The 72,089-nt window shown below is 35.9% G+C and overlaps 6 protein-coding genes and 1 long non-coding RNA gene across 8 annotated transcripts; 4 read left to right on the plus strand and 3 right to left on the minus strand.

The window, feature by feature from the left end:
• Positions 1-685: 685 nt before the first annotated feature.
• LOC144554583 (glucan endo-1,3-beta-glucosidase-like) lies at positions 686-2,147 on the plus strand. The gene is made up of 3 exons (XM_078302894.1): positions 686-775; positions 921-1,188; positions 1,259-2,147. The coding sequence occupies exons 1-3, from the start codon at positions 718-720 to the stop codon at positions 1,923-1,925; spliced, it is 993 nt and encodes a 330-aa protein (XP_078159020.1). The 5' UTR covers positions 686-717; the 3' UTR covers positions 1,926-2,147.
• An 850-nt stretch (positions 2,148-2,997) lies between these two features.
• On the plus strand, positions 2,998-5,087 carry LOC144554585 (glucan endo-1,3-beta-glucosidase-like). Its single transcript, XM_078302896.1, has 3 exons — positions 2,998-3,134; positions 3,634-3,901; positions 4,276-5,087. Exons 1-3 carry the CDS (start codon positions 3,059-3,061, stop codon positions 4,949-4,951), a joined length of 1,020 nt encoding a protein of 339 aa, XP_078159022.1. The 5' UTR covers positions 2,998-3,058; the 3' UTR covers positions 4,952-5,087.
• A 235-nt stretch (positions 5,088-5,322) lies between these two features.
• On the minus strand, positions 5,323-8,669 carry PAP16 (purple acid phosphatase 16). 2 transcript variants are annotated; one of them, XM_078302994.1, is made up of 5 exons: positions 8,243-8,669; positions 7,354-7,578; positions 6,480-6,753; positions 5,849-6,023; positions 5,323-5,648 (listed from the first exon to the last, which is right to left on the minus strand). In XM_078302994.1, the coding sequence occupies exons 1-5, from the start codon at positions 8,478-8,480 to the stop codon at positions 5,436-5,438; spliced, it is 1,125 nt and encodes a 374-aa protein (XP_078159120.1). In that variant the 5' UTR covers positions 8,481-8,669; the 3' UTR covers positions 5,323-5,435. The 2 variants fall into 2 exon arrangements, with proteins under 2 accessions (XP_078159120.1, XP_078159119.1); XM_078302993.1 differs by having other exon boundaries at positions 6,480-6,756.
• Positions 8,670-14,573: 5,904 nt separating this feature from the next.
• On the plus strand, positions 14,574-27,178 carry LOC144554731 (uncharacterized). Its single transcript, XM_078303052.1, has 3 exons — positions 14,574-14,659; positions 25,999-26,823; positions 26,931-27,178. Exons 1-3 carry the CDS (start codon positions 14,641-14,643, stop codon positions 26,975-26,977), a joined length of 891 nt encoding a protein of 296 aa, XP_078159178.1. The 5' UTR covers positions 14,574-14,640; the 3' UTR covers positions 26,978-27,178.
• Positions 15,272-22,511, minus strand: LOC144554706 (uncharacterized). Its single transcript, XM_078303029.1, has 2 exons — positions 21,125-22,511; positions 15,272-15,496 (listed from the first exon to the last, which is right to left on the minus strand). Exons 1-2 carry the CDS (start codon positions 22,473-22,475, stop codon positions 15,456-15,458), a joined length of 1,392 nt encoding a protein of 463 aa, XP_078159155.1. The 5' UTR covers positions 22,476-22,511; the 3' UTR covers positions 15,272-15,455.
• LOC144554707 (uncharacterized) lies at positions 22,749-24,782 on the minus strand. Its single transcript, XR_013511712.1, has 3 exons — positions 24,647-24,782; positions 23,292-23,920; positions 22,749-23,236 (listed from the first exon to the last, which is right to left on the minus strand). It is a non-coding gene; the product is annotated as an uncharacterized LOC144554707 (long non-coding RNA).
• Positions 27,179-37,607: 10,429 nt separating the features above from the next.
• Positions 37,608-57,022, plus strand: LOC144554770 (uncharacterized). The gene is made up of 2 exons (XM_078303109.1): positions 37,608-37,685; positions 56,525-57,022. The coding sequence occupies exons 1-2, from the start codon at positions 37,619-37,621 to the stop codon at positions 56,995-56,997; spliced, it is 540 nt and encodes a 179-aa protein (XP_078159235.1). The 5' UTR covers positions 37,608-37,618; the 3' UTR covers positions 56,998-57,022.
• The last annotated feature ends 15,067 nt before the right edge of the window (positions 57,023-72,089 follow it).

Here is a 72,089-nt window from a genome sequence, read left to right on the forward strand (position 1 = left end):
AAGGTTGAGATCCCCCCCACCCCAAAAAAAAAAAAAAAAAAAATATCAAATTTTGAGATATCTCATGGATGCGAATTCATTTGCAACGGCGGGAGAATATATATCTGGTAAAGAAGAAAAGGTTGTTGGTTCGCGGGAGAATATATCCTAATTATTCTTCATTTCATTGCTTGAGAGTTGAGATAGAATGTAAATAATTTGATTGCACACTAAATTATGTTACCTTCTTCACTCATGATACTTTAGCTACCAACTAAAGGAACCTTTAGTTATGATTCTTTAGTTACCAAAAGCAAATAAAATTTCCTTTCAAAAGGTAATTAAAATTAATTTGATCCAACGGTTGAAATTGAACTCGCACAGTAAATCTCCTACCAACAAAACAGGGAAATAAATAAAATAAATTTATATTTCTATGAAGTTATCTTACTTCCCTTTATTTACTTCCTAAAAATATATCCTATGATTGATATCTTGTGTAATAATGAGCAATCAATCTATTTATTTCCTTCTTAGAGACGTGGTTGCCTCAAAGAATGAAAATCGAATAATATAAATATATTACACAGGCATTTACTCTACCTATATCCACTGAAAGTTTATATAAGATGGCCATAATATATGTTGTACAATTTACAAGTAATTATTACAAAAAATTGAGAGCATCAAGTAGAGCTTGTTTTGTTACATAACTTGGAGAAATTCATTCCCTTTACCATGGCTTCTCTATTATTGATTGCATTCCTTGTCACTGTTCTTGCAGCTATCCCAACAAGTATAGATATCTCTCTCTAAACTTTGCAAAAAAAACCATGCACTGATTGTGATATAACATTGCTGTTTTATGGATTACAACAAACAAATGTATTATATATATACTATAAAGAAGCTTATTAATTGAAGTTTTTTTTTTTATGCAGATGTAATGTCGATAGGGATATGCAACGGGCTGCTTGGTGACAACCTTCCTGCACCAAACGAAGTTGTCGACCTGTTCAATTCTCATGGCGTCACCAGCATGCGTATATACTCCCCTGACCCTGACACTTTAGCTGCACTACAAGGCAGTAATGTCGATCTTATCCTAGGTGCGTACAACGAGGACCTTGCATCCCTTGCTTCCGACATCTCAGCCGCTCATGCGTGGGTGCAGAACTATGTCCTACAATATCCCGGCATCACTATCAAGTAATAATCAATTATAAATTATCAAATCCAGCAGGCACATAACTTATATTTCATAATTACACTTCAACAGGTATGTATCGTTAGGAAACGAGGTAACGGGTGAGAATGCCTTGAATATCCTTCCAGCGATGCGAAACATGTATGCTGCTCTCTCGTCTGCCGGCATTGATGCAAAGGTCTCGACCTCAGTAAGCATGGGGGTGCTCGGTACCTCATACCCTCCATCACAGGGCAAGTTCTCTAGCGAGTCATCATACATAAACTCCATAGTTCAGTACCTCGCCACGATTGATGCGGCGCTTTTGGTCAATGTACACCCTTATTTCACCTACATCGGTGACATGACCAATATCAGTCTTGATTATGCAATGTTCAACTCGCCAGAAGAACCCGTGGTGTCAGACGGTCTGTACAATTATAACAACATTTTTGATGCAATGGTGGATGCGGTGTACTCGGCAATGGAGAAGGTTGACAATGGATCCAATGTTCGTGTTATTGTGTCTGAGAGCGGATGGCCGTCAGATGGTGGGACTGCCGCGACAGTGAGTAATGCGAAGATGTATAATCAGAATTTAATCAATCATGTCAGCCAGGGGACGCCCAAGAGACCGACTCCATTGGATACGTATATCTTCGCCATGTTCAATGAAAACCAGAAGCCGGCCGGCGTAGAACAGCACTGGGGATTGTTTTATCCAGATAAAGAGCCAGTCTATCCTATTAATTTCAACTGAGATGATAATTTGATAGTTGTAGTAATAGCAGTTGTTGCTAGCTAGTACTTATAGGAAAGATAATTTTCTTATTATAATAATTTGCAAGCTAATTACTGATTGGTTTTCCACACGGCATAAATTTATAAATGTCAGTGAAACCGTGTACTAATAGCTCATTACATTGTTTGTTGAGCACAAAGAATGGATAATTGTTTCTATAAAGTTGATTTAGTATTTCAATTTTGTGTATATCTTATTTCAGAGGGTTGTAGATTTACACTGACGGTGTAAACACTTTATCTTTAATTCTGCATGAAGTCGTGCCAGACCCTTTTTTTTTTTGAAAGGTTTAGTAGCAGCTATCAAGTGTACAATAAGTAGATGAGATTACAACTACAAAGTGCCAGACTTCTATATATGGTTGTGATCTGAGCCCACAAGGCCCGACCTAGCCCAAAAAAATATTGGGCCGGGCTCAATTAATAGGCTAGTATAATTTTTGAAACGGTAACAGTTCGGCTCACTAAATTGGGGTTTTAGTTATTTTGTTGTATCTTCTATTTTTCTTCCTTTATTTGTCTTTTTTCTTTTTTATGAAATTCTTGTGGGAATTTGTTTACTAATAACAATGGCAGTCTTGCTACACTAGGGTTTTAGTTAAATTAAAGGAAAAGATCATGCAATTGACTTTAAAAATAGTTTACTTTTCCATATGTAGCAAAAGCACAAGATATACATAGTCATATACTCTTAATCATTTTCCCCCCAAATTAAAACTGACAACCCTCCTTTGTATAATACAAACATCAAAATGAGAGGCAAGAGATTGATGTATTGACTTTCTGCCAACTGGCACCGCTTAAAAATGCAACTGCAATTCAAAATGAAACAAATGAGCCTAAACCACTTAAATTTTACTCAAAATCCTCCTCTATAGCTCAAGTCATGGATAATCCACTCATTTTTTTGGGTAAATAAGTCTACTTCTAAATTAAGTTATATGCATGTATTTGATCATAATTTACAAATATTCAAATTTGAGAGAGAGAAACCTATATTAAGAGATCGAGCATCTTATATAGATAACCAACTGGTGCAATATCTTAGATCCCTCAATCTCTCTCTGCACTGCTCTGTTGAAGTTCTCTCTGATGGCACAGAGAAGTGAAAATTCCATGGTTTCTGTTGCATTGCTTCTTGGAGCACTCCTTGCATCCCTCCCTTTAGGTGTTCTCCCTTTGTTAGGGTTTTATTCATGGCTACGAGAATTGGCCGATACCCTCCCTTTAACTTATCACACAAATTGCCTAAATTACAGATCATAGTGAAAAAATTAATTATATGGTTTCCAATTATGAAAAGTATAGCATGTATATTATGTATGACTAACTTATTAACTTTTTACTATTGTTTTCTATTTTTTTTTAGTACAAAACAACATTTTTCAGAAAATCCATCTTTCTGATACAATTCATCTGATTCCTACTGATTCCGTTTTCAATTCTGATTTTCAGAACCATGGTTTTATTGTTCATGATACACTCTGCCTTCTTGCAATTGCAAACTTTAACTTTGGTTAAAGGCCAAGCATTACTTTTCTTGTTATTTTGGATGAATTATGTGCAAATTCTGATGGTTAAATGATTCTACTCAATTGCCCGACAAGGGCAAAGAGCCATGTTTTTCTCTAACAATCGACTTCCTAATCAAACATTTACAATGACAGGTGTTCAATCGATAGCAGTATGCTATGGTTTGCTTGGCAACAATCTCCCTACTCCAAGTAGTGTCGTCAAACTCTTCAAACAGAACCGATTTGATGCGATGAGGATATACAACCCCAACATTGATGTATTAAATGCACTTAGAGGCTCCAAGATCAGTGTCATGGTTGATGTAGCTAATGAGGACGTTTGTCAGATTGCCGAAGACCCACAGGCTGCTGTCGGCTGGGTCCGCAACTTCATCATAGACTTTCCTGATGTCTCCTTCAAGTAAGGCAATAACCTACATAAACATTATATTTTGCTGTATAATTTCAACCAGTTCTCTAAGATGCAAAACAGACTAGCACAGTATTATGTGTCTCCACTCTCGATTTGGCACGATCAGCATTGATAGTAAATGCATATCTTTACCTATATATACTAAACTACATATATTACAATGAGTTTGCATGTGCCGGGTAACTGAAAAATGGGCCCCAACCCCCATCCCCTCTATAAAATGCTATGCATAGGGATCTGCTTGTTAGCACCCCAATGACACCCATGACATATTGGATTTTGTAGAAGTAGATTGGAACTCAAATACAACCTATATATATGTATGAGAGTAGAAGTGTAAAACATTTCTTGATTATCGATAGGTACATTGGAGTAGGCAATGAGATAAGAGGTATAGATACACACTATATTCTCCCAGCAATGGAAAATATCTACAATGCGCTCATCTTGGCGGGTCTGGATAGCAAAATAAAGGTCTCAACTGTTATCGAATTTGGTGTGATCGGTACATCATATCCTCCATCTGCTGGTGCCTTCTCAAGTAACTCTATATTATACTTGGGCCCCATTGTCCAGTTCCTCTCCAATACCGGTGCCCCTCTCTTTGCAAATGTGTACCCGTATTTCGGCTACATAAATAATGTTGATGTTATTGATGTTAACTATGCATTGTTCACTTCACCTGGAACAGTAGTCACAGATGGTGAGTACCAGTACCAGAACCTGTTTGATGCAATGGTGGATGTGTTGCATTCAGCACTAGAGAAGGCCGGTGGAGATAATGTACGAGTTGTTGTGACCGAAACTGGATGGCCGTCAGCCGGTGGGCTCAATGCAACAGTGCAAAATGCAAAGACATATGTTGAGAAACTGATTTCTCACGTGAAAACTGGTACTCCAAGGAGGCCCGGGGCTCTGGAGACGTACATATTTGCGATGTTTAATGAGAATGAAAAGCCTACTGGTGTAGAGCAGAATTGGGGTTTGTATTACCCTAATGAGCATCCTGTTTACTCAGTTAACTTTAATGGGTATTAAGGGATGTAGGGTTTAGGTCTGGTGATTTCAATGAGGTAAGAAACTACAGGGGAGAGGAAGGATAGATATAAAATATTGACCATTGTTATAGATATAAATCTAGTGCATTTGAGAAACTAGTCGTTTGTTAAAACAATTCTTATGGAAGTCAAGTTAGGGTTCGTGAAATTGTATTTTAATTTTGGACGGTGTAATAATAATTTTAGTCAATTGTTTGATTTAAAATGTTCTTTATGTCTCTTAGCGTCGCAGGGAATTGTACATGATAGCAATGCTTTTGTTTTCCTATACTTTGCAATCCTAGAAATTTTTATTTAATTGCTTTTTTGTCAAGTGTTAGTCATTTTAGAGAAAAACCTTCTAGAATCACATTTTATTCATTTTAATTATCTTTTAAAAATCAATTAAACATTACATTGAATAAACCAATAAAGAGATGCAACTTCCATGACGACCAATCTGAGTAGATAATTGAATAATCCCACTAGGAACTCAAGGTGACATAGCTATGTGTACTAGCATTTTCCATTCTTATCCAGGATTTTACTGTGAAGGGATTTTCTGTGACTTCAATAATTCTCGCACCACGCGGCCAACTACCGTACCCGCCATAACCAGTATGCCGTGCAAAACACAACCAAAGACTTTTATATGGGCAACACCAGTCTAATCCATGGTTGTGTCCTACAAATACTGCCTGCAGTGAGAAAAGAAAATGCACCAAAATCAAAACATATGCATTAATTAAAAAAAAAAAAAAAACTTGTATTTTAGCTTTTCTTTCTTGAATTTTTAAGTTTTGGCCTACACAAAATGAAAGAAACTCTGAAGTGTGAAACTGGATGATAGTTCAGGCACTTATATTAAAGAAAATGCAGATAAAAATGAAGATCTTACTTTGACAGAAGGCCGGGATATGAGAATGTCCATTATGCCCCATTCGGCCTCTTGCGAAGCGACACTTTCCTTGTTGATAGAACCAATGCATGGCTTTGTTATAACAGACATAGGCTTAGGAGCTACTTTTGAATAGGCAGTGCTAGGTATATGCCAAAAGATTACCTCAGGGATCCTGTTTAAATATTTATCATAGCATAAATTACATGCATCTTCCACAAGGGTAAAAGTGGAAAAATAAGTAGTCCAATAGTTTATTTACATTTACTTGTGCAAGCCAATCAGAATCAAAATTGGAAAAGGTTGACTATATGATCACCATATCAGGTAAATTGACAAAGAAGACCACCTAGAATTGCATTTAGGTTCCAAGAGAAGACAAAGGTATGGCCTTTTTAAAAAAGAGTCAACCATATAAATTATTGTACAGTAGAACTAAAAAAAAAGCAAATAACATTTGTAATAAATTTACTTTTCCACTAAAAAATCCAATGGGTTATGTACCAGAAAATGAAGTATGTACTTCCTGTATTCAAAAATGCCAACTGGTACAATAAGGTACTTCTACACAGCTGGCTGGTCTGGTACTATCAAACATTACGTTCAGAGAAGCAGAGCATTTTTTCCTTACTTTCCATTAGGGTTAAGCAACTTAGACTGCTTCTTGAACCACAGTGCCTGGGAATAGGATATGATTTCTGGGTAGGACCCACCACCCGAATCGAAGAAGTACATCAACAAAGCCAGTTTTGTGCCGTCAGAGGACAACACTGGCAACACGTAATTTGAAACTCCTGGCCATAGTTCTTTGGGGCCGTCAATGGAGCAAGATAATTTATTGTTGGTTATCTCTGCCTTCATTAGCTCAACACGTGTTGTCCCTCTAAAGGTACATGGTTCATAGCCTGCTGCCAATTGAGATCATTTGATTTATGAATTTCTGCTTTTTATAGGCAACATTTTTGTGTCTTTAGACAGATTTTGATATACCAGCTAGAAAAGGGAGATATTTTCCCCTCAAAATACAAGCAAGAGATTAGAAAAAAATATTGCATACCTGACAAGCCAGTTTTGGATTGGTATCACCTAAAATCCAGTATCACCCTAAATATCATACCTGACACGCCAGTTTTGTACTGGTATCAGCTAAAAACCAGTATCACCCTAAATATTTTTTAACTAATAACCCATTTCAATTTAGCTCATCACTTATGCTTTTGGTAATTCTTATGTTCACATTTTCTTTCAAAGACTGATGATTGTTTTTATCTTGGTTTGGGGTTGAATTGAAGGAGCTGCTGAACCAGGGATGGAAGCATGTGGAGGGTAAGCAGCCCCCCCCCCCCCCCCCCCCCTATAAATTGGAATTTTTCAGTTTTGTCCTTTAAAATTTTTACTTTTTATAAAAAATTACACTATTTGCCCCCCTTCATTAAGTGAAATTACAAAACACTTGTTTATCCAGCGCTACAAACTATCTGACAATGGTACAAACAGCTACCTACTGGAATATGAAATGCTCGGTGGTGCGCAGTTGACTTGCGGAATTCCAGTTGTAGAAAACCATTCAGAAGGCCACTCAAAATACATGTCATCATGATTTCCAAATACACTTGCCCATGGGATTCCTCTTTTTCTTGTGGGAGAAACAGCCTTGTCCCAGTACAAGCTCGCATTTTGAATTGCAAGGTTGTTTGCGGTTATTACATCTCCAAGATATACTACAAAATCTGGAAAGAAAAAAGAAGTAAAAAAAGAAGAAGATGGTCTTGTTAATTGTTATATAGTGTATAGTGTGTGTTAATATCATATACTTGTATAGTATACAGAAATGATTGTGATTGTTCTCAGAAAATTACGTTTCATGCTCGTTGGTTACACATGGATTCACAGCTTAGTTAGATTGTAATAATTTACTAAAAAGAGAACAAAGTAGCCACCACAAAATCCACTTATCCAACAGCCTTTTCTTTTCTGATGAATAAAGGTGGTACACCCACCTGTTTCATTTCTGAAACAAGAAACACATTACAAAATGTATCGTCCTAGAACGAGACAAGATATTTTTGCGATGACTTAATTTTCTGAACTGAGAGGAAACTATTTATCAAAAGATCTCTTTTTAAATGAATTGATACCATTCTCACATCCTTTATTTCCTAAAACAACAAGTGACATAAAAAATTACACAACATATCATGTACAGTGCACATCTGCTGATTCGGTTTTGATCAGAACAATATTAGATGCTCTTTACAATTTCACATGGATTGAATGATTGACAAATTACTTGGTTTGGTACCATCAATTTAGAATAGAATGGGCTGGCCTTAACCCGACCCATCAATTCAAGTTAACGGGTCGGGTTCAGGTTCGCAACACCAGAGTGATCACCTGGCTTCTCAGAGTCGAGAACAGTCGACATGACACAATCAGACTTCACATCCTGTGCTGGGCCCCAGTCAGTCCAGGCATTCTCTCCATAATGCAGATCCGCAAAGAGAGCAATCTTGAAACCCGACCCGCTAACCATCCGGAGCGGACTCTTGTCATCATTTGCCCGGCAACCTGAAACAGAGAAGAAATTGAGGAGGAGAAAGAGGAACAATGGAACAATCGAGGAGTCTCGCATTTGGATTCAAAATTGGAAGAACTTGGCGTTTTGGGGACAATTTCAGGATAGATGAAAGTGAAATGCGGATTTGATTTCTCTCTTTAGGAAAGAAAGAGAAGTGATTTGAGGGTTTGGTGAAGGAGAATGGCGTCTCTTTCATCGCGAGCAGGAGAGAAGTGACGCTTGCTTAGTGACAAAAAATGGCCCCTGGTTAGATGAACCGTTTAAGGTAATCTTGCGTCGGTTGTTAAGCAGGAATTATTAACGAATGAGTAGGTCCGATGGCTTTGGAACCTACTTTTGGTTCTGATGGCCTCAGATCCGTCCGATGTATTTCAAAATTCGTGTTAACGAATCTCTTAACTGGTTGGCACGGATCTTGAAGCACATCGGATGGTGCTGGTGCCCATTGGATCTAAAAGTTGGTCCAAAGGTCATTGGACCTACACTTTCCTCGGGATTATTAGTATTGATTTCATTTGGAACTCCAAGCTGCTTCCCCTGTTGAAATCACCGTATTTTAATTATTTTGACATAATATAATAAAGGGAGTTTTTTTTTTTTACTACAAATATGTAAATAATATAAAATCATAATTTAAGAAAATTAAAATAACCGAGACAAATATGAAAGTTGCAACAGCGTGATCGAGTTGCAGTCACAGTAACAAGATTAGCGAATAATTCGGATTTGACCACTTTGCAAATTAATCATAGAATAAAACGTAAATTTGAGAATTAAATGAATTATTCCCGAATTATTTGCTAGAATTTTACGTTTTATTTGCGTTAATTTTGTAAAAAATCGCCACGCCTTGATTTTTGAAATTTGGAGAAATTTTGAAATCGTGAGGTATTCACGTCTTTCTAGATCAGTTGGACCATCACATGTTACAGCCCCAAAACTTTTTCAATTTCTTGGGATCCTCTCCAATTTAAAATTAAAGAATTCATTGCACGATTAACGAAGATCTGAACGGTTGGATCTGAAATTAATTGGTGTAGATCTTTTAAGAATTATCCAACTAAATCTAAAAAATAGAAGAGGAACTTTAAGTATTAAACATCTCTGACTAGATAGAGTTAGTCGGGCCGTTCGGCAACAAGGGATTAAGAGCTTAAGGAGTGCTAAGGAACTAATGTTCGGTAGTCTTAATCCGTGGATGAAAGCTAAAAAAGCTAAAAGAAGGGGTATATGTTAAGACTCGAGCAGAGGATTAAGATCCAGACAAAAAGAGGCTAAAGGAGGTGATCTTAATTTACGCTAAGGAACCAGTGTTCGACATGATTAAGCAGTTAAGAAAGCTAAAGGAAGCAGATTTAACCTTAAGGAGGCTTAATCTCTTGTTACCAAACAACCCCGTGGGTTTTAAAGTTTTAAAGTTTGTGAAGCTTATTATTATTTCATAAAATATTTAACAATTTAATTTGATGTAAAAAAAATGAAGATACAAGAATATATATTGTTTAAATTTTTGTGCACTAAAACATAACTCATTTGAGGTGAACAAATAATATAGGACAAAATATTCAACATTATAATTTAAGAATGTCATTGCCATTTTATTGTTATCATAGTATTTTTTATTTATCCAATTTAAAATGAATATATATTGTAAAGTATTACGCACTTTAAATTTTTATGATCAAACGTCCAGCTTCTGTGTATGTTGGAGCACTTGGGGACGGATTACAGAGCCAAAAGGGGATAAGCATAGCAGCCCCGCCAAAAAAAAAAAGAAAAGATTATTAGAATATGCCATAGAACATTCTATCAAATATGCCATCGAGTTTAACGAGTGAACTTCCCGCAAGGCTCTTGCTATATTAAATTAATTAATGAATCCCCTATGTATTTAATTTATTGTCAATCGAAGAGTAGTCAAATAAAACAAAATAAAAACATTTGGGGATTTCTAATTGATAATGAAGGTTTTACTATCTTTTTTTTTATATATATTAATATTTCGACCTATAATGTGTGAACTCCATTTTTTATCTTTCAGTGCAATATCAAAATGTGGCCTCTTAAAAACTATTTTTTTTTTTATCAAGGGAACAGTTGGAAAAAAAAGTGATAAATATTTTTTTAGTTTAAATGTACTAGTTCGCAATTGTTAATTAGAAATATAAAGCATATATTTTTGTAACAATCAGCTACTTATTTTTGAAAAAAAAATATATTTTCAAGTAATTTATTTTACTTTATTATACTTATCTCTCATAAAATTAATATGATTGATGGTACAGAAAAGTGTCTAATGTAGATAGAATGACTGGTATGCTATCAAATTTATTTTGCTTTTTAAAATTTGTGCTATCAAGTAAATCCAAACACATCTATGATATTTAATTTGTTGATTATGATCAATAAATCAAAATCCATCAGAAGAGTAAGCAAGTCAAGCTAATGAACGGAACAAAGGAAAATATTTTATTTACGGTGAAATAATGTATAAATTAAGGAAAACTTCGTTCATAATTAATCTAATATTTAACAATTGCTTCTGTTTATTTGGGTCATTTCTTTTTCTCTGTAGCAGTCTTGAAGTATGATTTAATTCTAACAGTTGATTTACAAAATTTTTTTATTAATTAACGAGGTTAAAATAACGTGAAGTGCCGGAATTAGAATTACACGAGTGTTTTTTTAATTAACTTTTAATTTCCTCCACAAAACCCTTCAAAGCCTCCAGAAGGAAACCATGAAGTTTTCATGGAACCAAAGACTTGGTCTATATATGCTACCCTACACATGAGATAAATTCGGCATATTTCATCAGCTGGTTCATTCTGTACTGCTGAGATCCGGGTGCACGGAAACAGAATTTCCTCCACAAATATGGAAAGGGCTATTATTTTAAACATTTTTCTACTCCTATTCGCTCGTCACCGATCCACTCACCGTAGATTTTATTGTCTATATGCGGCTATATATCTCTTTTAGTATTTTCGGGGTTCAATTCCGTGCTATTTAGAGAAATAAACATATTTATAGTATTTACATTAGTCGAGCGTTACAGAAAAATCGATTCAAGTTCCTGAAATGGTTACTGCAAATTGAACCTAGTGTCTATTTTGAATCTGTTAATTATAACATTTTCTATTAATAAAAATCTCTCTTCATTTTAAATACAACCCTCAACCCTGCTCCCTTCTCAACCTCTTACCTGAATTCACTTTCTCTCTCTCTCTCACTAGTTTTCGAAGATTGCGGCCCTCTCCGTGCTAAATCGATTTCGCATATTCTGATTTTGAAAGGTTATTTGAGAGAAAATGACAGTAATGGTTTATATAGCTGGGAAGATGCGGAGACCCGAGGGGCAGAGGAAGACAGACTCAAACAGGATGCGCCCATCCTCGAGGAACAATCGGAATTGGTCTCATGACGAGCCTCCTAAGCTCTCAGATGGTAATTTTATTTTCCTTTTAAGAAGATTTTCAATGCTCTAATTGATGCTTTTGACTTCAAATTCACTTCCTTTGGTAAAAACTTGGATTTTTTCTATGAATATTTGGTTGGATTACTTCTATATTACGGTATCTATATGTTGTGTTTTTCTTGTATTGTTTATGTTAATATACAAACGGGTCTTTTGATTGCTTGGTATAACAAAAAGATTGATTGTGGTATCAGCTCTGTTTTTTTTTCATAATATCATCTTTACATGAGAGTTTGTCATAATCTTAAGCTAATTTTATCTATTGTTATTAATCACAGAAAGAGCAGAAAAACAGTTTTGGAGGAAGGTACTAAAAATGGAACAGCTTCATGAAGCAATGGCCCGTTATCGGACCCCAATTACTGGGTTGCAACTTGAGCCCTCCTTACCCGAATCCGCTTTGGTCACTGACATCCTACTCTCATTAATAGCACGATGCGCGCACCTCCACTCGACCCGCATTGGTCACTGAACTTCTCGGGATTCAATTCCATTTTTATTAGAGAAATATATTTCTGGGCTAAAACCTTTTATGGTACTCACATTAATTAGTTAGTCGGTAACCTTTTCATTTGTTACAAAAACTGGATAATAAAGTTGTTTGTGATGAAATGGTTCTTGCAGATTGATGTTTCTATTTTCTATGTATCTCTGTTATTTATAACTCTTTCTATTAATACAATTATTTCTTTTTAAATATAGTGATGTGATTAAATTTAATATTGTTATTGGTTATGCATATAAAATATTAATTGTCTTGTGTATGTCTTAATAAATATAAGCAGCAATTGCTGTATTCCGTATTTAGAATGTGACACAGTTAGTCTGTTACATGGCCTCTAAGGAAAATTAAGTAAGCAAGTATTTTGAAGGGTTAGATGCATCATTAATTATTATCAAATTTATCATATGGCTGTAAATTATTTAAACTCTTGAGGTTGTTCGGTTTGGGCTCCTTGATTAAGGGTGAGAGATTAAACATTTAATCCTTCTTAAGAAACACTTGTTTGTTTGGTAATAAGATTAATAATATCAACTTAACATAAATAAAATATATATTATAGTTGTAAAGTCACTTAAATATCCTTGTTCATGATTTCTTCTTCTCTAATATATTAAACTGGAGGCCCTTTTTGCTAGCAACAATTAATAGAGAGACATTGATTTCATTGCATTGATTAATACATTTAATCAATTCCTAAAACAAGTTAATTATTAATTTGTTAACCACAATATATAAGCTAGTGATCACAAAATAAAGACGGCTGTATAGTGGTTAATTAAACACTAGACATATATAATTAAACTGATTTGAATTTGATCATTGATGCAGTAAATTTTGATGGGCCGCCATCAGATTCAAAGCTTTGTGAAACTTTGCTAAAATAGATTCAAAGCATTGATGCAGTAAATTTAAGCATTAGTGTTAGATTCACATTAATTATTGTTAAATTTAATTGTATGACTGAAAATTTTATAAAATGTTTTATTAACAAATATTAACCAATATGTGGTAGAGTATATCTAATTGATATGTACAGAATTAACTAAAGAAAAACATAATACCAATCATATTGGCTTTAGATCCAAAGCTATGTGAAAGTCTGCTAAAGTATATTTAGAATTTAAGGTCTCTAAAGAAAAGAATATTCAGAACTTTCAAGCATTAGATCAATATTACTTATTGTTAAATTTAATTGTATGAATGGAAATTTAATGAATGTTTTCTTAATAAATATTCTCCAATCTGTGGTGGAGTATACCTTTTTTTTAGAGAAAATTAGAAAAATGAGAATCAAGCCCTCAAGTTCCATTAATGAGTGACACCAGAAGTGTCTAATTGTACATTGTTTGGAATTAGTTATAAAATAAAAGAGAAGCAAATTAAGATTACAAATTGACCTGAGTAATTAAACAGCCCCCTTGATCGCCAAACAACTGAGAGTGACAACATGCGGTAATTCCTTTCCCTTCTTGCTATCAGGAACCACTTCCGATATTCTTGTGTAATCTCTGTGTATTTATGATGGCTAACATCGATTTTTCCTCCTCTTATATAAGACCAAACAGATAATGACGTGTAACAGACGTACCGACCTGCTGGTTGATTGCGATATCACTTCAGCAAACATATTGGCAAGAAAGTAGTAGCAATGTGTGAGACCCCTTCCTGCTATCCTCGCTATTAATTGTCGAGTATATGTGCATTCACTGAAGAAATGTGTAATAGACTCTTCTGCCTTCATGCATAGGTGACACATGTTGGATAATTGTGATTTCCTTTTTCTGAGACTGTCTACTGTTGATATTCTTTTTCTCAACATGAGCTAGGTCAAGACTATCACTCTTGTTGGTATGTAGGGAATTACTTGCTTCATTATGTGACATCAATTCGTACTCTTCTCTAAAAAAAATTTATGCTGCATTATGTTTATTTTGTTAGTTTTATTTTATTATGTTATGGCCTATGTTATTAATATGCACCGGGTTCATTCAAAGAAATGAACGAAAGGGCTTCAGCATTTTTGATGAAAAAATCTGTTGCTATTAATATATACTGGTCCCAATTGATTGCCTGATAAGTTACAGAAAAAACAACTTAGAAAAAGGTCTCACTGTCTCTCTCTACTGAATTTTTGAGAGAATTTCTGAAAAACGCCATTAAGAGAAAACGCTGTGTCCATCATCAGTTATCAGGAAAATCATTGAAGATCTCAGTATTAACGCTTCCGCAAAATGTCATCAATTCAGAATTGTAAGTTTTAAATACGTTCGCTATTTTATTTTGAATTTACGGATTCTGGATTAATATTAAAGTTTTCAGTATATCTAACATTTGGTATCAGAGCCAAATCGTAAATTCATATAAGATGCAATATTTTTTTTTCTTTCGAAATTTGTTTTATTTGGTTCGTATAAATATTATGAACGACGAATTTAAACTGAGAAATTCATTTTGGACGAATTTTGGATTAATCCGAGAGTAAATTTTTTTTTTTTTTTTGGGATTAATTACTAATTTTAATCGGAGAATTATTAATTTTATTTAATTCTTGGTTTGTATAAATTTTGAGAATTATTATTCTTGAATCAATTCATAATTATTCTCTATTATTAAAATTCATGGGAGATGCAAAAGTTGGAGACCTTTAATCTCCCAAGAGGCCTCACATGCACATCTCTATTTTTGCTATATTGGATCTAATACAACTTATGATGAACAAAAATTCGGTCCAACCTCGATGACAGCCATGCGTGTCACACCCCGCGGCCCAACGAGGCGCGACAGGTGCTTCTGCCGTAGACATACGGTTGCCCGTATGCCTACAAGGCAATTACGATATAATAGGAAATAAAAACACAAACAAACAACCAAACAAACAAATAACATAAATCCCAGCTGGTCAGGTAATATCATACAAACCCGTATCTCGATGGATACGCATCACAAAATGACATAGAGACTATATATATACACAATCAAAACATAACTATATACATAATCTCTAATGTCAAAATACCAGACAGTCTAAGCAGCGGTGAAACCAGGCCTACCGACCTCGTGCCTCTCTCGGATCTGCCGAACCGGAACCTGAAAAATTAACCCAAAAAGGGGATGAGAAATAAATTCTCAGTGCGATAAATTTGCCACATTTCGTTCCTGGACTTGCAATCACAGATTATATTCAAAAATAAAACACAAATAAAGCTCAGATCAGTTTATAATAATATATAAACATGAACGCATAAACCCGACATCAATTAGCCAAATGAAATCACAAATCAGGATTTGTCAAAATGGAATTCAATCACACAATATTTGGTTTAACTCGAGCTCAAAATATCTGGTAGTAACTACAGATGTTCCACCAAACTGGAACTCATTTCGTTCCCACTCATCTGTAGTTACAGGCTTAACCGTTTAAGTAAAAGTCTGGTTCCATTTCATATCCGGAAAATCCATTTAAATCCAATTGAACGTCCAAACGCATTACCCCCTGGGTAATGCCTCCGATACACAAGTCACCCATAACCAAAATCATAATACAGAGTCACTTACCCCTCGTCCCAACCGGTACTGGGAACTGCCGAGGGCCAGACGATCTAAAGCTTTAGAACACTGGGCGTCAAAGTCCATGCATAGACTTTGACAAATCCGGATTCACCCCCTGGGTAACGTCGCCACGATGGGAGACAATAATACCATATCCACCAACCGATGGTGAAATAAATCACGGTGACTTTTAATTCCAAATTAGATCATTCAGATCAACACAAATAATAACCATACCAGCATGCAGATCAATCAGATAAAACAATTCGAGTTTCAATTAATTTGGGCAATGCAATGTATATGCAACACAATTCGATAATGCAATTTAATCAATAAACAACATGTCAATCGAAACACAGTTTAATTCTGAATATAAAATATCAAACAAGTCCAGAAACCCCGCACCTGATCGAGTCACGTATCCCTCGCCTATGAATCGGACGTCTCGAAGGATCCGGAAATCTCTTGCCTTACCAAGTTACCACCTATTTTACACGTTTAATTGATTTATTTTATAACCATTATAACCATTCCATGTTACAATTCTTTCTTAGCTTTAGAAAATATAATCATGCTTTACATGTAAAGTTATGTATTCATGTCATGCATTTAGAAGAAATACTTATGCATCCATATCATGCAAATGGGTCATTTAAATCAAACTCATGTTTAGTGGGAGTGCTTTGTATCATGTCATGTACTAGCTTAGGAAAAATATGACCATATAAACATTTCAAATATAATCTGACCAACGAAAAGGAGAACAACAATCAATAATCAAGAAAAGTAGCAATCAAGTGAACCAAATCATTTTTCAACTATTGTTAAACTAACCAATTAAATTCATGATATGCTCTGGTCTCAACTTAAGATTCATGCATGCTCATTTTTCTAAAATTACACTACATTCATGTCTATAGATTGTCACCATACCGATCGATTTGGTTAACCTAGTACCGAGGATATTATTATGAGTTATACAAATTTTGGCATTTATATCAATTTCAATCTATCCCTTTGTATTTGGTCAATACCCATATGTTATGCATGCCTTCCAAACATGAACCATTACCCAATAATTGATCAATACTTGCTATATGACAATCAAACAAGTATTAACAAGATTATCAAGTTTTAGGGTTTAAGGTTTCGAAAACACGATCGAATTGAAAACCTAGGGTTTCGAGAGAAAGAATAAGTAAAGGAAATACCACTCGATGAATCAGAAAGGATTTTCAGACGTCTGCTCGATTCTAACTTCGAATTTCTCGAATTTCCGATCGATTTCCCACAATCCCTCACTCTCTTCTCTCTTTCTTTCTTGGATCGGAGCACACACACACACACACACGAAAGGGGCAAAAAAAATATCGGTGGAAAGAAATGAAGAGAGGAAGAAAGGTTTTCATGTGATTTTTGGAAATTTTGCATATTAGACCCTCCAACTTTTAATAATTACAACAAGGTTAAATGTGCATAATACCCTTATATATGGCATGGGTGCCACGTTGTCCTTCCTTTTTTTTTTTTTTAAGTTTTGTAATCTTTGCTTTTAAACCTTTAAAATATCTAAAATTACAAAAAAAAATCCAAAATAAATTTAGAAAAATCTATTAAATAAATCTATTAAATATTTTTATTGTAATAAAATTGTTATAACGTGACATTTCTCTCCCCCTTAAAATAAAGTTCAGTCCTCTGAACTTGATTTCGTACCTGAATCGTTGAATAACTCTGGATATTTTTCTCGGATGCTCTCCTCGAGCTCCCACGTCGCTTCCTTATCGGAATGGCGTCCCCATTTTACCAACACGAGCCGGATCACTTTGCTTCGTAGCCGTTGCTCTTTTCGATCCAATATCCGCATCGGTTCCTCTTGATAGGTCAGATCGTCTTGCATGTGTAAATCAGAATGGTCAATACAATGTGACGGATCTCGCACATATCTGCGCAGCTGTGATACATGAAACACCGGATGAACCCGGTCCAGCGCTGGTGGTAGCGCAAGCTCGTATGCTACCGGCCCAACTCGTCGCAAAATCTGAAACGGCCCAATATAACGAGGACTTAGCTTACCCGAAACACCAAATCTGTGTACGCCTCTGACAGGCGAAACTCGAAGCCATACGTGATCACTTTCTTGGAATTCCAACGGTCTTCGATGAATATCCGCGTATTTCCTTTGTCTTTCTTGAGCCGACTTGAGCCGACTCAGAACCATTTTCATTTTCTTAGCAATTTCTTCTAACATTTGCGGCCCTGTAGGCGGATATGTACCCGCTGGTCCCCACCACAGCGGAGTACGGCACTGCTGCCCTGTCAGCGCCTCTTGCGGTGACATACCAATACTGGAGTGATAACTGTTGTTATATGCGAACTCCACCAGATACAAGTGATCAACCCACGAACCTTGTAAACTTAGCGCGCAGGAGCGCAACATGTCTTCCAATGTTTGGATAGTGCGCTCGGATTGACCGTCAGTCTGAGGATGATGCGCTGTACTAAATCGCAGCTTAGTACCCATTGTCTCTTGAAAGCTCTCCCAGAAATGAGAAGTAAACCGAGGATCTCGGTCCGAAATAATATTGCGCGAGCAACCGTGATATTTGAATTGATATTTCAAGAACAAGTCTGCTAATTCTTGCCCCGATGTCTCGACTCGAAGCGGAATGAAATGAGCTATTTTCGTCAGCCGGTCCACAATAACCCAAATAGTGTTATATCTACCAACGGTTCTCGGAAATCCGGATACAAAATCCATTGTAATCGACTCAAATTTCCTCGTAGGTATTTCCAGCGGTCTTAATAATCCTGCTTTTCTCCGCCGATCTGCTTTAACTTGCTGACATATCTGACATTTTTCAACGTACCTTTGCACTTCTCGCTTCATTTTCGGCCACCAGAAATATTTCTTCAAATCTTGGTACATTTTTACTTCCCCCGGGTGAATAGCGTAACCCGAATCGTGCGCCTCCGATAAAATCAGATCTTTCAGTTCAGATGTACTTGGTACACAAATGCGGTCGTGAAACCGCAGGATGTCATCTCCTTGAACTTTAAACGGGGAATCAGCATTTGACTCGTAGTGCAGTTTATATTTCTGACATCTTGGATCATTCTGTTGCGCTGCACGAATCTGTTCGTGTAATTCCGATCGAATCTCCACCGCTGTTAGCACAACCGACGCAATTGCAGTTGCGCTAATTCCAACCTCACTTCTATTACACTTAGATGCAACTTCCAACGCTAAATCGCGTGATGCGCCAACATGAATTTCCAATCTGCGCATTTCCTCAAGAAGATGCGCTTCACTTGTAATTACCGACGCCAGGTTTACCTGACTCTTTCTGCTTAACGCATCTGCTACACTGTTCGCTTTTCCTGCGTGATACTGGATATCCAAATCGTAGTCTTTCATCAATTCCAACCACCTTCTTTGCCTCAAATTCAATTCTTTTTGCGTGAAGATGTATTTCAGACTTTGATGATCGGTAAATATACGGCATCTCACGCCATACAGATAATGCCGCCAAATTTTCAGCGCAAATATCACCGCCGCTAACTCCAAGTCATGAGTCGGGTAGTTTTGCTCGTGCGGTCGCAATTGCCGAGATGCATAGGCAATTACATGATCATCTTGCATCAATACGCAACCCAACCCTGATCGAGATGCATCGGTGTAAACCGTATACTCTTTATTAGCAGTCGGCATAGCAAGAATCGGCGCGGATACCAGCCGACTCTTTAATTCCTCAAAACTTTTATCTTGCGCGGTACCCCAATCGAATTTCACGCCTTTATGCAACAATTTTGTAAGTGGCGCAGCTAACCGCGAAAACCCGAGTACAAATCTCCTGTAGTACCCGGCTAACCCCAGAAAGCTGCGAATTTCAGTAACTGTCTCTGGCCTCTTCCATTCAGTAACAGCCCGAATCTTTTCGGGATCCACCGCTAACCCTTGTCCCGAAACAACATGCCCCAGAAAAGTAACTTCATTCAACCAAAACTCACATTTCGAAAACTTTGCGAATAACTGATGTTCGCGCAATCTTTGCAAAACAATTCTAAGATGTACCTCATGTTCTTCTCGGGAGCGCGAATACACCAATATATCATCAATGAAAACCACAACTGTCGAATCCAATAAATCGTGAAACACGCGGTGCATCAAATCCATGAACGCTGCCGGTGCGTTCGTCAGCCCAAACGGCATAACAAGGTATTCATAATGCCCGTACCTTGTACGGAATGCTGTTTTGTCCACGTCGCTCGGCCGAATCCTCAACTGGTGATACCCTGTTCTCAGATCAATCTTTGAATATATCGAAGATCCCTGCAACTGATCAAACAGATCATCAATCCGAGGTAACAGATATTTATTTTTCACTGTTACCTTATTCAGCTCGCGGTAATCAATGCATAACCGCAATGTTCCATCTTTCTTCTTGACAAACAGCACTGGCGCGCCCCACGGCGACGTGCTGGGTCTGATAAATCCATTCTCCAACATGTCTTCCAACTGCGCCTTAAGTTCTTTCAGTTCTGCCGGTGCCATTCGATACGGTGCCTTTGAAATCGGTGTTGTGCCCGGTACCAGTTCGATACCGAACTCCACTTCTCGCTCAGGTGGCAACCCCACAATCTCTTCCGGAAATACATCCACAAATTCTGAAACCACCGGTATAGTGCTGATCTCTGGAACTGCCGCAGCCGCATAAACCACGGCCGCCAGATAAGCTGTACACCCTGTTTCTAATAAATGTCTCACTTCTACAGCAGAAACACACGGTGTTAGTTCCCCCATTTCTCTACATTTCAAAATACACGACATACCTCTTGAATTCGCAAAATGAATCCGTCGATGCGGACAGTCAATGGTTGCCGCGTGCCTCGTCAACCAATCCATTCCCAGCAATACATCATACCCCATAATATCCATAACCAACAAATCAGCCTCGAATTCCCTTCCGTCTACTTTAATATTTCGGTTTCGGCATATAGTAATTTCTCGATCAGCTGAACCAAATGGGGTTTGGACGTTTAAAACTTGGTTACTCGTCTCAATTGGCCAACTACACTTTTCTACGAACACCCTCGACACAACAGAATGACTGCACCCCGTATCAATCAAACAATACGCATCATGATCAGATATAGAGAGTATACCTGTCATGACATCGGTCTGGCCACCTCCCTGCGCAGTTGCAGCGTTGCGCGAAGTTCCAGCGATGTTAAGCGCATGCGCCGCCGCCCTGCCGTCATTCCTGCCGGCGCTGCCGGCACTGCCAGCGCCGCTAACCCTGCCGATGCTACCAGCGCTGCTAGCCCTGCTAGCGTTAGCCCCGCTAGCTTGAAATGCGCCACGTCCGCGCCACGTCGGCGCGCCGCGCCCAACGCTAGCCGACCCTCCCGCGCTACTAGAGCCTTGCATCCTCATAAGCGCATTCGGGCATTCCCTCGCCCAATGTCCCGCGCTACCACACACGAAACAAGTGCTAGTCTTGCGCCTACACTCAACCTCATCGTGCGCTTGGTTGCACGATCGGCACCATTGCGAAGGCATCACCGGTTTAAAACCCGGCATAAAGGTCTGTCTGAATGGGGGTCTCGGCGCCATATTCGGCCGAGGGGGTCTAGCAACTGATGGTCCTCCCCTCGACTTCGACACTTGCCTGCTCTGATCTTCTCGCTGTTTCACATTTCTTTCAGCCACTTGCGTCTTTCTCCTCTTACCATGCATTTCAACCTGTTCAGCGTGATCCATCATTGCTTGTAACTCCGTCGCCATTGGAGTATCCACGATCATAGAAATATGCCCATCCAACCCATCCAAGTATTGCCTATTATACCTTTCCACATCATTTCTTATATCCGTAGCATAGCGCGACAAGGCCAGAAATTCACTATTGTATTCCACCACCGGACGCCCATCTTGCCTTAACTCCAAAAATTTTCTCCGCAGCGCTTCACGCTGTATATTGCTCAGAAACCTCCTATTAAACTGCTGTTCGAACCATTCCCAAAGAATCCTCGCTTCATTCCCGTCATAATTGCGTCGGGCCCCGTCCCACCAGAATCTAGCATCACTCTCCAACTGCTGCTCAACTAACTCCACTTTATCTTCCTCGGGGGCACGGCATAAATTCAGCTTTGCATTTATCTGCGCCAGCCATTCTTCAGCTGCCGCATACCCGCCGGTTCCATCATAACGCGGCGGATTCAAGCGCAGAAATGCATCATATAACCTTCTGAAATCTTCGGGTGCCCCACCGTGAGCCACCGGTGCGGCATCCCGCATCTGTGCTTGACGACCTCTCTCATAGGCCGTAATTAACCGGTCATCCAAGTCCCGGTCTCTACCCGGCGCTCTACCAGCTCCTCCAGCGCCACCAGCCCCTCCAGCACCTCCAGCACCAGCTGGACCAGCCCCAGCCTGATCCACAACTGGCTCGATAACTATTTCCGGATTAGGTTCGGGATTCCTCCGAGGTCTGCCTCTACCTCGGTGTGTTTCCATTTTCTGAATAAACAAAGTTAGTTTATAACATTCTATATTCCTTATTTATCATAAGAAATTCGTATAGTCGTGCCGGCCCCAATTAATGCGCATACCACTCTCGTATCCAAACAAGTCTGGTTCAGGTTCTAAACCATGCTCTGATACCACCCGGGGAAGACCTGTCACACCCCGCGGCCCAACGAGGCGCGACAGGTGCTTCTGCCGTAGACATACGGTTGCCCGTATGCCTACAAGGCAATTACGATATAATAGGAAATAAAAACACAAACAAACAACCAAACAAACAAATAACATAAATCCCAGCTGGTCAGGTAATATCATACAAACCCGTATCTCGATGGATACGCATCACAAAATGACATAGAGACTATATATATACACAATCAAAACATAACTATATACATAATCTCTAATGTCAAAATACCAGACAGTCTAAGCAGCGGTGAAACCAGGCCTACCGACCTCGTGCCTCTCTCGGATCTGCCGAACCGGAACCTGAAAAATTAACCCAAAAAGGGGATGAGAAATAAATTCTCAGTGCGATAAATTTGCCACATTTCGTTCCTGGACTTGCAATCACAGATTATATTCAAAAATAAAACACAAATAAAGCTCAGATCAGTTTATAATAATATATAAACATGAACGCATAAACCCGACATCAATTAGCCAAATGAAATCACAAATCAGGATTTGTCAAAATGGAATTCAATCACACAATATTTGGTTTAACTCGAGCTCAAAATATCTGGTAGTAACTACAGATGTTCCACCAAACTGGAACTCATTTCGTTCCCACTCATCTGTAGTTACAGGCTTAACCGTTTAAGTAAAAGTCTGGTTCCATTTCATATCCGGAAAATCCATTTAAATCCAATTGAACGTCCAAACGCATTACCCCCTGGGTAATGCCTCCGATACACAAGTCACCCATAACCAAAATCATAATACAGAGTCACTTACCCCTCGTCCCAACCGGTACTGGGAACTGCCGAGGGCCAGACGATCTAAAGCTTTAGAACACTGGGCGTCAAAGTCCATGCATAGACTTTGACAAATCCGGATTCACCCCCTGGGTAACGTCGCCACGATGGGAGACAATAATACCATATCCACCAACCGATGGTGAAATAAATCACGGTGACTTTTAATTCCAAATTAGATCATTCAGATCAACACAAATAATAACCATACCAGCATGCAGATCAATCAGATAAAACAATTCGAGTTTCAATTAATTTGGGCAATGCAATGTATATGCAACACAATTCGATAATGCAATTTAATCAATAAACAACATGTCAATCGAAACACAGTTTAATTCTGAATATAAAATATCAAACAAGTCCAGAAACCCCGCACCTGATCGAGTCACGTATCCCTCGCCTATGAATCGGACGTCTCGAAGGATCCGGAAATCTCTTGCCTTACCAAGTTACCACCTATTTTACACGTTTAATTGATTTATTTTATAACCATTATAACCATTCCATGTTACAATTCTTTCTTAGCTTTAGAAAATATAATCATGCTTTACATGTAAAGTTATGTATTCATGTCATGCATTTAGAAGAAATACTTATGCATCCATATCATGCAAATGGGTCATTTAAATCAAACTCATGTTTAGTGGGAGTGCTTTGTATCATGTCATGTACTAGCTTAGGAAAAATATGACCATATAAACATTTCAAATATAATCTGACCAACGAAAAGGAGAACAACAATCAATAATCAAGAAAAGTAGCAATCAAGTGAACCAAATCATTTTTCAACTATTGTTAAACTAACCAATTAAATTCATGATATGCTCTGGTCTCAACTTAAGATTCATGCATGCTCATTTTTCTAAAATTACACTACATTCATGTCTATAGATTGTCACCATACCGATCGATTTGGTTAACCTAGTACCGAGGATATTATTATGAGTTATACAAATTTTGGCATTTATATCAATTTCAATCTATCCCTTTGTATTTGGTCAATACCCATATGTTATGCATGCCTTCCAAACATGAACCATTACCCAATAATTGATCAATACTTGCTATATGACAATCAAACAAGTATTAACAAGATTATCAAGTTTTAGGGTTTAAGGTTTCGAAAACACGATCGAATTGAAAACCTAGGGTTTCGAGAGAAAGAATAAGTAAAGGAAATACCACTCGATGAATCAGAAAGGATTTTCAGACGTCTGCTCGATTCTAACTTCGAATTTCTCGAATTTCCGATCGATTTCCCACAATCCCTCACTCTCTTCTCTCTTTCTTTCTTGGATCGGAGCACACACACACACACACACGAAAGGGGCAAAAAAAATATCGGTGGAAAGAAATGAAGAGAGGAAGAAAGGTTTTCATGTGATTTTTGGAAATTTTGCATATTAGACCCTCCAACTTTTAATAATTACAACAAGGTTAAATGTGCATAATACCCTTATATATGGCATGGGTGCCACGTTGTCCTTCCTTTTTTTTTTTTTTAAGTTTTGTAATCTTTGCTTTTAAACCTTTAAAATATCTAAAATTACAAAAAAAAATCCAAAATAAATTTAGAAAAATCTATTAAATAAATCTATTAAATATTTTTATTGTAATAAAATTGTTATAACGTGACAATGCGTTTTGGCAAAATGGGCCGAACTTTAATTGGATCTTGACTATATGTTATATGATAGGATAAGATGGGATTGCATGTACAAAAAACTATATGTGTATATATGTTACTGAATTTCGGCCAAAAGTTGATTGCATGGCTAATAAAGGGGAAGGACCGAACTATGTGTTGTATGTGTTGTATTGGATCTTGACTATATGTTATATGATAGGATAAGATGGGATTGCATGTACAAAAAACTATATGTGTATATATGTTGCACAAATTGTATTATGTTAGTATTTTCTATGATTTTATATGAATTCATATATAATTTTCGGCCTAATTAATTTTCTGTTGCAGTTTCATATAAATAATTTTAGACCTTATTATTATTATTATTATTATTATTATTTTTATTTTTTTTAATAATTGGATGTTATCTTTATTAAAATTAATTTTGTGATTTAAGTCACAATTATGTTTCACATTTAATAAATTATGACGGTAATTTTACCAACTTTAATTGCCATTATGATTTATTAAATGAATTTATTTGTTTCTGCCCAACGGTGATACAAATTAATTTTTTAATAAAATTACGTTTTCTTCATGTAATAAATTATAAAGGTTAATTTTACCAACTTTAATTGCCATTATGATTTATTAAATGAATTTCTTTATTTTAACAATTCAATTTATTTCTGCCCAACGGTGATATAAATCGAATTCATGCAACAACTGTTATGATAGAACTGAAATATAATTTGGCGTTTTATTATATATATTTCAGTATAATTACTGGTTAGTCCCTTTTATATACAGTTGATTTAATATTATTATTTTTTTTATTTTTATTTGTGGATTTATAATTTGATAACAGTAAGCATTTTTTTTTATTTTTCTGAATCTAATGCAGCATTGAATAATGTTCATGCTCAAATCTCTGGAATAGTACCATTGAACGGAACTAATTTTTCCACTTGGAAAGAGCAAATTGAGATTTGTCTTGGTGTTCTGGATATTGACCAGGCATTACGAATGGACAAACCTACTATTGAAGCAACAAGTACTGATGATGAAAAGAAAATTTCTGAAAAATGGGAGCGGTCAAACCGCATGTCTCTCATGATTATAAAAAGTACTATTACAACTGCTATAAGAGGAGGTATTCCTGAGAAGGATGATGCAAATAATGTCTTCACTGCTAGACAGTATATGACTTCTGTTGAAGAGCAGTTTAAAAGTACTTCTAAGGCTAATGCAAGTACTCTCATAATGAAAATGCTCACCACCAAGTATAACGGGACAAGCGGTGTACGTGAACATATCATGAAGATGAATGATATGGCCGCAAAATTGAACGGTATGGATATGGCAATTTCTGAAGGCTTTTTAGTTCATTTCATTATGACTTCTCTTCCTGCACAATTTGGTCCTTTCAAGATCAATTATAATACGCAGAAAGAAAAGTGGAAAATGAGCGAATTAATTGCCATGTGTGTTGAAGAAGAAAGGATTAAAGCTGAAAAACCTGACTATGCACACATTGCTGTTCAAAGTCCAAAACCGAAAAATAAGGAAAATGGTAAAGGTAAAAGTAAAATGAATATGGCTACTGGTATTAACAAGGCAAGTACATCTGGTACAAAACCCGTGCATGCTCCTAAGTGTCATCACTGTAAGAAGCGTGGACACATGAGGAAGGACTGTGTGAAGTTTAAAGATTGGCTCGTTAAAAAGGGTAATGATTTAAATTTCATGATTTGTGAAACCTTTTTAGTTGATGTTCCCTTAAATACGTGGTGGGTTGACACTGGTGCCTCTGTGCACATTACAAACTCATTGCAGGGATTCCATTCCGTGAGGATGCTTCAAAGGGGAGAAAGGAAACTTAAAGTTGCTAACGGATTAGAGGCTGAAGTCGAGGCTGTTGGAACTCTTCGTTTAGTTTTGAAGAGTGGCTTTATTCTTGATTTGCATGATGTAGTTTATATTCCTAGTGTGATTAGGAATTTAATTTCTGTTTCTAGACTTGATGCGTGTGGTTTTATGTTTCAGTTTGGAAATAATGAGTTGAAACTATATCATAACTCTAAGTTTGTTGGTTTCTGGATTATTATGTGATAATCTATATAAATTATGTTTGGATTCTTCCTTTTGTGAATCTCTGTTATCTATGAATATTACTAGTGTTAATCATAAACGTGGAGTCAAGAGAAATCGTGATGTTGGAAATTCTTCCAAATTATGGCATCGCAGATTGGGTCATATTTCAAGAGATAGAATGCAACGTCTCATTAGAAATGAAATTCTCCCTGCATTAGATTTTTTTGATTTTGACAACTGCGTAGAATGTGTAAAAGGAAAATTTGTCAAGGGAAATAAGAAAGGAGCCACTCGAAGTGGGGGACTATTAGAAATTATTCATACTGATATTTGTGGTCCTTTTCCTACTCCGGGTATTAACGGGCATAAATCATTTATTACTTTCATTGATGATTATTCTCGCTATGGTTATGTGTACTTGATTAATGAAAAAACTGAAGCACTAGATAAATTCAAGATTTTTAAGGCTGAAGTTGAAAATCAACATAACCTTAAAATTAAAATAGTGCGATCAGATAGAGGCGGTGAATATTATGGAAGACACACCGACCTTGGTCAAAGTCCAGGCCCGTTCGCTTTATTTCTTCAAGAAAATGGTATTATACATCAGTACTCTATGCCGGGAGATCCTCGACAAAATGGAGTTGCTGAAAGACGTAATCGTACACTAATGAATATGGTACGAAGTATGATATGCAATACCACATTGCCGGATTTTTTGTGGACAGAAGCTTTAAAAACAGCCACACATATTCTAAATCGGGTTCCTAGTAAATCTGTTCCAAAAACACCTTATGAACTGTGGACTGGCAGAAATTCACAACTAGGATACTTACGTGTATGGGGCTGTCCTGCTGAAGCAAAAGTCTATAATCTGCAACTTAAGAAACTTGATTCCAGAACCATTAGTTGTTATTTTATTGGTTATCCAGAGAGATCCAAAGGTTTCAGATTTTATTGCCCGTCACATACCACTAGAATAGTTGAGACGAGACATGCTGTATTTTTTGAAAATGGCAACATCAGCGGGAGTAATGCAAATAGAACAGTAAACCTCGAAGAAAATCGGATTTATGTTCCAATTCCGATAATTCGAGAAATTACAAATTCTATACCTATTGTTGTTCAAGAGGCTAATGAAGAAACTCATGTTCATGATGTACCTATTGTTGATGAAGCTCCTATGCTACCACAAGAATCCTTACGTAGATCACAAAGAGAGAGAAGATCTGCCATACCTGATGATTATATCGTATACCTTACTGAGGAGGGTTGTGATATAGGTAATGGAGATGATCCTATCTCATTCAAGCAAGCTATTATGAGTGATAAATCATCTCAATGGTTGGAAGCCATGAATGATGAGATGAAATCTATGGAAATTAATGAAGTTTGGGATCTTATTGAGTTACCTGTCGGGGTTAAACCTGTAGGATGTAAATGGGTCTATAAGACTAAAACTGACTCCAAAGGTAACATTGAAAGATTTAAGGCCAGACTAGTCGCTAAAGGGTTTACACAACAAGAAGGTGTACATTTTGACAATACATTTTCTCCTGTCTCAAAGAAAGATTCATTAAGAATTGTTTTAGCCCTTGTAGCTCATTATGATTTAGAACTACATCAAATGGACGTGAAAACTGCATTTCTCAATGGTAACTTGCATGAAGAAATTTTTATGAAACAACCTGAAGGGTTTGTTGAAGAAGGCAAGGAACATATGGCATGTAGGTTAAAACGTTCAATATATGGATTAAAACAAGCTTCACGACAGTGGTATCTCAAGTTTGATGAGATTATAACCGAATTTGGATTTACAGAAAATATAATAGATCAATGCATATACCTCAAGGTTAGTGGGAGTAAATTTATCTTTCTCGTTTTGTACGTGGATGATATTTTATTGGCAAGTAGTGATTTAGACATGTTATACGAGACAAAACGTTTTCTATCAACTAAGTTGGAAATGAAGGATCTTGGTGAAGCCTCTTATGTCATAGGAATTGAAATTTACCGAGATCGGTCTCGTGGGATCTTAGGTTTATCCCAAAGAGCATATATTGAGAAAGTGCTTAAAAGATATAACATGCACAATTGCTCCCCTAGTGTTGCTCCTATTGTCAAGGGTGACAAATTCAGCAAGTTTCAATGTCCTAAAAATGAAATAGAACGTGCTCAAATGAAGCAAATTCCTTATGCTTCGGTAGTAGGGAGTCTTATGTATGCTCAAGTTTGTACACGTCCTGATATTGCATTTGCAGTTGGTATGCTTGGCCGATATCAAACTGATCCAGGAATGGACCATTGGAAAGCTGCCAAGAAAGTTTTACGCTATTTGCAAGGAACAAAAGATTATATGCTTACTTACAAGAGGTCAAATAACCTTGAAGTTATTGGTTATTCTGATTCAGATTTTTCTGGATGTCTCGACAGTAAGAAATCCACATCAGGTTACATATTTATGCTTGCAGGGGGACCAATTTCATGGAAGAGTGCTAAGCAGTCTTTAAGGGCATCTTCCACTATGCAAGCAGAAATTGTGGCGTGTTATCATGCTACTGGTCAAGCAGTTTGGTTAAAGAATTTTATACCAGGACTTCAAGTAATTGACAGTATTGCGAGGCCACTCACCTTATTTTGTGATAACGAAGCTGTTGTTTTCTTCTCTAAGAATAACAAATCAAGTGGTGCATCCAAGTGGATCGACATCAAATATCTTGTTGTTAGAGACAAAGTCAAAGATGGTACCATTATGATACAACATATCAATACAAGAGCTATGTTAGCTGATTCTCTAACAAAAGCGCTTCCACCCACTCTTTACAAAGAGCATGTTGCCGGCATGGGTTTAGTTAATGTATTATGATTTTGATGTTGTAAACTATATATATATTATGTTCTGTACTAAATCTTTAATTATGTATTGACTTTGAATTAATAAATTTGCTAATTATGATGCACATAATTTTGTTTATTCTAAGCAAATTACTTATGAGGACCGAATGAAGATTATTAACCATTGTTGGAAAGAGTACCAATGCTATAATTAATGGGGATCAAATAACGACATTTGTTATTTTGATTAGTTTAGTTTGGTTTGGTATTTCTAACTGAACAGGTTTACAATTAAAAAAAAAAAAAAAATTATATTGGCCAATTTTTTTTTTCAATTTTTTTTATGTGCTTTATTATGTTATAACATTACGGCAAAGTGGGAGAATGTTAGTTTTATTTTATTATGTTATGGCCTATGTTATTAATATGCACCGGGTTCATTCAAAGAAATGAACGAAAGGGCTTCAGCATTTTTGATGGAAAAATCTGTTGCTATTAATATATACTGGTCCCAATTGATTGCCTGATAAGTTACAGAAAAAACAACTTAGAAAAAGGTCTCACTGTCTCTCTCTACTGAATTTTTGAGAGAATTTCTGAAAAACGCCATTAAGAGAAAACGCTGTGTCCATCATCAGTTATCAGGAAAATCATTGAAGATCTCAGTATTAACGCTTCCGCAAAATGTCATCAATTCAGAATTGTAAGTTTTAAATACGTTCGCTATTTTATTTTGAATTTACGGATTCTGGATTAATATTAAAGTTTTCAGTATATCTAACATATTTGTCTCAATTAAAAAAATAAATTATTTCTTATTACATATTTCAAACCAAACTCAAACCTAGGGTAAGTTCGATTCGGTTCGATTCGTTGCCACCCCTAGTCCAAATTTAAACATATGGAGCGGTGGTGTAACTAAAGTAAAAAAGAGCGGCTTCTGATCAAGTCTTAACAAAATATTATTGTCATGTCATTGTTTTTTAAATTAATTTAAATTTGAGCTACAAAAAATTATTAACTAAATAATTCTTATGTTGTAATGATTGTATAGAAAATTTGAAATAATATGTACAAATCTAAGCGAAGGTTTTAGATGCCATAATAAAAATCATTGGTGTCCTCCAAAACTAATTAAACAAAAAAAGAAGAAGATATAATTACATCAAAATTACAAAATTTTGTCAAACCATCCAAGTTCAACCGAAACAACTTGAAACAAACATCATTTGTTTTATATAAACTTGAAATGCATGTCGGCTAGCCATGAGTGCAATAGTATAAAAATAAAATAAACCCAGTGACTAATTATACTATATGTTTCATAAGGATCGCAATGTGTTCCATTTATTTTTTAGCACACCTTATCTATTAATTAATATATCTTTTTGGAAAGCTAATTTTTTCTTTTCAGAGAACATGCCAATAAGTCTTTTTTTCATATGCTGCTTCGATATTTGTCCATACCATAATATAATTTCATTTTATGCTAATGGATATTAATCCATAATCATCTATTTTCTAATACAACAAATTGAAATGGCTATTTCTGGGCTAACCTTTTATAGTACACACCCATTAGTAGGTAACTTTTTCAAGCGTTACAAAAAATAGATTAAAGTTTCTGAAATGGTTCCTGCAAATTGGAGCTAGTATCTATTTTCTATCAGTTATTTATAACACTTGCTATTAATAAAAATCTCTCTTTCCTTTTAAATACAACCCTCAACTCTTCCTCCTTCTCAACCACTTACCTTAATTCTCTCTCTCTCGCTTTTGTCTTGTGAAAAGAAGATCGCGACCATCTCTGTGCATAATCTATTTTGCATATTCTGATTTGCAAAGGTTATTTTAGAGAAAACAAGATCTAGAATAATGTTTTACACGGGAAAGATGTGGAGACCCAAGGAGCAGAGGAAGACAGGTTCATCCTCTATGAACAACCGGAATTGCTCTCATGGCAAGCCTCCTAGGTTCTTAGATGGTAATTTTACTTTCTTTTTATAAAGATTTACATTGCTCGAATTGTGACTTGAAATTCATTTCCTTTGGTAAAAATTTGATCTTTTTTTTTATTTATGAATATTTGGTTTGATTACTTCTATATCACGGTATCTATATGTTGTGTTTTTCTTGTAATATTTGTGTTAACATGGCACTAAAGAAGCCTTGCTTCACATACCTTGCCTCTGTCAAATAGATATACCATACCGTATATATTGCAGATAATAATAATCTATTTTATAGTTATTACTTTATATGTCGATCCATATTTGAAAGAATGTTATACAAATTCTAAATATGTATAAACGTGTCTTTTGATTGCTTGATATAACAAAAAGATTGATTGCGGTATCAGCTCTGTTTCTTTCTTAATATCACCTTACATGAGAGTCTCTTGCAGAATATATACAGTTCTCTTAACATAATCTAAAGCTTACTTTCTCTTTTATTATTATTCATAGAAAAAGTACAGATGCATTACTGGGAGCGAAACTTTTGTGAATTAAATGGTGTCAGTTGGACAAAGATATTGAAAACTAAAAGGTTTGTCCACCAATTTTCTGATATTACCAGTTGGGATGACTCCGCTGGTAAAGAAGCTTTTCTACACGCAAAGGCCCGTTATTGGGCCCAGATTAATGGGTTGCAGCCTGAGACATCATTACCTGACCCTGATCTTCTCACCGACAATGTGGATCCTAATGCACCTCCATCTGATCTTGAAATGCTATATCAGAACCTTCGCGGTTCTGTATCTGATGATGAAGCAGACAACAACACCGATGATAGGGTAAATGACGGCTGGGGTGATGGAGGTGTTATTCTTTGGGAATCACACTACGCGAAGGAAGACGAAGAGGAGGAGATTCGGGAAATATCTCAACCAGTCGAGTGGGGAGAGAATCATGTGATTATTCCAACTGGTTGGATATAGCAACGAATCTATGTATAATTTAGGGTGTCCTCAGCCATCCCAATGATTGTAATTTTTTTAATTATGAATATTGAAATTTAATGGAATTTATATATTTTTGAATTTTTTATATACTTCAATTTCTTTAGAAATTATCACATGTATGCTTGTTGTCTAGTGGTTACAGTTCTAATAATTATGTATGCATGTGAACTCTTTTTTTTTGTGAACCACATCTTGGAGACAATTATTATTCCTATTACAAACATATGGTCTCTAGTTAAGACATATTTGTTAATTATCACAACAAAGTCGAATTAGTGCTTTATTCCAAATCAATGCTTGATTTAATTCGAATTAAGTGTTGGGTGTGAAGACAACTTGTTCACCAAGTAATGTGATAGGTTACTTGATCGCAAAGCAAGGTGATAGGCTACTTGGCTGCCACTCTTCTTTGGTTTAGGAATGTTTGGTAGAGGAAATATCTTGTGATAGATATTTGCATTAATTAGGTTTCTTTGCCCCCAAGTTGTTCTAGGCTATATAAAGGAGTCTAGACTCCCTCTTGTAATCATCACTTACATAATAGCTTTCTTAAGCTTGTAATTCATTTCTCCTCTATAAACAATATTAGGCCAGTGGGGTTTGTGCTTTTTCACCACCCGTCTGGTTATCCACAATTCTAGTGTTCTATTATTTCTCTTTCTCTCTCTCTCTCTTGCTCATCTCACTATCGTGTTGTGTTATTGTGCTGCTATCTCGACTTTACAACTGGTATCAGAGCCAAGTTACGGGGAGGTTCTGTTGGTGTGCAAGTCCAACTGAACGTTTGTGAAGGAGGAAGTGCTGCTCGATCAACATGGAGGATGGCAAGGCAAATATCCGATGTTTTGATGGCAAACATTTTGGTTATTGGAAGCTACAAATAACCGATATGTTGTATGCCAAAGAACTAGAGGATGCAATGTTAGAGAAGAAACCCGGCACCATAGAGGACAAGGTGTGGAAGAAGCTAGATCGCTGTGCACTTGGTCTCATTCGCAATACCATCTCAATGGATGTGGCTTCACATGTCGCTAATGAGACCACAACCTTTGGATTCATCAAGAGACTGCCTGACTTGTTTGAGAAGCCCTCGAGTTCCAACAAGATTCACCTTCTACGACGGCTATTTCAACTTCAAATGGCCGAGGGTGTTTCCATGACGGAGCATGTAGCCGAGTTCAACCATATTGTGAACCAACTAAAGGCGATTGCGTATCCCTTGGATGATGAGTTGCTCGTGCGTTGCTTGTTGATCTCTATGCCTGACAGCTGGTCAACTACTGTAGAGGTGATCCCGGGCCAAGAGAAGGTGACTCTCGACTATGTAGAAATCAGCGAGGTGAAACAAGCGAGTCGGCCCTAACCGTTCAAAGGGGTCGGGAGAGTCAAAAGGGTGAGAACTGAGGTAGATCCAAGTCGAGAGGACGAAGCAAGTCTCGAACCAAAGGTGAGGCGGAGTGCTGGAATTGTGGCAAAAAAGGTCACTTGAAGCGTGACTGTAAGGCCCCTAAAAAGGCGAAGAAGAGAGGAGACGAGTCCAACTCGGTGAATGCAACAACCAAGGAGGACTCAGATGATGCTCTAGTCTTATGTGTTGACAGCCCAATCGAATCTTGGATTCTAGATTCAGGTGCTTCTTTTCATTCTACCTCTTGCAAAGAATTGATGAAAATTTTTGTAACTGGGGAATATGGAAAAGTATTCCTAGCGGATGATAAATCTTTAGAGATTACGGGCAAAGGTGATGTTCATATTAAGTCGAGCAATGGCTATAGATGGACATTGCATGATGTTCGTTACATTCCCGGGTTGAAGAAGAATCTAATCTCTGTGGGTCAATTGGATAGTGAGGGGTATAGGACCATCTTTGGAGAAGGTTCTTAGAGAATAGTGAAAGGAGCTATAGTTGTAGCACGAGGCACCAAGACGGGTACACTTTATCTAACTGACAGAAGTGTAGACTTGGTAGCAGTTGAGGGGGCTGAGACCAATCCAATCGTGTGGCACAACAAGTTGGGACACATGAGTGACAGAGGGTTGAAGGTTCTAGCATCAAAAGGGTTGTTACCGGCTATGCAGTCGGTTGAAACCGGCTTTTGTGAAGATTGCGTGCTCGGCAAACAAAAGCGGGTTAACTTTTCAAAAGTCGGGCGAAAGCGTAAGGAAGACAGGCTAGAACTTGTGCACACTGACGTGTGAGGACCAGCACCGGTCCAATCCCAAGGAGACTCAAGGTACTATGTCACGTTTATCGACGATTCCACTCGCAAGGTATAGGTCTACTTTCTCAAACACAAATCTGAAGTGTTCGAGGTTTTCAAGAAGTGGAAGGCAGAGGTCGAGAATGAGACCGGTCAAAAGCTGAAGTGCTTGAGATCGGACAATGGTGGCGAGTATGATGGAGCCAACTTCAAGGCGTATTGTGCGGAGCATGGAGTCAAGCTAGTGCGAACAGTCCCCAACCGACCAAACCAAAATGGGATTGCTGAGAGGATGAACCAAACTCTCAACGAGCGCGTTAGGTCAATGTGACTTCACGCAGATCTTCCAAAGATGTTTTGGGCAGAGGCAATCAACACGGCAACTTATCTCATCAACCGAAGTCCCTCGGTGACCTTAGAATTCGAGCTGCCCGAAGAGAAGTGGTCGGGTAAAAAGGTATCTCTATCTCACTTGAAAATTTTTGGGTGCACGGCATATGTGCATGTGGACTTGAACAAAAGGGACAAGTTGGATGCAAAGGCCAAGAAATGTATTTTCGTTGGGTATGGGTCTAATTATTTTGGTTATAGATTTTGGGATGAGAAAAGTCGAAAAGTAATTAGGTCCAGAGATGCTACCTTCAATGAAAATGAGTTATATAAAAAGATGTCCAAATCTAATGTGGATGAAGTGAGAGAGATTGTTTTGGGTGATTTGCAAGTCTCAAATGGTATGGCCGACAATGAAGGGATCGAAGGAGATGCGGTCCAAGGAGATCATGAAACTGATGATGAATTTGATGATGTTGTGGCCGAAGATGCAGTCAATGATCAAGAAGAGCCCAATCCACAAGAACCGGTGTTGAGAAGGTCTACTCGGGTTTGTAAACCTAACACCAGGTATCTATCTTCCCTCAACCATTTACTTTTGACTGACTCGGGCGAGCCTGAAGACTGCAGTGAGGCGGTAGACTCGAGTGATGCGGTCAAGTGGGAGCGAGCAATGAAAGAGGAGTTAAGATCCCTGGAGAAGAACAAGACATGGGTCTTGACTCAATTGCCGAAAGGAAAGAAGGCACTACAAAATAAGTGGGTGTATCGAGTTAAAGAAGAGGCATATGGCAATAAGCGTTAATTATTATTTTTCATTAAAAAAGCAGAGATGCCTAATTGGGAGCAATTTTTTTGTAAACTGAACGGTGTCAGTTGGGCAAAGATACTGAGAACAAAAGAGTTTGTCCACCTATTTTCTGATATTACCAGTTAGAAAGACTCTGCCGGTAAGAAGCTTTTCAAGGTGCAAAGGCCTGTTATTGGGCTCAGATTAATGGGTTGCAGCCTGAGACCTCCTTACCCGACCTTGATCTGATCTTATCGACACTGTGGATCATAATGCACCTCCATCCGACATTGAGTTGCGATACCAGAACCTTTGCAGTTCTCTATCTGATGATGAAGAAGATGACAGTACCGATGATTGGAGAAATTATGGGTGGGGCGATGGAGGTGTTATTAAACTAAATAATTCTTATGTTGTAATGCTTGTATAGAAAATTTAAAATAATATGTACAAATCTAAGCGAAGGATTTAGATACCATAATAAAAATCATTGTTCTCCAAAACTAATTAAACAAAAAAAAAATCAGAAGATATAATTACATCAAAATTACAAAATTTTCTCAAACTATCCAAGTTCAACCGAAACAACTTGAAACAAACATCATTTGTTTTATATAAACTTGAAATGCATGTCGGCTAGCCGTGAGTGCAATAGTATAAACATAAAATAAACCCAGTGACTAATTATACTATATGTTCATAAGGATTGCAATGTGTTCCATTTATTTTTAGCACACCTTATCTATTAATTAATATATCTATTTGGAAAGCTAATATATATATTTTTTTTAGAGAACATGCCGATAAGTCTTTTTTTTCATACGCTTCTTCGATATTCGTACATACCATAATATAATTTCATTTTATGGTAATGGATATTAATCCATAATCATCTATTTTCTAATACAACAAATTTAAATGTCTATTTCTGGGCTAACCTTTTATAGTACACCCATTAGTATGTAACTTTTTCAAGCGCTACAAAAAATAGATTAAAGTTTCTGAAATGGCTCCTGCAAATTGAAGCTAGTATCTATTTTCTATCAGTTATTTATAACACTTGCTATTAATAAAAATCTCTCTTTCCTTTCAAATACAACCCTCAACTCTTCCTCCTTCTCGACCACTTACCTTAATTCTCTCTCTCTCTCCCTTTTGTCTTGTGAAGAGAAGATCGCGACCATCTCTGTGCATAAATATTTTTTGCATATTCGGATTTGCAAAGGTTAGTTTAGAGAAAACAAGATCTAGAATAATGTTTTACACCGGAAAGATGTTGAGACCCAAGGAACAGAGGAAGACAGATTCAAACATGACGGGTTCACCCTCTATGAACAACTGGAATTGGTCTCATGGCAAGCCTCCTAGGTTCTTAGATGGTAATTTTACTTTCCTTTTTAAAAAATTTGCATTCCTCGAATTGTGACTTGAAATTAATTTCCTTTGTTAAAAATTTGGTTTTTTTTTTATGAATATTTGGTTTTATTACTTCTATATCACGGTATCTATGTGTTGTGTTTTTCTTGTATTATGTGTTAACATGACAATAAAGAAACCTTGCTTCACATACCTTACCTCTGTCAAATAGATATACCATACGGTATTGGAGATAATAATAATCTATTTTATAGTTATTAATTTATTTGTCGATCCATATTTGAAAGAATGTTATACAAATTCTAAATATGTTAAATGGGTCTTTTGATTCCTTGACATAACAAAATGATTGATTACGGTATCAGCTCTGTTTCTTTCTTAATATCACCTTACATGAGAGTCTCTTGCAGAATATATACAGTTCTCTTAACATAATCTAAAGCTTACTTTCTCTTTTATTATTATTCATAGAAAAAGTACAGATGCATTACTGGGAGCGAAACTTTTGTGAATTAAATGGTGTCAGTTGGACAAAGATATTGAAAACAAAAAGGTTTGTCCACCAATTTTCTGATATTACCAGTTGGGATGACTCCGCTGGTAAAGAAGCTTTTCAACGCGCAAAGGCCCGTTATTGGGCTCAGATTAATGGGTTGCAGCCTGAGACCTCGTTACCTGACCCTGATCTTCTCACCGACAATGTGGATCCTAATGCACCTCCATCTGACCTTGAAATGCTATATCAGAACCTTTGCGGTTCTGTATCTGATGATGAGGCAGACAACAACACCGATGATAGGGGAAATGACGGCTGGGGTGATGGAGGTGTTATTCTTTGGGAATCACATTACGTAAAGGAAGAAGAAGAGGAGGTTCAGGAAATATCTCAACCAGTCGAGTGGGGAGAGAATCATGTGATTATTCCAACTGGTTGGATATAGCAACGAATCTATGTATAATTTAGGGTGTCCTCAGCCATCCCAATGATTGTAATTTTTTTAATAATGAATATTGAAATTTAATGGAATTTATATATTTTTTAAGTTTTTATATACTTCAACTTCTTTAGAAATTTATCACATGCATGCTTGTTGCCTAGTGGTTACAGTTCTGATAGTTATGTATGTGAATTTTTTTTTTGTGAAACACATCTTGGGGATAAGGTTATTATTCATATTACAAACATATGGTCTCTAGTTAAGACATATTTGTTAATTATCACAACAAATTCCAATTAGTGCTTTATTCCAAATCCATGCTTGATTTAGTTGGAATTAAGACTATAGCATTTGTAATGTTCTCATGAAGACTTCAATAATGGCCAATCGGAGGCCATCTTAGCGCCTCACCAAAATGCATTGTACCCATCATCTTGAAAAGTTGTCATTTTGATGAAAGTCACTACTACAGAAAAAGAGATTGCACATGGACATAAATAGAGGAGCTACATGGATTTTCTGTCGTGTAGGCTGTGAGGGGTGTAGGAATCCTTAAATAATTACACATGGATATTTAAATGTGTGCTTGTGATAAAAAAAAAAACACCAAAACTCTTTGAAATAAGTAATATTTAACATAAATAATTGCGTAAATTAATGCAACTATTATTGTTTCAAAGACAAACAAATTTCATAATTAATTAAACTACTAGACAATCAAATTTGTATTTTTTTTCGTTAACATGAGACATTTATTACATATCCAACATATACAAGTCAGGAAAATATAATATTATATCAAATCCAACTTTTTTTTTTAGATTCAATGCGTGACACGAGAACAACAAAACTCTATGAAATAACAATATATACTACATACATAATTGATTGCTTAAATACAACTATTATTGTTTTAAAGACACAAATTTTGATGAGGAAACTACTAAGACTGAACAATCAAATTTGTATGACCTTCTATGATCTTTAACATTGGTCATCATATATACGGCCATTTTTATTAATACCCCAAAAAAAAAATCTTTTTACCAAAATAACCCCAATTTCTGAGTTTTTTCAAATCTGACCAGACCGCCAGGGTTGCTGGCGGTCCGGTTCCATAGCAGACCGCCAGGAACCTAGGCGGTCCACTATGGACCAGATCGCCAGTGATCCTGGCGGTCCACTATGCTGCCATATAACAGCTCTGTCTGCTGTCTCTCCAGCACAGTATCATTTATTAAACCACAGAGAAGAAAGAGAGAGCGATTTGAAACGATTTAGAGGCGATTGCTACAGGTATATTATTTTTTATTTAATTATTTTATGTTTAATTTTTAATTAAGAATTATTATACCCGCAGTCTGTAAAAATTATAAATTAGGCTTTAATTAATATTATAATTAACTTTTAAATTCCAAAAAATAATGAATCTATTATACTGTAATTCTTATGAATGTTTTTTTTAAATGTAGTTTGTTAAGGACAAAATGCTGGTTGCACTGTACGTGGGCGGTAGGCTAATTAAGGGTGTAGAGGGCGTGTATTACTCGAAAGATGCCTCATTCGGCTTGCAGGTTAATGAAAGAACCACATTTATTGAACTTAAGCAACTAGTATATGAAAAGACTGGTGTGAACCTCAACCGGTACGACTTAGAATTGGCTACCCGAATTGACACACAACGGGCTGGGGCGGGTAGACCTTACTTTGTGAGTTTTCCTATAACAGATGAGGAGTTGTGGAAGGCTGTGTACCAACAATTTGAGTCTAGGGGGGTCGCGATGATAGACTTATATTCCAGGAGGGTTCCCCAGGCCGGGGCTAGACCTTTTAGTGCGGCTGGGGCTGGACCTTCTAGGGCTCCCCCTGCTGGACCTTCAGGTTATGACAATTCGGCTTATGACAGCCAGGGGTACCACCACTCCCCTCATGACAGCCAGGGGTACCACCACTCCCCTCATGACAACCAGGGGTACCAATTCATACATGCAAGTCTGCGTCCACAAGGACAGACCATTCAAACCTGACAGCATCACTAATTGCCGATGCAATTGAGGCAGACATTAAGTTGGATCCATCGATGAGCATCAAGGCGGTGGCTATGGCCGTCAGACACAAATACATACATGTAATCCCAAAATATAACAGGTTGTGGAGAGGTCGTGAACTTGCGATTTGCAGAATATTCGGTAGTTGGAAGGATTCATACAACTATCTGGCACCATTGCTCCAGGCTATGGCAAGTACAAATCCCGGCACTGTATTTCAGCGGTGGCATGGCCCCATTTATGACAAGAATGGAGTACTAATAGAGAGAGTTCAACAATTCAAGGGCATAGCATGGGCTTTTGGTCCTTGTATCCAAGCTGTGCCATTCATCAGACCCGTTATCAGCATTGATGCATGCTTCATGTCTGGCCGTTACGAGGGGAGGCTACTGATAGCATGTGCATATGATGCTGAGAATCAGCTGTTGCCTTTGGCGTTTGCAATTGTTCGGAAAGAGGATGGTGAGAACTGGGGATTCTTTATGTAATTTTTAAGAAGACGGGTGGTTGGGCCAACAAAGTTTTTCTCTGTAATATCAGACCAGCACAAAGGAATAAAATATGTTTTTGATCGTGAAGAATACGGTTGGTCAACACATACTGGTGAGTGTGTGCACAGGTTGTGTATGCAACACGTTGCGGAGAACCTTAGCAAGGCAACCGGAAATGATAGCTGGGTCCTAGAAACATTCAGACGTAATTGCAAAAAGAAGAAGCCGAGAAGGGTGGAAGAGATGAGTAGAGAATTTGCAAAGGTATGTGTTTGTTGATTGTTTACATGTCTTATTGTACTTTGTTAACATATTTTTATTTTAATTGTTTACTTATATTATTTTATTTCCTTATTTATACGTAGTATATGCCGAAAGCAAATCTCTACTTAATGAAGGTAGGCAAAAATAACCCCAGAGATGTCCAAGAGCCACCAGCATACGAGAAAATATTTCAAGCACGTGATGGAGGTTACCGTTGGGGAATTATGACCACCAACGGCTCTGAATCGCTGAATGCAGTCTTCAAGGAGAGCCGGACGTTGTCTGTGGCTGCAGTTGTAGAAGACACTTTCTACAAGTTAAATACCTGGTTTCAGGAACGGCGTGCTAAGGCCGCAGAATTAATAAGGATGAACCAGTCATTTTCAACAAGGGTGGAGGAGAAACTAAGAAAACACAGGAATAAAGGTGCAACTATGACCGTGATCCCGATGGGTAATGACGGTACAGAATTCGAAGTGCACAATCCAAATGAGTACGTTCCTTCCAGCCGTAGACCAGATGGCACTATGGAGTTTGTGAAGAGGGCTTTCAAGTACGTAGTGCACTTCCGAGAGGCAAGAGAGGTGACCTGTACATGCCAAGGACCCCAACTAGCTGGAATACCTTGTAGTCACGTGATGGCGGTATGCCGAGTGAGAAACTTCTGCGAAGATCACTATGTCGCTGACATGTATCGTACCGATTACCTTGCTTCTACTTGGGGTGGATCTTTCCATTCTTATCCCAACCAGCATGAGTGGCCTGCGTATGTCGATGATAGAATACTCCCTTCAGAATGATGGATAAGGAAGGGGAGGAGGAGACACAAACGTGCTGTAATGACCATGGACGAGATGGGTGGTAGGAGGCCATCGGGAAATCAGGCTCACCGTTCCGTTTCTGACAGGCGCAGGGCAGGTATGTAGCATTTTTCAGATTTAATTTATGATTTTATTATATTAATAACTGGATTATGTTGTTATGTTCAGATGCCATAAACGAACACAATGAAAGAGAAAATGCGAGAGTTGTTGCTGAAGCAACTGGTAGAGCACAACCACCTCTTGCGACCCAATCATCTAGTAGCCAAGGGTCTACAAGTACTGCCGCACCTGCAGCTGGCACCAGAAAATCTTCTCGTCTATTGGGTTTATTCCGACGTCGTGAGAGATGAACTTATTATTTTGCTTGGGTGAACTTATTCTTTTTGGTTTGAACTAAGTTATGAATATTGGTGAACTTCAGTTGTATAATTGTCTAGAGTATGTTAGACTACATTAGAACTACAGTTATATTATCTAGCATATTCAATAATAAATTCAGAGATAAATGATAAATTGTCTGACAAGATGATAAAATACATTAAGAAACATCTCACAACGGAAAAACTAAATTGACGAATTTAAAATCCTATTTCTTAGCAGTCGGCTTCTTACCAACTGACTTCTTAGGAGCCGGATTCTTAACAGCAGTATTCTTAGCAGCCGGCTTCTGATTCGTGACACCCGACGATGTGCTTGCCTTACTAGTATGAGTACATGGAACTCTTTTCAGACCATATCCATATGGATTTTCGACAAAGTCATCGTCTGAAAGGGGTAGATTTTCAATGGGATATTTGACACCAACTCTTTTCAAAAGAAGTATTGCATCACAGTGACATTTGGCAGCATGAGTACCTCTTTCGCTATTGTCCATCCTGTTCAACAGAACCAGAAACATAGACTAATTGTACAGTAAACACACACTAATTAAAAAATAATTAGAAAGGAATGAAAAAAATTACCTGAAAGAAAATCGCCTGAAATCGCCCAAACAATCGCCTGCGCCCTCTCTTTCTCCTTCTTTGCAGTGTGTGCTGGAGAGAGAAAATGCTGATTTTATAGGACAGCTAGTGGACCGCCAGAGACACCAGCGGTCTGGTCCCTAGCAGCTGTTTTGGTGAACTTCAGTTGTATCATTGAACTTTAATTGTATTCGTGAACTTTACTTGTTAGACTATGTTAGACTATATTTATAAGTGATGTCATAATTCTTTATAACTTTGATGTAATTTGATTTGATTTGTCAGTTTGATTTGATTTGTCAAAAAAAAATAGCAGACTGTTTCAATTTTGGATAATTTTGGGCGATTTTGAGGCGATTGCTACAGGTATAATTGCTTAGTTTTAACAGTTGATTAGTTATAATTTGACGAAACAGATACGTTGTAATTTCAGAAGACCGTTTGATGTAAAGCAGAAAAAACATAAAAACCAACATGAAATATAAAATAAAACTGCAATCATAATAATACTACAGTCCAAAATACATCATAAAAAAACTGCAATCATAATAAATACATCATAAAAAAACTGCAATCATCTCCTATGCTTCTTCCCCGAGGGACTGAACCTAGCAGCTGCTTTGCCTTTGAGCTCCCTGTCCGGCTGCACAGGCCTCGGTATCTGCTGGGAGTGAGGACTCACATCTCCTAAGTCCTCCTCTCCACCCTGACTCTCATCACCAGTGAGGTCAACCTCCCCCGGGCCCTGTGTATACATGTACGGCGTACCTGTATCGGCTCCCCAGGGATCAAATGGAATGACTGACCCGGTATCGGTGGTCTGCGTACGCATCTCCCATGGATCCTCGGCCCAGCTAGGTGCATAGGTGGCAGGAGGCGGTGCGCCAAATAATGCAGATACAAATCCATCTGTGGTCTGAGATGCACTCCCACCAGCCTCATAGTCGTGCTGCATCGTATCTCTGTATCTTGGTCTCGAAGAGGCAATCACCTCGTCATCTGTATCCTCCTCGGGAAGTTCGTTCGTGCTAAAACCGAGAGGGTCTTGCCGAGCAGGTACTCCATCCTAAATTTAAATAAGGTCAGATCTGCTATATACAAAAAACTCTGCTATAAAATATAGAAAGCTGACATACCAGGCCAATCTCCACCGGAACTCCATATTTATTGTAGTAAGCGTCCCATCCTTGGGTATTCAGAATCCACTCGTGGAATGCCCAACCTGAGTCATCAGCTGCATAATTGAAAGTTAACTTAATTAGAACCGAGAATTCGAGGAAAATGAAATGAATATGTGTGTCCTACTTTTAATATTAAATTGTAATCACCTGCAGGAGGTGGCGGCATCTCGGAGGCGTAGATAGGGACTGGTGGCTGATCCGGATTTCGCCTGGTAGTCTTGATCGCCTCTCGCCAATTGATGTTCTCTCCAGCATCGCGCATCATGCCAATGAGGCGGCCTTCCCAACCGCCTACCTCCACGACTGGTGCCGTGTGCTCGAGCATTTGGCATCCTATGGCTCGCCAAGCATCCCTCGCCATGCAGACCAAGCTGTGTCCAACCCCTCTCACAGCTGCCAGTAACTGCACACAACATATTATCATGATTATGACAACAATAAGTAATTAAAATTTGCAATTTTTAATTAAAGTATATTTCCGTTGTACTTACCGCACGAGCATGGATCAGACCCCAAGGCAAGAAACTCCTAGATGAATCCTCCATCAGTCTACGTCGAAGGGTGTCGCCGTAATGGCCTGTAAGGTAGACTGACGGCATGCCGTGTCTCTGGTACCAGACCTCATATCTCAAACGTCCGGGACCTACAGGCAATGACTTAGGAGATGGCGGACTCCATAAGTGGTGCTCCGGATGTCCAGCCCAGTCGTACTCCAAGCTGAAACGCTGCCTCCAGTCAACTTTGGGCTTGCAGTGAGTCGTTCTGCAAGTACAATTAATTAGAAAGTCCAGAAATGAAATTAAAATGACAATAGTAAAGTGATAACGATATTTTTTCCTTTGTCGATAGTACTTACTTGTGGAACCTGTCCGTCTCATCCTGACCAATCAGCGGGTACTCCGGGATGAAGGCATCCAAGCCGAACTGTCGGGACACCCGATCGGGATAATGGTACTCCACTATCCAGTAATAAACTAACGGTCCCTGATAAAACCAGAGTGGTCTCTGCTCCAATGTCAACCGGCTCAGAAGACCGTTACGATAAAATGCACGATACGGGAACCAATCGATGTTACAATGTCGGAGCATCTGGAGCTGACCCCGGACATAAGAAACCCCCTTGCCCGTCTCCTGGTAGTCGTGATCCCTGCCCCATATAGCAGCATATGCGGGACATCTGTCTGGGTCTGGAACTCTCCAACGGCGAGGTGGATGTGGTATATCTGGCCGACATATGGGCAGATGTGACCACGACCAATGCTGGAGTAGAAGAAGTGGCCCTTGAATCTGCTTGTTCTTCATCTGAAATTTTAACTGTAAATAAGAACTCGGTATGAATTTTCAACTTTAAAGTAACAACAAAATTAGTACAGACTTACCAAACAAGCGTGACACAGGGATCTGTATAAGTGGGCGAGAACGGCTCCACCCCAGTTCCACCTCTTAGGCTTATCAAGGTCCCTCAGCAATGAGAGAAACATAATCGGGACCGAATCACCGCTAGAGTCCACGAACATGACGGCACCGCACAGATCCAGCACAAAAGCCCTAATATACCTGCAACATGAAACAATCAATATAAAACATTGAAATTATTGAGATTACGAATATGAACAATATTAACAATATTGAAAAGCGTAATGGTACCTCCTGACCGCCTCAACATCGTCTGTCTCGGGGAATATCTGATTCTGATTCTGGAAGAAGTGAGCCCGGAGTGACTTCAGAGAAATACAGTAAGCAGAAGACCGGGCCTCTTCCTCCTCCCCCTTCTTCTTGTTGAACTTCTTCTATAGCTGATTCGGATGACACCCTAACAACTCCGGTATCATCCTCTGCAGGTCTGGATGGTCTGAGACGCCACCTATGGGCTCGCCATCGATAGGCAATCCCCACAATGCGCTCACATCACCGAGGGTGACTGTCATCTCCCCAGGCGGGAGATGAAATGTATGCGTCTCAGGTCGCCATCTCTCCGCTAGATCGTGCATCAAATACGGATTGATATTACTCTGTGGCATCATGGCAATCTAATACAACCCAAGCTGCAAGAGGCATTGGGTCATCAGCGGATGGGGAACAAACGGAATCTCAGACCTGCGGTGCCTCACCGTAAGTAAGTCATCGTCTTGTATTTATTATAAATTTATGAGACTCAAATCGTGTTATTTTTTTAGTAATATGTACATTACGCATAATAATCACGTACCTCAAGAGATGCCAATGAGACACGGTGCTTAACATGATGGGTCCACAGAAGAGGACTGAAGGTGTCAGGATCGTGGCAGCGATAACTAGGCTCGGCCTCAGACGACTGACCCGCTGCAGTCGGATGCTCAAATCCTGCTCCATCTGCAGCCATATCCTCATCAGACGACGGGCCCGCTCCAGGCGTAGGCCGTGGTCCCCACCGTCTAGATTTAGGCATACTACATTTACAAAAAAAAAATATTAAACAGTTCAAAAAATAATATATTATGTATATGTGTATGTGTATGCTAAAAAATAAAATATTTGATATATATACGAAGTGATGTCGTAAATTTTTATAACTTTGATTTTTTTTTTTTTTTTTGGTGAACTATATGTATAATATACACATACACATACACTTATTTCTAGCATATTCAAAAATAATGCAGCCCATGTTCAACCTAAATATCAGGAATTTAAAATTCATAAAATCCAAATACATTACTAAATAATACAATACCGTCGAGTCCATAGAATAAGATAACATAAAATTCATACAGCAACAACCAGTTCAAATAGCAATTATACAAACCGTTACAGTTAAAACATAAAATACTACAACAACATACAATTGGGGTCTAAGCCTTACGAGACGAGGAGCTTGCTCCCTTTTTTTCCTCAGCCCGACGGACGCACGCAGGACACTCCCACGTAGTGAGACGAGCGTCATTCAGCAGATCTGCATGCATGTCCATGCAATTGGGATGAACAGCTTTGCCACATTTATAACAGAAGAACATATCCACCATATCTCCCTTCAGCTCACATAAGCAGCACTGTCCCCATCCAGGTGGAGGGACCCTGTCCACCCAGCCTTCCATCAGCATTTTTCTAATTGATGGATCAAGAGTGCTCAGAAATTCTTCATTATTTTTGGGTGAAAACAACCTTTCCAAATTCCGCATCGCGTAGGCTTCAGCCGTCCAAAAATTATTAATGAGTGCTCTTTTTGCTTCGCGTTCGGTTTCAGTTCTTCCTCTATTTTTTCCAACTTTGGGTCCCATTATAACTAGGGTTTCAAGTGACAGCCATTGATTAGAAAGGCTAATTATGTGCGTAATTAAATACTAACTGTACAGTAATCAACGACTAATTAGAAAATAATTAGAAAATATTTAAAAAATAATTGACATAAATATTTTAAAAATAATTAAAAGAAATATTTTAAAAATAATTAAAAGAAATATTTAAAAATTAATTAAAAGAAATATTTAAAAAATAATTAACTAAATAACATACTTACAATTTTTAAATTTTTAAATTCAAACATTAAGGTTGCATAATATAAAAAAAAATTATGATTTTCCTAAGAATATTCGGAACCATTATATTAAATGATATAATATATTAATATTTGTATTTAAGTGGTCAATCCAAGCTACAAATAGTAGGGTCCTCATATCAGATATATAAGGCTTAAAATTACAAGTATAACCAAATACAAGTGCATAAATAGAATAATAGATACATAAATAGTTATTTAATAACTAGGAGAAGCTTCCATAAACATAGAATTTAACAGAGTTACGACTTATAATTCCTAATCAATTCTTAAAAATTATCAATTTTGTTCTTAAAACCTAACCCTAAACTATCAATTTTAGTTTTTAACCGTAATCCCTAACCCTAATTTTTTTTTAAAAACCCAAAATTGAACCAATTCGACAAATTCGACCATAATTTTACAATTCTAAATCCGATATCCAATTAATTTTATTCAAATATAGCCCAACAACAAAGTTATGGCCCCAATTCCATACAAATTCAACCAACAACTATCTTACGAACTAAACCAATTAATTTACAAATTCAACCAATTAACACAATTCATTTACAAATTTAACCAATTAACCCTAACCCTAAACCCTAATCGGGTCGCCTTCCGGGAAAATCAACAACCCGGCAAGGTCACAAGCAATTAGGAACAACCAATTCATAACGAGTTTTGATTTAGATAATTACCTGAGATAGCTTGAACACACAACGAGTCAGCGGGTTGCGGTCGGTTTTGAGATCCTTAGCTTCGCCTCCAAAAATTCCCAAAATCACCAAATCACAGTAAATGCACCACGAAGACACCACTACATGAGAGAGAGGGGCAAACAGAGTCAAAATGGGTTAGAGAGAGAGAGAGGGAGAGAGAGGCAGAAAGAGAGAGAGAGGGAGAGAGAGAGGCAGAAGAGAGAGAGAGGGAGAGAGAGGGGCTCACCTGGGCGGAGACGGGCGGCGGGCGGAGGGCGGAGGGCGGAGCTGGGCGCGTCGTCTTTTTTTTTTTTTTTTTTTCGCGGGTCTGTCTGGGGTGCGGGCTAAACAGAGACAGAGAGAGGGTCTGTGGTTCGGATCCGCTCCATTAATGCATACTGGACCGCCAGGGATACTGGCGGTCTGGTCCATAGTGGACCGCCCAGGTCCCCAGCGGTCTGGTATGGAACTGGACCGCCAGTGATCCTGGCAGTCTGGTTAGATTTAAAAAAAAAAAATTAGGTTATTTTGGTAAAAACGTTTTTTTTTTTGGGTATTAATAAAAATGGCCGTCATATATATATATATCCAAAGTATATAAGTCATGAAAATACAACCGGTCAAATACATATCTTAATTTGTTTTAACTATATTAAAAGTAAAGATTATATTACAACAATTCAAGTAATTACACAGATTTACTAGAATAAAATATTGGAGGAAATTAATCTATGTTAATAATATCGAGTTTTACATGGTAGATTAGATGCGAACCTGGAAACAACACACGAAGGAATTGTTGGATGGGGTGAGAAGGAAGAGGGGCTGAGAGTTTCATAGAACGTTATTGTAACCAAGTTTTAACTAAATTTATTTCAATTTGAGATATGGTGGTGTTATTCTCTTGGATTCAATCTACGCATGCATGCGAAAGAAGAACAGGACGAGGCTTTGCTAATTACTCGACCGGATGGGGATAGAGACCCCCTTACCTGACTCCGATTTTCTTATCGACAGTGTGGATCATAATCCACCTCCATCCGACATTGACTTACTATACCGGAACTTTCATGGTTTATTATCTGATGATGAAGAAGACAGTACTGATGATTGGAGAAATAACGGGTGAGATGATGGAGGTGTTATTATTTGAGAATCGCACTATGCAATGGCAGAAGAAGAAAAAGAATAGGAGGTTTGGAAAATATCTCAACCGGTCGAGTGAGGAGAGAATCATGTGATCATTCCAACTGGCTGATACAGAGATAAATCTATGTGATCATTTCAATTTCTTTAATTATGAATATTAAAATACAAATGATTTTTATATCTTTTAAGTTTTCATATAGTTTAGTCTCTTTATGAATGATTGCATGTGTATTTGTTGTCTAGTGGTTAGAGTTTATGTTATTATTCATATTACAAATATTTTTGTTCAACATATGGTATCTACTTAACATATATTTGTTAATTATCACAACAAACAGAAAATAAAATAAACACAGTGACTAATTAAGTATACTATATGTTTCATACAAGTAACTGAACACAATGTGTTCCATTTATTATCAGTTCACATTATCTATAAATTAACATATCTTTCTGGGAAGCTAATTATTCCACACAGAAAATGCCGACAAGATAGTCTTACTTTCCAAATTTTTTAGAGATGAAATATACACAATAATAATAATACACTGCTTGGATATTTGTAGATATCATAAATATAATTTGATTTTGTGCAAACGGATATTAATCCATAATCAGCTATTTATGTTTTCTAATTCAAAAAATAGAAAGGGCTATTTTACAACATACGAGCTAAAAGAAAAACATTTTGGCAGCCCCAGCCAAGCATTTTATCTAAAAAAGGAAAGAAAAACATTCCTTTTGTGTCATATGCGGCTATCTCCTTTTAGCATTTCCGGAGTTCCATGTAATTTAGAGAAACATATATTTATTTCTGGGCTAAGACCTTTCATAGTACTTATATTAGTCGGTAATTTTTTGAAGCATAACAAAAATGGATTGAAGTTGTTTCTGAAATGGGTCCTGCAGATTGTTCCTATTTTCTGTCTGTTATTTATAACACTTTCTATTAATAAAAATATCTCTTTCTTTATAAACCCTCAACCCTGCCTTCTTCTCAACCAGTTAACTGAATTATCTATCTCTCTCTAGATTTTGCCTTGCGAAGAGAAGATCAGGACCCTCTCTGTGCGTAAATCAATTTAAGTGGTGTCTTCTATAAAGTTAACGTTCATAACTTTAAGTGTGTTCTTTGAATACTTGTCACAATTTGCTATAACAATTCTCTCTTGAGAAGATTCTTCGGAATAGAGTATCCAATTTTTCATCCCTATTTAATTATTAAATATCTCATAGCTTTTTGAAATATATGTTTCAATAGTTACAAACTTATTTCGTTAATATTCTTAACATACTAAAATTGTCAATTTCTTTCTCATAAAATAAGTTCCAATACAAAAAAGCACAAGGAAAAAAAACTTGTAATTAAAACCAAGGAAAATAAGTTCCAATACTAAAATTGGACAATCAAATTTGTATGACCTTCTATCATCTTTAACATGAGTCATCAATTATATATATATCCAAAGTATATAAGTCATGAAAATACAACCGATCAAATACATATCTTAATATGTTTTAACTATATTAAAACTGAAGATTATATTACAACAATTCAAGTAATTACACAGATTTACTAGAATAAAATATTGGAGGAAATCTATGTTAATAATATCGAGTTTTACATGGTAGGTTAGATGCGAACCTGGAAACAACACACGAAGGAATTGTTGGATGGGGTGAGAAGGAAGAGGGGCTGAGAGTTTCATAGAACGTTATTGTAACCAAGTTTTAACTAAATTTATTTCAATTTTGAGATATGGATGTGTTATTCTGTTGGGTTCAATCTACGCATGTAAAAGAAGAATAAGATGAGGCTTTGCTAATTACTTGACCTGGTGGGGATCGAGACCTCCTTACCCGACTCCGATTTTCTCATTGACACTGTGGATCATAATGCACCTCTATTTGACATTGACTTACTATACCAGAAATATCACGGTTCTTTTTCTGATGACGAAGAAGACAATACGATGATTGGAGAAATAATGGGTGGGGTGATGGAGGTGTTATTATTTGAGAATCGCACTATGAAGAGGCAAAAAAAGAAGAAGAGGAGGTTTGGTAAATATCTCAACCGGTCGAGTGGGGAGAGAATCTTGTGATCATTCCTACTGGCTGGATATAGAGTTAAATCTATGTATAAGTTATTGGTTGTTCAGCTACCTCTATGATTTCAATCTCTTTAATTATAAATATTAAAATACAAATGATTTTATATATTTTTTAAGTTTTCATATAGTTTAGTCTTTTTATAAATTATTATCACATGTGTACTTGTAGTCTAGTGGTTGGAGATAATAATTTTGTATGTGATTTTCTTTTTGTGAGAAATACATCTTGGGGATAAGGTTATTATTCATATTACAAATGTTTTTGTTCAACATATGGTTTCTACTAAACATATATTTGTTAATTATCACAACAAATTGAAAATAAAATAAACACAGTGACTAATTAAGTATACTATATGCTTCATACAAGTAACTGAACACAATGTGTTCCATTTATTATTAGCACACATTAACTATAAATTACTATATCTTTCTGGGAAAAGCTAATTTTTCCACACAGAAAATGCAGACATGCCACTAGTACAAAAAACCCTTTCACTGACCCTCAATCACCGACGGTTTTAACGTGTCACAGTCAGTGTAGAGACTGCATGGCAAAATCGTAAATAAGAAAAATTTCAACACTGACTATTCAATTGTAAATAACCGTCAGTGAATCAACACTGACTGTTTTTTTTTAAAAACCGTCAGTGTTGATCACAACCTACACCGACCCTTCTATTAAAAAACAGTCAGTGTTGAGCTGTACACCAACACCGACCCTTTTATTAAAGGAAGGGTCAGTGTTGCCTCACCCTACAGTGACTGTTTTTTTAATAAAAGGGTCAGTGTTGATATTATACTCTACAGTGACTGTTTTTTAAATAAAAGGGTCAGTGTTTCTTTGTATTGGCACAAATATTATAGTAATTCAAAATTTGTATTACTATATAAAAAATTCATATCGTTCAATTTGTACTGACATAAATATTAAAAAAACTTGAAAATTTTAAAATTGGACTAAATTAGTTCAAACTTCAATTGAATAGTCTGGATTTCAAAGTTACCAATTTTAGGTACCATAGATGATATACGAACTACACATCTTTTTGATTAATGCATGCATATATGCACAAATAAAATTTTGAAATTTTGAGTTAGAAAGAATTGAATATTTTCACAAATCCATATTTACGACATGATCATTAGAATTTATGAGGTTTATTCAACTGATCATGTGCATCTTATTATATAGAACTAAGGAAAAAAATAAAACAACACTGACGGCTCACCTTTAATAACCGTCGGTGTAGGTCCTACATACAATGACTGTTTAATATACAAAACCGTCGGTATAGGTCTGTAGCATACACTGACTGTTTTTAAGGAAAAACCGTCGGTGTAAGTCCCGAAATAGAAGCCAATCAGCCGCCAAAATTTTCATTTACCGTTCAAATTCCCTCGCCAAAACAACAGAAGATTAATATCCCCTTGAAATTCTCTAGTCAAAATTTTCATTTCCCACTTCAAATTCCCTCGGCCAAAACTGCTCTTCTCCCTCTCTCTCTCGGCGAACTGTTGTCGATCAGCACCACGTTGCTCTCTCAACGAACTGTGAACCGAGCACACTTCCACCGTCTTTCTCTGAGATTCCCTCGCCGTCTTCCTCTGAGAACCGAGCACACCTCTGCCGTCTCATCAGAGCACAGCTCCGCCGCCTTTCTCTCTCGGCGAACTGCGAACCGAGCACCCCTCTGCCTAATCCTCTGAGAACCGATAACACCTCCGCTTTGCTCCGCCGTCTCCCTGTCTCCTCCTAATATCCCTTCAATTTCAGGTTAATATTCCCTTCAATTTCTTAATTCCAATCTTTTAGGTTTTAGAGCCAAAATTGCATTTCTGGTATGAGATTTTCTAGTATTTAGAGTCAAAATTGCATTTCGTCAGTTTTTTGAGAGAGAGAAGAGAGACCTGGTACTTGTTTCTGGTATACGGTACCAGTAACCATTAGAAACTCCATTTAACTATTCATGATTCTTTTGTTTAACATATAATTTAGTATAAAACCGATTCATTTTACTAAGACTTTGGGGCTACGAAATTGTATAGAACTTGAATTTTACAACATGGTGAATGATTACAAGATATCAAATTTTAACATATTAGAATATTAGTTTGAATCAAAATAAATTCTAAGATAGTAACCTTGAGTGGGAATAAAATTGAAGTGAGGAACGTAAATTCAAGTGAGGTTTAGGGTTTATGCAGCTCAACTTGTTTATTCTAGGTTTATCTAAATTCATGTGATTTTTTTATGGTATATGAAACAACTTGGCATTCCTGATTCAATGAGGAAGAGAAGAATTAAAATGTTGACTGAAGATGAAGGTGTGGTTGGAGAAGGCAGTAGCCCTCAAAATCAAAGTGGTACCAAACTATGTTTTCTATTTTTTTGTGAAATTAATTTAGTGTATCGGGTTTAGGGTTTCATATGAAATTATAAGTTGAAATTATTAGTGTATGGTGTATGTTATTGATTCTCTAGCGCCAAGGGAACCAGATTATGAAATCATGGTGCCATTTATATATAGAGTGAGCAATAAATATAACATTTAGTCTAATTTAATTTACTTAAAATAATCGTACTATTTGTTGGTAATACTAATTAATTCATTGATATTTAATAAAATTTCAGCATTTTTGAATCTTATGTGGAGTCCGGAGGAGTGCACAAGGAGGGATCAACGCAATGTGTGTGGCAATTCATTAATTAAGGTATGAACTTGTACACTTGAGTTTTAATTTAATGCTTAATTTTTTTGCCTTCTTTGCGATTGAGCTCTCTCGGGCAATAATTTTACTTACATTGAATATTTCAGAGCCCTACGCAAAAAGGTGGCAAGGTGTGTGGATTTTATGTCATGAAACACATGCAAAACTTAGTCACTACGCAATTTGATGTTTTTCCTAATGTATGTATTTTATGATTGAAATTGATTCATTTTTCATGTAACTTGGATAAAATTAACTTCTTAATTTGTATTCATGCAGTGTGACTTTCTGAGAGAAAAATAAACATTGATGCAACTTCATGCAATAACACGACAATGGTGTACATTTTTCTTGGACAACTTCTAAATTAGTTATAACATGTTAATTTCAAATGCATATTTTGTTACTATGTGTTATGTAAATTTTACTATAGTGTGGTTTTTTTGTGAATGAATATGTTATGTTATTAAATTGTGTTGTCTTTTGTTTATGTTGTGTACATTATTTGCGTGATCTTCTATTTAACAATCAATGAATGTAGTATAGTACTATATATGGATAGCAAAAATATGGAGACTAGCCCCGATACAAGCAGAATCATGCCAAAATTTTACGCCAATACTGACTGTTTTTTAACCATCAGTGTAGAGTATCAACAGTGACTGTTTTTTTTAAAAACAGTCAGTGTAGGGTGCATACAGTGACTGTTTTAAAAAAAAAACAGTCAGTGTAGGCACTCTACACTGATTGTTTTTTAAAAAACAGTCAGTGTAGGCTATATACACTGACTGTTTTTAACCCGTCACTGTTGAGTATCTATACTGACGGCGCCATCACTGACGCCTCAATAACAGTCAGTAAAGGGGTTTTTTAACAGTCAGTAAATGAGTTTTTTGTACTAGTGTGCTAGTCTTACTTTATAAATTTTGTAGAGATGAGATATACACAATAATAGTAATACACTGCTTGGATATTTGTAGATATCATAAATATAATTTCATTTTGTGGAAACGGATATTAATCCATAATCAGCTATTTATGTTGTCTAATTCAAAAAATGAAAAGGGCTATTTTACAACATACGAGCTAAGAAAAACATTTTCCCAGCCCCAACAAGCATTTTATCTAAAAAAGAAACGAAAAACATTCCTTTTGTGTCATATGCGGGTAACTTCTTTTAGCATTTCCATAGTTCCATGTTATTTAGAGAAACATATATTTATTTCTTGGTTAAGACCTTTAATAGTACTTATATTAGTCGGTAACTTTTTGAAGCATAACAAAAAATGGATTGAAGTTGTTTCTGAAATGGTTCGTGCAGATTGGAGTTTCTATTTTCTATCTATATGTTATTTATAACACTTTTCTATTAATAAAAATATCTCTTTCTTTATAAACCCTCAACCCTGCCTCCTTCTCAACCAGTTACCTGAATTATCCTTCTCTCTCTAGATTTTATCTTGCGAAGAGAAGATCAGGACCCTCTCCGTGGGTAAATCAATTTCGCATATTTTGATTTTCAAAGGAAGTATTGGAGAAAACCAAAATAATGGTTTACATGGCCGGGAAGATGTGGAGACCCAAGGAGCAGGGGAAGACAGAGTCAAACAGGAGGGACCCATCCTCAAGAAACAAATGGTAATTTTACTTTCCTTTTAAAAAGATTTTTATTGCTCCAATTTATCCTTTTGACTTGAAAATCATATCCTTTGGTAAAAAGTTGGATTCTTTTTATCAATATTTGTATTGATTACTTCTATATCACGGTATCTACATGTATAAACGAGTCTTTTGATTTCTTGCTATAACAAAATGATTGATTGCGGTACGTATCAGCTCTGTTTGTTTCTTAATATCACCTTTGCATAAGAGTCTCTTGCAGAATATATACACTTCTCTTAACATAATATGAAGCTAATTTTCTCTTTTAAAATTATTGACAGAAAAAGCCGAGATGCATAGCTGGGAGCAAAACTTCTGTAAATTGAATGGTGTCAGTTGGGCAAAGATACTGAGAACGAAAGAGTTCGTCCACCAATTTTCTGATATTACCAGCTGGAATGACTCTGCCGGTAAAGAAGCTTTTCAAGGCGCAAAGGCCCGTTATTGGGCCCAAATTAATGGGTTGCAGCCTGAGACCGCCTTACCTGACCCCGATCTTCTCATTGACATTGTGGATCATGATGGACCTCCATCTAACCTTGACTTGCTATACGAGAACCTTCGCGGTTCTCTATCTGATGATGAAGAAGACGACAGTACTGATGATTGCAGAAATGACGGGTGGGGCAATGGAGGTGTTATTCTTTGGGAATCACACTACGCAAAGGAAGAAGAAGATGAGGAGGTTCGGGAAATATCTCGTCCAGTCGAGTGGGGAGATAATCATGTGATTATTCCAACTGGCTGGATATAGGAATAAATCTATGTATAATTTAAGGGGTCCTCAGCCACCCTATAATTTCAAATTTTGTTAATTATGAATGTTGAAATTTAATTGAATTGATATATTTTTGTTCAGTTTTTTATATAGTTAATTTAGCCTATTTTTATATTATCACATGTGTGCTTGTTGTCTAGTGGTTACAGTGCTAATAATTTTGTATGGGATTTTTTTTTTGTGAAACACATTAATTATTCATATTGCTAATGTTTTTTTTATTAAAATATGGTCTAGAGTTGAGACTTATTTGTTAATTATCACAACAAAATGGAATTAGTACTTTATTCCAAAACAATGCTTGATTTAATTGAATAATTTTGATTAAGACTATATATAACAATATGTAGATTATAATTTGAAATAATGGAGAAAGACTCGCAAATTCCACGTGTATTAATTGTTCTCATGAAGACTTTAACAATGGCTTATCGGAGGCCATCTTAATTAGCGCCTCACAAAATGCATTTTACCAATCACCTTGATAAGTTGCCTTTTTGGATGAAATTATAAAAATAAAGAGCGCTTTAACTAAATATTAATCATGTCATTGTTTTATAAATTAATTAGTTAAAAATTTGAGCTAAAAAAAAGTCGTTAATGAAGGAACAACAAAATGCCAAGCATAAGACTTCTGACACCATAGTGATGAATAGTTACCTTGTTTGATTTTAACGGATGTGAAACAACAATATATATTCAGAAATTGCATATTTAGTGAAGTTCTCAAATCACATATATTAATATTCCATAGAGATGGTTGTGTTTCAAGACTTGTTAATATTCCATAGAGATGGTTGTGTTTCAAGACTTCTAAGACAAGTTAAGTAATAAAGTATTTTTTATAGTTAGATAAATTAATCATTAATTATTATGAGTAATAATTCAATGTTTATCTGTGCTGGTATATCTAATTCAATACATAAAAATATATATGTAACTACTTTATTTTTTATCAACTATCAAAATTATTTTTTTTTTGTTGCATTCAATATTTTTGCATTTTTCATAATTTAAAATCAAATTATTCCTCTAATACTTTTATCAATAAGCTGAGTCCGACATTAAAATTATACAATATATACAGTTTTAAGCTACATTTTAGTAAATTGCACAAATTAAATAGGCAATAATATACAAATTTAGGAAGAAAACTTTTAACTTTTTTCTAATTATGCGAAAATGCCATGCATATGACATCTGACTGCATGAGTATAAATATTTTATTTTTATGGCTACATTTTTTTTCAAATTCAATATGTGTGATCCGAAAACAACAAAACTTTATGAAGTAACTACCACATGCATAATTGATTGCTTAAATACAGCTATAAACACATACATTTTCATGAGTAGACTACTAAGAATGCACAATCAAATTTGTATGACCTTTTATGATCTTTAACATGTGTCATCAATTATATATCAAAAGTACATGAGTCATGAAATTACAACATATCAAATACATTATACATATCTTAATTTGTTTAAACTGTATTAAAAGTAAAGATTATATTACAACAATCAACTGATTACACAGATTTTATAGAATAAAATATTGAAGGAAATCAAAGTTAATAATAATGATTTTGACAAGATAATAGAAATGCGAACCGGGGAATAACGTACCAAGAAATTGTACTGTGGGGTGAGATGGAAGAGGGCCTGAGAGTTTCATGGACCGTTATTGTAACCAAGTCATAACTAAATTTATTTCAATTGGAGATATGGAGGTGTTATTCTCTTTTATTATTATTCATATAAAAAACAGAGATGCATAACTGGGAGCAAAATTTTTGAAAACTGAACGGTGTCAGTTAGACAAAGATACTGAGAACAAAAGAGTTTGTTCACAAATTTTCTGATATTACCAGCTGGAATGACTCTGCCGGTAAAGAAGCTTTTCAAGGAGCAAAGGCGCGTTATTGGGCTCAGATTAATGGGTTGCAGCGTGAGACCTCCTTACCCGACCCTGATCTTCTTATCGACACTGTGGATCATAACGCACCTCCATCCGACATTGAGTTGCTATACCAGAACCTTCGCGGTTCTCTATCTGATGATGAAGAATATGACAGTACCAATTATTTGACAAATTATGGGTGGGGCGATGGAGGTGTTATTCTTTGGGAATCCCACAATGCAAAAGCAGAAGAGGAGGAGGGCGTTCAGGAAATATCTCAACCCGTCGAGTGGGGAGAGAATCATGTGATTATTCGAACTGGCTGAATATAGAGACAAATTTATGTGTAACTTAGGAGGTGGTTAGCCATCTCTATGATTTCAATTTTTTTAATTATGAATATTGAAATTTAATTGAAATTATATATTTTTTGAAGTTTATATAATTCAAATCTCTTTAAAAATTATCACATGTGTTCTTGTTGCCTAGTGGTTAGAATTTTAATAATTTTGTATGTGAATAATTATTATTATTATTATTATTATTATTATTGAAACACATCTTGGGGATAAGGTTATTATTCATATTACAAACATATGGTCCCTAATTAAGACATATTTGTTAATTATCACAACAAATTGGAATTAGTACTTTATTCCAAATCAATGCTTGATTTAAATAGAATTAAGGCTATAACAATATGTAAATTATAATTTGAAATAATGGAGAAAGACTCACAAGTTCCACATTTGCAATGTTCTCATGAAGATTTAAATAATGGTCAATCGGAGGCCATTTTAGCGCCTCACAACAAAGCAATAATTTTATCAATCATCTTGAAAAGTTATCTTCTTGAATGAAATTTTAAAAATAAAGAGCGGCTTCCCATGTCTTTAACTAAATATTATTGTCATGTCATACTTTTATCAATTACTTTCAATTTGAGCTAAAAAAAATATTAACTAAAGAATAACAAAATGCCAAGCATGAGATTTCTGACTCCATACTTCCATATAGTGATGAATACTTGATTTTTGTGGCAACAACCTTTTTTTAATTTCAAATTTAATTTGTACTTGTGATGAAAAAAAAAACAAAACTCTTTGAAATAGGTACTATATATCTAACATAAATGATTGCGTAAATTAATACAACTATTATTGTTTCAAAGACAAACAATTTTCATAATTAACTACTAGACAGTCAAATTTGTATGATTTTTTTAACTTTAACATGAGACATTCATTACATTTATTACATATCCAACATATACAAGTCAGGAAAATACAATATTATATCATATCCAACTTTTTTTTTTCAAATTCAATATTTGTGACACGAGAACAACAAAACTCTATGAAGTAAATATCGCATACGTAATTGATTGCTTAAATAAAATTACTTGCTTCATTATGTGACATCAATTCGAACTCTTCTATATAATTTTTTTATGCTGCATTCTGTTTATTTGTCTCAATTAAAAAATTAAATTTTTTTCTTATTACATGTTTTAAATCTTGAACAAATTCAAGTAAAATAATCCAAATTTAAACATATATATAGAGCGGTGGTGTAACTAAAGTAAAAAACAGCGGCTTCTGATTAAGACTTAACAAAATATTATTATCATGTCATTGTTTTTTAAATTAATTTAAATTTGAGCTGCAAAAAATTATGAACTATATAATTCTTATGTTGTAATGCTTGTATAGAAAATTTGAAATAATATGTACAAATCTAAGCGAAGGTTTTAGATGCCATAATAAAAGTCATTGGTGTTCTCCAAAACTAATTAAACAAAAAAAGAAGAAGATATAATTACATCAAAATTACAAAATTTTGTCAAACTATCCAAGTTCAACCCAAACAACTTGAAACAAACATCATTTGTTTTATATAAACTTGAAATGCATGTCGGCTATAAGTGCAATATTATAAAGTAAAAATAATCCCAGTGACATTATACTATATATATGTTTCATAAGGATTCGCAATGTGTTCCATTTATTTTTAGCACACCTTATCTATTAATTAATATTTTTTTTTTCAAGAACATGCTCAGTCTTTTTTTCATACGCTCCTTCGATATTCGTACATACCATAATATAATTTCATTTTATGCTAACGGATATTAATCCATAATAATCTATTTTCTAATACAACAAATTGAAATGGCTATTTCTGAGCTAACCTTTTATAGTACACCCATTAGTAGATAACTTTTTCAAGCGTCACAAAAAACATATTAAAGTTTCTGAAATGACTCCTGCAAATTGAAGCTAGTATCTATATTCTATCAGTTATTTACAACACTTGCTATTAATAAAAATCTCTCTTTCCTTTTAAATACAACTCTCAACTCTTCCTCCTTCTCAACCATTTACCTTAATTCTCTCTCTCTCTCGCTTTTGTCTTGTGAAGAGAAGATCGCGACCATCTCTGTGGATAAATCTATTTTGCATATTCTGATTTGCAAAGGTTATTTTGGAGAAAACAAGATCTAGAATAATGTTTTACACGGGAAATATGTGGAGACCCAAGGAGCAGAGGAAGACAGATTCAAACATGACGGGTTCACCCTCTATGAACAACCGGAATTGGTCTCATGGCAAGCCTCCTAGGTTCTTAGATGGTAATTTTACTTTCCTTTTTAAAAAATTTGCATTGGTCGAATTGTGACTTGAAATTAATTTCCTTTGTTAAAAATTTGGTTTTTTTTTTTTATGAAAATTTGGTTTTATTACTTCTATATCGCGGTATCTATATGTTGTGTTTTTCTTGTATTATGTGTTAACATGACACTAAAGAAATCTTGCTTCACATACCTTACCTCTTTCAAATAGATATACCATACAGTATTGGAGATAATAATAATCTATTTTATAGTTATTAATTTATTTGTCGATCCATATTTGAAAGAATGTTATACAAATTCTAAATATGTTAAATGGGTCTTTTGATTGCTTGATATAACAAAATGATTGATTACGGTATCAGCTCTGTTTCTTTCTTAATATCACCTTACATGAGAGTCTCTTGCAGAATATATACACTTCTCTTAACATAATCTAAAGCTTACTTTCTCTTTTATTACTATTCATAGAAAAAGTACAGATGCATTACTGGGAGCGAAACTTTTGTGAATTAAATGGTGTCAGTTGGGCAAAGATATTGAAAACAAAAAGGTTTGTGCACCAATTTTCTGATATTACCAGTTGGGATGACTCCGCTGCTAAAGAAGCTTTTCAACACGCAAAGGCCCGTTATTGGGCCCAGATTAATGGGTTGAAGCCTGAGACATCGTTACCTGACCCTGATCTTCTCACCGACAATGTGGATCCGAATGCACCTCCATCTGACCTTGAAATGCTATATCAGAACCTTCGCGGTTCTGTATCTGATGATGAGGCAGACAACAACACCAATGATAGGGGAAATGATGGCTGGGGTGATGGAGGTGTTATTCTTTGGGAATCACACTATGCCAAGGAAGAAGAAGAGGAGGAGGTTAGGGAAATATCTCAACCAGTCGAGTGGGGACAGAATCATGTGATTATTTGTTGTTTTTGAGAGATATGGGCTGAGGAGACAAATAAAATATTTTTTTGTATTTGAAAGATTGTGTATATATCTTACTCTACGTACAGTGGCTGTGTAAGTATATATACTAAGGTCAATATGACCGTTAGTACCTATCTATCTTTTATCTACAGTAGGATGCCTATTTCTAATTTATACATTTTTCATATATACCCTTGAACTATAATAAATTGTTTCTTAGACTATTTACTCAACACCCCCCCTCAAGCTAGGATTGTAAATATCGAATAATCCTAGCTCGTTTGTGATTTCTTCAAACGGCTTTGGGTCCAATCCTTTCGTAAACACATCCGCTAGTTGATCTTCACTTCGAACAAACGGTGTTTCTATTTCCTTGGCTTGGACCTTCTCTCTAATAAAGTGACAATCAACTTCTATGTGTTTGGTCCGTTCATGAAATACGGGATTTTGAGCAATGTGACGTGCAGAGTTGTTGTCACAATACATTTTCATGGGTTGATCAAAATTAATTCCCATGTCTTTAAGCAATTGCTTGAGCCATATCAATTCACTCGCGGTTGATGTCATGGCTCGATACTCCGCTTCCGCGCTTGATCGTGCCACAACATTTTGCTTCTTGCTTTTCCATGTGACTAAATTTCCGCCTACAAATGTGCAAAAACCGGTGGTGGATTTTCTATCAAAGCTACCGGCCCAATCTGCATCGGAATAGCCACATATTGCATTAGAATTATTATTCTTCATCCATATGCCATTTCCGGGATTTCCTTTTAAATATCTTAGAACTCTATTTATGGCCTCTAAATGTGGTGTTCTTGGTGAATGCATAAATTTACTAATTTGGCTTACGGAAAAAGAAATATCCGGACGGGTTACCGTGAGGTAAATCAATTTTTCTACAAGTCTTTGAAATTGGTTTATATTTTCTAAGGGTTCACCATCCTCGGTATTTAATTTATATTTATTATCTATTGGTGTAGAGGCCGGTTTACAACCTAATTTACCGGTTTCCTTTAATAAATCCAAGGTATACTTTCTTTGTGAGATTAATAGGCCTTTGTTTGAAAATGCTACTTCTATTCCTAGAAAATATTTTAAATATCCTAAATCTTTAATGTCAAATTTTTCTTTTAATTGGGATTTGATTTTTTTAATTGCTTCTAAATTATTTCCGGTAATTATTAAATCATCTACGTATACTAACACAATGGTTATATTTTTTCCTTCATTTTTGGTAAACAAAGAGTGGTCAGCATTGCTAATATTAAAATTGCAAGAAATTAAATATTGAGATAATTTGCCATACCATGCTCTTGGAGATTGCTTAAGTCCGTAAATTGATTTTTTTAACCTACAAGCAAGATTAGCATTCTTTTCTTTTACATGACCCGGTGGAAGGGTCATATAAACTTCTTCCTCAAGTGTTCCTTGAAGAAATGCATTTTTAACGTCCATTTGATATAAATTCCATCCATTATTTACGGCAATGGAAAATAACACCCTAACGGTATTCATTTTTGTAACCGGTGCAAATGTTTCATTATAGTCTATGCCATATGTTTGTGTAAATCCTTTGGCTACTAATCGTGTCTTATACCGTTCTATGGTACCATTACTATTATATTTAATTTTGTAAACCCATTTGCACCCAACGAGTTTTTTATTTCTTGGTAATGGAACTATTACCCATGTTTCATTTTTTTCTAGAGCTTTTAGCTCTTCTTTTATCGCTTTATTCCAAGTTGGATTTTGAATGGCCTCTTGATAATTTTTTGGTTCTATTTCTTTTTCTATGGTAGTAAGAAAAGCTTGGTATGAAGGCAAAATTTTTTTATATGAAATAAAGTTTTGTATAGGATATTGTACGGTATAAGTAACATAGTCTCTAAGTCTAGTTGACGGTTGTGATACTCTAGTTGTTCGTCTAAGTCCCAAATTATTCACTCCTTCGATCTCATTTATGTCATCATTGTTGTCATTCATTTCTTCTTCAATGTCACTTGTTTCATTTTCTTCTAAATTATTTTGTGCAATATAGGGTGTTACCGAATTTATGCTTTCAATTTGGGTTTGATTAGGCTCTTGAATCTCTCCTAATTTTTTAAAATATGGCTCATTTTCAAAAAATACAACATTTCTAGAAATAAATAATTTTTTGTTAATAGGATCATAGCATTTGTACCCTTTTTTAAATGGTGAATACCATAAGAAAATAGTTTTTGTTGATACAAAATCTAGTTTATCTTTCCTTTTAATATGTACAAAACTTGTACACCCAAATATTTTTAAATGATCAAAGGTGATTTTTTGTTGGTAAAGAATTTCTAATGGAATTTTATTTTCTATCCTTGAACTTGGTAATCTATTAATTAGATGGGTGGCGCAAAGTATGGCATCCGACCAATATATTTTAGGAACATTACTTTGAAACATTAATGTTCTTGTCATTTCCAACAAATGTCTATTTTTTCTTTCCGACACTCCGTTTTGTTCGGGTGTATTAATGCAAGTGGTTTGGTGTATAATCCATTTTTCTTTAAAAAAAGTTTCAAAATTTTTGTTTACAAATTCCGTTCTGTTATCCGACCTAAATATTTTTAGTTTAGCATTAAATTGATTTTCTATAAGACAAAAAAATTCTTTGAAGCTACTAAACACTTCATTTTTTGATTTGAGTAAATATAACCAAGTGGTTCTTGAAAAATCATCAATAAAAGTTACAAAATATTTAAATCCATTGTATGAATCAATTGGGGCCGGTCCCCATACATCCGAATGAATTAAATCAAACATAGTTTCACTTTTACTATTGGAATGAGAAAAAGGAAGTTTGGTTTGTTTTGCCAATTTACAAATTTCACAATTGGCATAATTTAAATTTTTACAATCCAAAATATAATTTAAAATCTTATCGGAGGGATGCCCAAATCTTCTATGCCATAGTCCGACATCTACGGATTTAGCGGAAGCACAAACATATTTTTTTTGATTCAAAAAGTAGTGTCCGTTTTCAAGAAAACCTTCACCAATTTTCGTCCCAGTTTCCCGGTCCTGAAATACAACATTTTTATAAGAAAATATCACGTCGCAATTTAATTCTTGTGTTAATTTTTGAACCGAAAGTAAGTTTATAGGAAACGTATCTAGGTATAGCACATTAAATATTTTTTTGTTACAAAATATAGTTTCACCTATGCCATTTATTTTAGCCTTCATACCATTTGCTACCAAGACAAATTGGTCATTTTTGGTCATATCTAATTTTTTAAAAAGTGCTTGGTTGCCAAACATATGGTCTGTAGCACCACTATCAATAATTATTTTATCTAACAAATTTAAATTCTTTGAGTATGAAGAGATACCACAAAATTTGGACTGATTTTGTTGAGTCAGCAGCACAGACATCTGCTGAATTAGTGACTGCAGTTGATCTGCTGCATCTACTGACCCATTTCGGCCAGCCCCTGACCCGCTAGAGAAACAGCCATCAACTGACCCGTTTCGGCCAGTTCCTGACCCGCCAGCGAAAAAGGTAGCACCTGATGTGTTTATTGTTGAAGGCCCATTAGTAGCCGCAGGCCCATTAATGTAATTAGTCGGACCAGGTGCAAAAGCTAGCAGCTTTGGTTCGGCAGAGTTTTTTGGTTCAGCGAAATACACACGCCCCACTTCATTTCTTTCCCTGCCTTCATTCCGATCCCCTTTTCCTCCTCCAACAAAGCCTTGATTTTTCCAGTGTTTCGGTTTCAGATGGGGATGAAAAAACCAGCAATTTTCATGGGTGTGCCCCTCCTTTTTACACCCCGTGCATCTCTTGATTTCGTTTTGATTTGGGAGAATTTGAGATCTAGGGTTTTGACCCGATTTGGGAAAATTTGATTTTTTCACTGCTGCAAAGCCATGGATCTCGTGTCCTTCTTCGACTGTGAGTTGCGGGCCTCCCATTGCCTCTCTTCGACTTTCTTCTTGTTGAATCATATTTTTGATTTGGAATAAGAGGGAAGAGGTATGGTGTTCATAATCTGAGCCCTTACGGCTTCATAGCTCGGGTTTAATCCCGCAAGGTACTCAAAAATATCATCTTCTTCTTCTCGTTTTTTTATTATTGCCAAGTCGGTACAATCGGAGCTCATCTTTTTTCTTTTGAAGAGTACCAAGGTACTCTATGTGTTTTTTTGTGCCTTGTTTTTCTTGTTGAATTTCTAGTTTGAGTTGATAAATCCGAGAGTAGTTATTTTCTTGGCCGTACATAGCTTTCACGGCTTCCCATAGCTCGAAGGCTGTATCGGGGAGAAGAAATAACTCAGCAATTGATGGCTCCATAGAATTTGTGAGCCAAGTTATAATTTTATCGTTTTGAGTTCGCCATTTTCGCATTGCCTTTTTTTCCGCTTCGGTCAGCAAGAGCGGGTTTGCCACTTCGGGCACTTTGTTGTCTCCCGTGATGTATTCACGCATCTCTCGACCGCTGAGCGCTCGCGCTGCAGCCTTTGCCCATGTAAGGTAGTTTTTTCCATTGAGTAATGCATTTGTGAGCTTCGAGGAGTTGTTGGTAGCCTCGTGTTGCCCTTCTTGAGCCATCTACTCTTTGCTGATTTGCTGTTGTTTTTACGAGTTTTGTGTTCAGAGATTTTACTGCTCTGATACCATGTTGTTTTTGAGAGATATGGGCTGAGGAGACAAATAAAATATTTTTTTGTATTTGAAAGATTGTGTATATATCTTACTCTACGTACAGTGGCTGTGTAAGTATATATACTAAGGTCAATATGACCGTTAGTACCTATCTATCTTTTATCTACAGTAGGATGCCTATTTCTAATTTATACATTTTTCATATATACCCTTGAACTATAATAAATTGTTTCTTAGACTATTTACTCAACATTATTCCAACTGGTTGGATATAGCAACAGATCTATGTATAATTTAGGGTGTCCTCAGTCATCCCAATGATTGTAATTTTTTTAATTATGAATATAGAAATTTAATGGAATCTATATATTTTAAAGTTTTTATACACTTCAACTTCTTTAGAAATTCACACATGTATGCTTGTTGCCTAGTGGTTACAGTTCTAATAGTTATGTATGTGAACTTTTTTTTTTTGTGAAACACATCTTGGAGGTAAGGTTATTATTCATATTACAAAGTCTCTAGTTAAGACATTTTTGTTAATTATCACAACAAATTCGAATTAGTGCTTTATTCCAAATCAATGCTTGATTTAATTGGAACTAAGACTATGGCAATATGTAATGTTCTCATGAAGAAAGACTCGCAAGTTCATCATTTGTAATGTTCTCATGAAGTCTTAAATAATAGCCAATCGGAGGCCAATTTAGCCAATCATTGCATTAATTTTATGAATCATCTTGAAAAGTTGTAATTTTGAATGAAATTTTAGAAATAAAGTGCGGCTTCCCATGTCTTTAACTAAATATTATTATCATGCTATTGTTTTATAAGTTAATTTTCAATTTGAGCTAATAAAATCATTAACTAAAGAGCAACCAAAATGCCAAGCATTAGATTTTTGAATCCATAGTGATGAATACTTGATTTTTGGGGCAACAACCTTTTTTTTTTTTTTCAAATTCAATTTGTACTTGTGATAAAAAAAAAACCCTTTGATATAAGTACTATCTAACATAAATGATTGCGTAAATTAAGGCAGCTATTATTGTTTCAAAGACAAACAATTTTCATAATTAAACTACTAGACAATCAAATTTGCATGATTTATTAATCTTTAACATGAGACATTTATTACATATGCAACATATACAAGTCAAGAAAATACAATATTAGATCATATTGAACTTTTTTTTTTTCAAATTCAATATGTGTGACACGAGAATAACAAAACTCTATGAAGTAACTACTACATTCATAATTCATTTATGAAATACAATTATTATTGTTTTAAATACGCAAATTTTCATGAGGAAACTACTAATTAAGACTGGACAATCAAATTTGTATGATCTTCTATGATCTTTAACATGAGTCATCAATTATATATATATCCAAAGAATATAAGTCATAAAAATACAACTGATCAAATACATATCTTAATTTGTTTTAACTATATTAAAAGTGAAGATTATATTACACCGATTCAAGTAATTACACAGATTTACTCAAATAAATTATTGGAGGAAATCAATGTTAATAATATCAAGTTTTTTGTGGTAGCAGAGATGTGAACCTGGAAACAACATACGAAGGAATTGGTGTTGGGTGGTGTGAGAAGGAAGAGGGGCTAAGAGTTTCATAGAACGTTATTGTAACCAAGTTTTAACTAAATTTATTTCAATTTGAGATATGGAGGTGTTATTCTCTCGGGTTCAATCTACGCATGTAAAAGAAGAACAAGATGAGGCTTTGCTAATTGCTCGACCGGGTGGGGATCAAGACCCCCTTACCCGACTCTGATTTTCTCATCGATACTGTGTATCATAATGCACCTTCATCCGACATTGACTTACTATACTAGAACTTTCATGGTTCTTTATCTGATGATGAAGAAAACAGTACTGATGATTGGAGAAATGACGTTGGGAAGATGGAGGTGTTATTATTTGAGAATTGCACTATGAAAAGGCAGAAGAAGAAGAAGAGGAGGTTCGGGAAATATCTCAACCGGTCGAGTGGGGGAGAGAATCATGTGATCATTCCAACTGGCTGGATATAGAGTTAAATCTATTTATAATTTATTGGTTGCTCAACTACTTCTATGTTTTCTATTCTTTAATTATGAATATTAAAATACAATGATTTTATATATTTTTTTAAGTTTTCATATAGTTTAGTCTCTTTATAAAGTCTTGAAAAACAACAGATCAAATACATATCTTAATTTGTTTTAACTATTAAAAGTAATGATCATATTTCAACAATTCAATTAATAATTACACAGATTTTGTAGAATAAAATATTGAATGAAATCAATGTTAATAATATCGAGTTGGATATGGTAACAGAGATCCGAACCGGGAAACAACATACCTAGGAATTGTAGGGTCAGGTGAGATGGAAGAGGGACTGAGAGTTTCATGGAACGTTATTGTAACCAAATCGTAACTAATTTATTTTGAATTTGAGATATATATGGAGGTGTTATTCTCGGGATTCAAACTACACATGCGAAAGAAGAACAAGATAAGGTTTTGCTAATATCTCGACCGGGTGGGGATCGAGAACCATCTCATTATTCCTACTCCAATAAAGCTCATCAGTATTCAGATGGATGCCTAGCAATTTATCCAAAGCCAATTGTACAGTAAATTTTGTTATTCCACCCGAATGGGAGGACATGGCACCCAATACAAACCCGGTAACAACATAGGAAGGTATTGTACCCACTTGATGGGGTGATTTAGAAAGGGGGCTGGGACTATCATGTGACGCTTGTGTAACAAATGTAAAAATTTGGAAATTATGGGAATTATCATTGTGGTCATGTCTGAGGAGGCTGGGGAAGCTATGGGACGGCACAAGGCCAAACTTTTATTATTTATGGTGAAATAATGTAAAAGTTAAGTTAAACTTTCTTCATAAATAATATTATATTTAACAATTGTGTCTATTATTTGGGTCTTTGCTTGTTCTCTGTAATAGTTTTGCGATTATTTTTAAACAGTGGATTTGTAATGATTTTTAGTTAACCCATTAGTGAAGTAAAAATTTTAAAAATAAAGAAAATATATTTTAGAGCAAGTCATATTTATTGTTTTAAATAAACAAAAACTATTAACTAAAATAAATTATAAATTCTATTAAAGATTGGGATAAATTCAATGTAATATTTACAAATATGTAAAATTTATATATTATAAACTTGAAATGCCTGTTGGCTAGCCATAAGTGGGATAGTATGTATAAAAATAAAATAAATCCAGTAACTAATTATACTATAAGTTTCATACGGAACACAGTGTGTTCCACTTATTATTAGCACACATTATCTATTAATTAATATATCTTTTGAAAAGTTAATTGTATATTCCACAGAAAATGCTAATTAATAAGTACTTTTTTTTTATACGGTAGCTCCTTTTGGAGAGTCGTATATACCATAAACATATTTAGAGAAACAAGTCATTTTGACTAATTTACTTATTATGTGTCTATAGGCGGCTATATATCTCTTTTAGCATTTTTGGGGTTCAATTACATGCTATTTAGAGAAATAAACATATTTGTGGACAAGGACCTTTTATAGTACTCACATTACTCGGTATTTTTTTCAAGCGTTACAAAAAATGGATTGAAGTTCCTAAAATGGTTCAAGCAAATTGAACCTAATTTCTATTTTCTATCTATTAACAACTATAACATTTTCTATTAATAAAAATCTCTCTTCCTTTTAAATACAAATCTCAACTCTGCTCCCTTCTCAACTCTCTCCCTAGATCTTGAAGATCGTGGCCCTTTCCGTGCGTAAATCGATTTCGCATATTCTGATTTATAAAGGTCATTTGAGAGAAAATGACAGTAATGGTTTACATGGCCGGGAAGATACAGACATATAAGGGGGAGAGGAAGACAGAGTCAAATAGGACGCGCCCATCCTCGAGGAACAACCAGAATTGGTCTCATGGCAAGCCTTCTAGGTTCTCAGATGATAATTTTACTTATCTTTTATGAAGATTTTCATTGCTCGAATTGTGAAGATTTTCATTGCTCAAATTGATGCTTTTGATTTGAAATTGATTTTCTTTGATAAAAATTTGGGTTCTTTCTATGGACATTTGGTTTGATTACTTTTATATCTTGGTATCTATATGTGACGCACCATATCTATATATATGTTGTGTTTTTGTTGTATTGTTTATGTTAACATGGCACTAAAGAATAACCACATATATATCTTGTCCTCTATCAAATAGATATAGCATACCGTATTGGGAATTATTATAATCTAATTTATTGGTATGATTTAAATGTCCATATTTGGAAGAATGTTAGACAAATTCTTAATATGTAATAAACGGGTCTTTTGATTGCTTGGTATAACAAAAAGATTGATTGTGGTATCATCTCTGTTTTTTTTTTTTTTTTTCATAATACCACCTTTACATGATAGTTTGTCATATAATACGTTATACGTATACACTTCTTTTAACAAAATATTAAGCTAATTTTATCTATTGTTATTATTCATAGAAAGAGCAGAAAAACATTTTTGGACGAAGGTACTAAAAATGGAACAGCTTCATGTCGCAATGGCCCGTTATTGGACTCCGATTACTGGCCGTTGAAGCTTGAGCCCTCCTTACCGGAATCCGAATTTGTCATTGACATCCTACTTTCATTAATAGCACGATGCACCTCCACTCCACCTGAATTGGTCACTGAACTTTCCGGGGTTCCATTCCATTTTTATTAGAGAAACATATTTCTGGGCTAAAACCTTTTATAGTACTCACAATATTAGTCGGAAACTTTTTCATTTCTTACAAAAAAGATGGATGACAAAGTTGTTTCTGATGAAATAGTCTCGCCAGATTGATGGTTCTATTTTCTATGTATCTGTTATTTATAACTCTTTCTATTAATAAAAAAAATTATCTTTCTTTAAAATATTGTGATCTGGTTA

The sequence above is a fragment of the Carex rostrata genome, chromosome 5 (assembly GCF_964058835.1).
Source record: "Carex rostrata chromosome 5, lpCarRost1.2, whole genome shotgun sequence".
In the NCBI taxonomy this organism is placed as follows: Eukaryota; Viridiplantae; Streptophyta; class Magnoliopsida; order Poales; family Cyperaceae; genus Carex; species Carex rostrata.

Coding starts and splice junctions, on each gene's coding strand:
- LOC144554583 (XM_078302894.1), top strand. CDS start 718: ATGGCTTCTCTATTATTGATTGCATTCCTTGTCACTGTTCTTGCAGCT. Junction 776..920: donor TCTTGCAGCTATCCCAACAA/GTATAGATATCT, acceptor TTTTTTATGCAG/ATGTAATGTCGATAGGGATA. Junction 1,189..1,258: donor TATCCCGGCATCACTATCAA/GTAATAATCAAT, acceptor ACACTTCAACAG/GTATGTATCGTTAGGAAACG.
- LOC144554731 (XM_078303052.1), top strand. Junction 26,824..26,930: donor AGATTGGCTCGTTAAAAAGG/GTAATGATTTAA, acceptor AACTCATTGCAG/GGATTCCATTCCGTGAGGAT.
- PAP16 (XM_078302993.1), bottom strand. CDS start 8,480: ATGCGAGACTCCTCGATTGTTCCATTGTTCCTCTTTCTCCTCCTCAAT. Junction 7,579..8,242: donor TCTCGACTCTGAGAAGCCAG/GTGATCACTCTG, acceptor TTTTCTTTCCAG/ATTTTGTAGTATATCTTGGA. Junction 6,024..6,479: donor TTGCTTAACCCTAATGGAAA/GTAAGGAAAAAA, acceptor ATATTTAAACAG/GATCCCTGAGGTAATCTTTT.
- LOC144554585 (XM_078302896.1), top strand. CDS start 3,059: ATGGCACAGAGAAGTGAAAATTCCATGGTTTCTGTTGCATTGCTTCTT. Junction 3,135..3,633: donor CCTTGCATCCCTCCCTTTAG/GTGTTCTCCCTT, acceptor TTACAATGACAG/GTGTTCAATCGATAGCAGTA. Junction 3,902..4,275: donor TTTCCTGATGTCTCCTTCAA/GTAAGGCAATAA, acceptor GATTATCGATAG/GTACATTGGAGTAGGCAATG.
- LOC144554706 (XM_078303029.1), bottom strand. CDS start 22,475: ATGGAAACACACCGAGGTAGAGGCAGACCTCGGAGGAATCCCGAACCT. Junction 15,497..21,124: donor CCAGACCGATGTCATGACAG/GTATACTCTCTA, acceptor TTAATTTTTCAG/GTTCCGGTTCGGCAGATCCG.
- LOC144554770 (XM_078303109.1), top strand. CDS start 37,619: ATGACGGGTTCACCCTCTATGAACAACTGGAATTGGTCTCATGGCAAG. Junction 37,686..56,524: donor GCCTCCTAGGTTCTTAGATG/GTAATTTTACTT, acceptor AATTATTGACAG/AAAAAGCCGAGATGCATAGC.